At 39.9% G+C, this 72,089-nt stretch overlaps 1 protein-coding gene across 4 annotated transcripts; it reads left to right on the forward strand.

Moving 5' to 3' along the window:
• The first annotated feature begins 502 nt into the window (after positions 1-502).
• Positions 503-50,865, forward strand: cntn3b (contactin 3b). 4 transcript variants are annotated; one of them, XM_058087892.2, is made up of 23 exons: positions 503-831; positions 10,672-10,808; positions 13,227-13,362; positions 19,450-19,625; positions 22,835-22,933; positions 24,938-25,141; positions 26,483-26,585; positions 26,766-26,950; positions 28,745-28,881; positions 30,156-30,285; positions 31,104-31,254; positions 34,564-34,691; positions 35,211-35,386; positions 38,553-38,670; positions 39,390-39,548; positions 39,644-39,793; positions 41,149-41,219; positions 41,577-41,811; positions 42,210-42,319; positions 44,189-44,375; positions 44,824-44,936; positions 45,010-45,175; positions 46,687-50,865. In XM_058087892.2, the coding sequence occupies exons 2-23, from the start codon at positions 10,754-10,756 to the stop codon at positions 46,776-46,778; spliced, it is 3,081 nt and encodes a 1,026-aa protein (XP_057943875.2). In that variant the 5' UTR covers positions 503-831; positions 10,672-10,753; the 3' UTR covers positions 46,779-50,865. The 4 variants fall into 4 exon arrangements, with proteins under 4 accessions (XP_057943875.2, XP_057943891.2, XP_078650536.1 ...); XM_058087908.2 differs by lacking the exon at positions 39,644-39,793; XM_078794410.1 differs by lacking the exon at positions 10,672-10,808.
• The last annotated feature ends 21,224 nt before the right edge of the window (positions 50,866-72,089 follow it).

Here is a 72,089-nt window from a genome sequence, read left to right on the forward strand (position 1 = left end):
TAAAGACCTTCTAAATTCATGTTTTAACAATAGAGCCCTGTAGACATGAACTAGCACCCCTATGGTTGCATTTACAGTAATTTTACCAAATATTGTAGCTCATAAAAACATAATTTATGGCAATTTTCGTGAAGTTTAATTTGAAATTGTGACAAATACTGTTCTATACAATCTATTAAACTACCACTTGTAACATACCGGATGCTAGACGGTGGTGGTGGTCTTATATGTTGTTTTATTTTTAAATCTTGAGCCAGCAGCATAGAGTAGTTCCTACAATTTTTCAACCTGTTTTTTTATGGCATTCCATCCAAGACAAAATCATCAGTCTTCCTAATTTCCTTCTTTCAATTATGAGATGCGCTCTCTCTTAGGTGATGCTGAGGATAGGCAGGTACTATAGTGGCGCATTATTGTGCCGCAGCACAGCAGCGTATTTTCACCCGTCACCAGTGGGCGCTTGTTCCTGCACCGCGCACAAAGAGAGCAGGAGCCCACTGTGGGATGCGCACACCGAGAATCTCCACTCAGTGGCATCGCTGTCCTCGCTGCTTGTTGGCCACATTTGGCGGAGTGGTAGTGGGAGGAGGAGACCGCTGTACCGCGCCTATCAGCCCCGGGCTGCAAAAATCACAGCGTGGGGGAATTTGCGGAGGTGGAGGCGCACCTAAGGGCGGCAGAATAAAGTAAAGAGCGCACTGAGCAGGGAATAAGACCTTCTTCGGCTTTTCCAGACACACGGACGCTGCTGTGAATAATGTCTCCGGGACACTAACGGATAATGGAATTACAATCAAAACACTTGAATGAAGAGGAAACATCGTAAGAGAAGTAAGCAACAATTCACTCACCTTTTATTTCAATATTTTACCAAACGTGTGTGCTAAGTTTTGACTTCAAATGCAATTTTCCATGTCGTTTAGACTAATAAGAGATAAATAAATAACCCCATAACGATGAGGATGGAGAGGTCTTCATTAAATGTTCTTAAATCGGAGGAAGAGGAATCGAGTCAGGGTGTGCATGCTGATCGCGTCCACTCATGCACGATGCTGATGATTGCGTTTCTAGACAAGCCTCAAATGGTTTGGATGGTCCTTGTGGGATTTAAACTGATGGGGCTCATTTCCTTCATCCAGGATAAAGTCCATATGGTTCCACGCTGCACAGTCACGCTGACACAGCAGCAGGAGTTAAAAAAAGCATTCAACTTTTCATTTTATTTATTTTCTTCTTGTAATAATAATAATAATATCAGTGGACTGCTTATTAATTTGATATATGGCTGTTTATTGTCTCCTTGCTGTTCTTTCCCAATAGGTGGATATTGTCTTTGCAGGTGCAATCTGTCTTTTTTTTTTTTTTTTTTTTTTTGAGAAAAAATGTTGTGCAGACTTTCTTTCCTGACCCAGACTACCAAGATCCAGACCCAACAGACGAGAAAAACACGCAGAATCTTCAAAGAATTCCACTATTCAGTAGGGATTATAATCTTTCAGCGGCCCCCATTCATGTTTATTTATAGTTCTTTGCACATAATTTGAAAATATCAAGCAGCAGCTAAATGAGAGGTGAAATGTGTCTTTGAAGCCACGCGGCGGATAATTCCAGAACCGAGCAACATCCAGCATGGTAGTGCGGGAAAGAGTTTGTGTAGCATAGCATGCTCCTTTCAAGGAAGCCGAATGACAAAAATCTCTTTCTAGGAAGGCAATCTTGGTGGAGATAAAGACACTCCAGTCATGTATTTGTGGCAGTATCTCCGATGGGGGTCTGGGGATGTGCCTGCCTGATGATGGGGTGAGAAATGGATCAGCGCTTCCCTCTGTTTTAAGTGCACTCTCCCCCATTCTGGGTGTCAAGCAGCAGCTGAGGGTTGCAGCAGTGTTCAACACAGGGAGTCACTTGGGGCGTCTTTCAGGGAATTGATGATTTTTCACATGAAAATACGCAGCTGTTCGGTCCGCAGAGTCACCTGCACAGATGTTAAGCTGCAAGGTAGTAAACATATCTATCTGCAGTATTGAAGGCTTATGTATTTGTATAATCTTGATCAATTTTACCTGAAAATAATAACTTAAAATACTTACTGTGTATTGCTGAATAGCCACGTTTACATGAGCAGTTTTTCTCTTTCTGAATGGAATCTTTCCGAATGACCTTTCCAAAAGCAATGGTATACATATTATACATAAGGAATATTCCAATCTCTTGTCTACATGTGCTGCTATAATCAACCAAAACGTAAACATCAACATCACGTGATACCGACTTCCTCGAGTTTTTCTTTCACTTGTTGGAATAACTCCGTATTGCCAGTTTTTCATTCGTCCAGTCTTGAAATTTAGTTTGAATCAAAAACAAACTTTCCGCAGCAGTCCAGTGCCGATTGCTCGCCTCCATTTTTTTAAATCGAAGAACGTCTTAAGCTGCGTGTTACGTCATGTCTCAGCATTCGCTGAAAGAACGCACCCCAGAACAGGAAAAGATAAAGCTCAATCTTGCTAATATTTCATAATTAAGCTCCGCACATGTTTTATATAGATATGTATTTTCTTTTTTAATAAAACTGGACTTGTGAATGGCGTACAGAAGGGTTTAGATTCTGTTCCACAGATGGCGCTAATGCACACGAAAGCTGCTTGCCAACCGCCAATAAACAACAGAAGAAGAAAAACACCACGAAGAAGAACGCAGTCTGACAACTTTCCGTTGGAGCGGGTACAAGATACCTCAATCGGATTGGGGAAAGGAATATTCCACCCCTGTGAATCCCATTATATATTAATTCAGATTGGCACTTTTCTTTCGGAATGAGGTGTATACAAAGATTAGATTCTTTCCGTTTGGAATTGGAATAATAACCCAAATGGAATTGGAATATTTGGGTCCATGTATACGTGGCTAATGCAAGCCTTCAACGTCCACTGATTCACTGGAGCAGTTGGGCTTATCGTACTTATCTCATTCACTTGACACGTCGCTTGTTCTTTAGCTTTTTGCCAGTAAGACTTTGATTGCCATGAAGTGAAGAAAATGCATTTCAACTTTTTTTTTCCCCATGAATGTTAATTTGAGCTTTTAAATTGGCATGGTAACTGGGGCAATTATTTCAAATGACTTTGTATTGGAGAAGTTAATGTGTAATCTGCCATAGGAATCATAATTCAGTGGGTTACTCCAAATGCAGCAGTATGGCGCAGTCAATGCCTAACAATTACTCCTTTACTCGCTTTTTTTCATCAAGCTTTCTCATGCAGTCTAAGCCATGAAATACAGACATTAAGCCCTGCCTTTATTTGTTAATCACCTCAGTTATTTTTTCTGTCCTGCCTGGATTATGTGCATAGGGCTGGTGTGCAGGTCCTCACAGTGAATTAGGAGGCATCAGCACACGTTGGACTGTGAATTTTCAGTGGGCTCTTTATCAGAAGTGGTCCTCGGTTTACGCTGTTGCGTGTTACAGTTCCTAGTTGTGGAGGGCATCCATCCATGCATTTTCTTCCGCTTATCCGGGTCCGGCTTGGGGAGGCAGAAGTCTCAGTTGGGATGTCCAGACTTCTCAGTCCCCGGCCAACTCTTCCAATTCCACTGGGAGAACACCAAGGCGTTCCCAGGCCCGCTGTGGGACATAATCCCTCTAGTGTGTCCTGAGGCCTTCTCTCGGGAGCATCCCACCAGGGAGCATCCGGACGAGATGCCCGAGCCACCTCAACTGGCTCATTTCTACTCTAAGCCCCTCCCGGATGACTGAGCTCCTCACCCTATCTCTTAGAGTACAGCCACCCTACAGAGGAAACTCATTTCCGCCGCTTATATCCGCGATCTCGTTCTTTCGGTCATGACCTAGAGCTCATGATCATAGGTGAAGGTAGAAACATAGATCCACTGGTAATTTGAGAGCCTTCTGGCTCAGCTTGTGGATCGACAGTCAGGTACGGTGACCGCATTATTGCAGACGGTGCACCGATGCGTTACGAACTCGCTCCAATTCATTAATTAAACACTTAATTGTAGTCTGTAAACACGGGACTTGCTAGAGAACTAGTTAATATCGTTAATTAAACGTCGCCACCATGATGAAGGATAAAGTTTAGCGTCAAGGCAGACGTTCTACGGATGACGAGGAGGTGGTGGACTTCAACATGATAGGAATGGAACTTGTTAGTAATCCGAGGACCACCGGTACTTGTGTGCAGCATCATGCTGCTATGATAAACACTTTCTCGATTCGTCACTCCTTCATTCGTTTTCTTGGGAATTATGCTGCCTTCCAGCGCTAGGGTTTGGGGGACAAAGTCACTAACCACCCTGTCTATCAGTTTTAGGGCAAACAGCCGTACTAACCAATATATTATCAACTAATATCCCATTTTCCACCAACATTTTATGTATTTACTGATACTGGTAACTGAAAATACTGGTAATTTGTGTGGTGTGCATTCCTGTCACACCTCAAAGTTTGTGAAAATGAGATTACATTGATGGTGTAAATGAAAGACAGCATTTGATTAGACTTATTGACAAATGTACGTGATTACGGTACAGAGTGAGAAAAACAATGCTGCCATGAAACATTTCCCAAAAGATCTGTCTGTCCACTTCTCCTTGCTTCGATTCTTTTGCTCCATTTTCCAAATGGTCAAAATGAAGCTTGGAAACATGAATCGTTTGCAGCTGCACAGAAATTCTGTGAGTTTCAACAATATGCTTTCTTCAGCATAAAAACAAAGTCAAACATTCCTGGGATCCTGAAAGGTATAAAAGTATAGGTATACTAGCTATACCCTTTCAGGGAAAGTTTGTGGTCAGGCCAAAGTCTTGTACTTGCTTAAAGTTGGTGGAAATGTGCCAGCGTTTTTCAGAATCCCAGGTATGTGAGAAAAGTTCCAGCAGTGGAGAATGTGCTAATTGCTTTCATTAAGTTGAGCTTCTGCAGAGGTGAAAGTATAATGTGGTGCAAGGTTCATGTTTTTGCACATCAAATGTTGTGGTTAGCATTTTAAAAGGCCAAAGCCAGGACACAAAATATTCACTCCTGGTATAATCAACTGTAGGGATATTTATTGTTTATTTCTGTCTTTTAGTACAAGTTGTCTTGTTGCTAATAACATAACAGTTATTATCACCAGACGGGTGTTCAAAGTGAGGTTGTGAGTGGCGTGAGCGTGATGGATGGCGAACATGGAGGCAGCGGCAGGCGAGTTACGACACCATATATTAATGGATGTGATGTGTGGGCTAAGCTATCAGCTTTAACTGTTTGGCAAAAGTTGGCATCATTGCTGAACAGCCATCTGACGAGACTGACTCTGACAATGGTGAGAGGGATTTAATTAATTTAATTTATTTGTAATTAAAGGCACTGCTTTGTGCTCTATAGCTGATATAATGTGAATAATTATTACTCAATAAAGTTCTCTATCAGTAAGTCAATACCAGTTACAGCGCAGCCTTGCCACATCCAATATGGCGGCGATGTTGACAGACTGTGGGCCCTATGTATATGGATTTTACAGCAGCTCTTCCTGTTTCCCAGCGTGCTCTGCTCTACTGTCGTTGTAAATGTCTAATAAGTTACATCTTTAGAGCTCACTTCATTGTTGGTTATTCTGCATTATTCATTGGTAGTATATTATGTGTTGTTATCTACTTATTACATTAGTGTTTGATGTTTTATGTATTGGGGAATGCTGCTATTAAACGATAACAGTAGTATTACTACTATAGAATAGTAACATTGCCATTCTACTATTCTAAGGAATAGAAAATGAATGAATACTATATATATTGGGTATTATATTGGGTACTATAGAAACGTGGCTGTAGGGGTGTTCATGCCTGGAGGGCTCTAGTAATGTTAAAAACATGTAGAAGGTTGTAAACAGTTTTGTTTTTACTGTCTAACTATGAAAATAATATTAAACTATATAAACATGGAACTACTGTATATATATTGCACGTTTTACAGACTTTAAAGTGAAGCTCGACACAAACGTGTTAAGTCAGCGCAGATTCTGTGCCATGCACACGGCACAGCAACCAGCTTGCTGCCAAAGTAATTCTGGGAGGTTTTCCTCAGAAAAACCTGAGGCTTTTTGAACTGATGTGTTAGGATGGTGATGTTGGATCCCAGAAAAAGCAGATGGCAATTAATACTGAGCTCAAACTGAGAAATTCAGCACATTTTTGTCCTGTAGAATCCAGAACCGTGTAATTCAACATGATAGGTTTTCAGAGAGGCAACATTTCAAAATAGGGGAAATCCACTCCTTGCTGTGACTGCATCTACGCCACAGAGAGAACAATTACTGTCGCTAGGGCAGTTGACTTAGGACAGCCTCGGACATTAAATTAAGATATGCCTGCTCAGCATCCAATGCTGCTGCATACTTTCTCTTAACACGAGTTTGTCAGCCTTCTCACAATCCTACATTGAAGTTAGTAAAAACATGTGATGGCACTGTATTTGAGGGGTATTTCAAGAACTCCAAACATAGCCCAGTGTTAATCACCACAACAGGGTTATGTTGTAAGGATGAAGGGGTTGGGTTGGATTCTTAATCCTGAGAGGCGTATCAGTTTCCACTTACTGTGATGTAGGTCAGAGCTTGAGCAAAGCCCCTTCTGTGCTACGGATACGACAATTGCAGTCTTAAAAGTCACAGGCACATCCACAGGATAAAAGTTTTAAAGGCCATTTTGGTCACCTCCATTTTCTATACCGCTTGTCCTCATTAGGGCGCGTGTAAGCTGGAGCCTATCATAGATCATAGCTGACATTGGGCGGGGGGTGGGGTAAACCCTGGACTGGTCACCTGTAAATCGCAGGGAACTAACAGACCGGGGGTTGGAGCCAAATTATATTTTTTAACACTGAATACAACTAAAATTGTTTTGCAGTGCATTTTTATACTGAAGCTATCCAATCATAAATATACAAGACGTCTTACCATTAATGCGACTTGTGGTGCTGAATGGTTTTGCACCATACTCCATATCTGTCTTTCTTTTCACCATATTCTTTCTCAATAGGATTGACGCTGTAGATTAAGCTAGCTGACTATTTGATCAATGAGCGAACTTTACTGATTGACATCTCAATGACCTGGGAAGGCTACTGCATTATCCAGCAATATCATCGGGTCAGACACCCGAGCCGGCCACCCACATTGCTGTACAAAATGGATGCATGGCCTAAAATGCAATTTTACATCATTTTGATTGTGATTTCTGTAATGTTTTTACATGAATAAATGCTATCATGTTAAGAAATGTCTGAGAAAACATCAAAACAGCTAGTCTGGCTCCCCAAACCAACAAGTCACAATTTAATCGACAATTAACCCAATTAACCCACGCATTTTTTGGTTAGATGCAGGAGAATGTTGGAGTACCCAGAAAAAACCCACACACCCTGGGAGAGGGTGTTGACTTTCACCACAGAGAAGCCCTTCAACACAAAATGAGTCATACCGCCATTGTATCTCTCGGTCATTATGACGATATCTGGATGCAAATGACATAAACTTGCAAAAGCGCTTAAAAAGTTGAGTTACAGATATTAAAAACAAAATACATTTTCATTATTTGGAAAAAGATTCATATCATATTGAAATTTACACCATTCTAATTGACCCCTGTAACTTCTAGCATGGTCTAGAACAGGGGTCAGCAACCTGCGGCTCCAGAGCCGCATGTGGCTCTTCAGCCTCTTTATTGTGGCTCCCTTTGCGATGCTTGAATATTTTTAACACCCGAGTGGGGAAAATGCACGTCTTTTGTAATGAGTTTTAAAAAATCCAACTTTGTCTGAGACCATGAATGCATCCTGAGTGAGTTCTGACTGCTATCCAGTTCAGTACATGAAGAAAAACAAGTAATACTTACCTACAAATCTAAAAAATAAATTCGAGATAATTTAAAAACAGCGGCATGGGAACTTGTTTTTACGTTTACAGTAGTTTACACATACATTTATGTAAGTTTATCTCCAATACTAGCAAGAGTACTCCAACTCGTCTTTTCTTATCTGAACTACTTTGATACCCCCAAATTCCCTCCAATGTTGTTTTAAACATACTATATGTTTTGCGGCTCCAGGCTATTTTTCTTCAGTGGGCATTGGGTAAAATGGCTGTTTTCATAGTAAAGGTTGCCGACCCCTGGTCTAGAACGTCTAGACCAGAGGCCTACAATAACATCAGTCTATTATAGTCAGTCAAACTTGCCTGCGTCAAAACAACCGTATCTTTTCATATAAGAACAAAAATCATCTGAGCTGACACAAACCTGAAAAACAAAGAATCCAAAACAAATATAGCAGTGATGTTAAGGAGCTATTTTCTTTTTAAATATAGACGCAGGGTCAAAGCAAAGGAGGAAAAAAAAATACATTGTTCTGTGACAATGTTGTCACATATTTATACACTGCAGGGGAAAAAAAGTTTTTTTTCACCCCTCCTGATTTGAGATACTATTACTAGCCTGTAATATTTATTTATCTGTACAAACCACTGTATGAGTTACTGGCACCATCATCGTTCAAGCATGAATAAAGACCCAAACAAATATTTCAACAGAAATGTTATCAATACACGATCCACAATAAAAACTTTTGTGGTTGTTACCCACGCGAACTCGACTCTGAACCATCGACGTACCGCTCTCAGGTTGCCTAGGGAATAAATTTCTAGTAACACAAGCAAGCACAGGTTTTGATTATGTCTGAAATGGCTTATCTAGTCTAGTCTAGTATGATGGGTAAGACGAATATCTATAGGGCTTTACTCATGTTGATAACCGTATTTTCAAGGTCATAAACAGGTTTTCCTTGCTCTGTCTACAAAATGTATAAAGAAGGAAACCTACTTTGCAGAAATATAATTTTGATGGTCAGGGTAGGAACCAATTAACCGCAAGACACAAGAAATGACTATTCTGATTGCGTGTGTTTTGGCGCATGTTTTTGTTGTTTTTTTTTCAAGTCTTAAGCCTAGGTCACAACCAGATGTGCATTTTTGGCATTTCCCAAATCACCTTTACATCATGCACATGTGGATTTCATGTGTGGCGCACAACCCAGGTTTAAAAAAATTGACTCGTATGAAAGACGCGTTTGCCGTACGGATGACACACGAACACATATGAATTGTGTACGTTTTCTGATAACCTGAAAAACAAAACTATGACAAGGCAAAAAACATCTGCAGCCAGTCTAGAATTCTGTGCGTTTCTTGGGTTTAGGATACCGTCTGACAGGTTGTAACCTCGACTTTATAAAGTATTGTCTTACAGTCTTTTTTCATGTCCCATTCGTAACAACCCATTCCCAAAGAGACCCATTTACTACAGTAAATCAAAATTCTACTTTTGCTTGGCTCTATAATTTATTATAATGGTAGTTAATTATTTAGTAACAAAAGTGAAGGTCTTGTGTTGTGAAAGCTATTTTCCTGTTCATGAAGAATGACAGACTGGTGGTACCTTTATCAGTTTAAGAGTAGTAGACTGGTCCATTTATTCCAGAAATCCATTCCTGGATTATCCATCACTTTATCCATTGCCTTCCGTCCTATGGTGCCACCTCAACATAAGATTTTGGTATTTTTACCAATTTTTTTGGTCCTGTTATTGAGAGTAATTGTAATGGGGTAGCTTCCTGCAAACACTAACCAATCCATTTAAACGCTTCCATCTTGTTTCAGGGAAATATTTTCCCATTTCAACACAGTGTAGTTAAATATTGACATTCGTTTGTTTTCACATATTCAAACATGGTTCAGATTTAGAATAATTGACCCAAAATGAACTGTTGTTAGCCTAGATGAAGTCTTTAATATTCTGTGGAGGCCATTTGTATGGCACCACGTTGTCTGATGTCTCTCAGCTTTACAAACGATCAGATTCTAGCCTGTGGTTGTCCTCAGTGATGGTCTTTTAAAAATTGATAAGTATCTATGTCTTCTGAGTATACAAACTCACCGTACATGCTCTGACAAGCGAGAAAAGCATTTTTCTTTTCTCTCCATCATTCTCTGCTTTGCTTTTGCAAGGCACTACATGCTGATCCCTTAAGGTTTTACAGGTCGGGTCTAATGCGATCCTTTTGAAAGTGATCGCGATGCCATTTCTTTACTTTTATGATAATCTTTATTATTATCTACATTTTGTGTTAAAAGGGAGAAAGATAGAAATGCAGTTTACTTTAGTTGCGCTGCACACCAAAGTCTTTGTTCAAGTGTGAAATGGCGTTTTGCAGAGTGCTGGTACACACAGACTGCCGGTTCTTATTAATAGTCAAAAAGGGAGACAGTAAGCTTCTTTTGAGGTCATTCATTCCTCTCCTCACTTCTCTTTTTTGAACTGCAGATATGAGCTTGTTAGGCAGGATGAGAAACAAGCATATCCAAAGAAAACATCCCCATTAAGCAGCTGCTTCTTCTTCAGTGCCACCTGAAAATTGCATTGACGGGTTGCATCCCAGATATTTTCGGCTGTTTTTCCCCATGTCGCTTCCGACTTCCTCAAGATTCACTTCACATATTTTGACTCCAAAATAATAACAGCCGGTCTTGCAGCGCTATAATTATGCTTTTTTGTTGAGTGAATGCTTGCTGTATTCTTATCAAAATGTGACATTTTAAACACGTGTAATTGCTTTCCCTTCAGATTAAAATTCTTGCATTCACAAGGAGAGCATTGCATTCACAAGTAATTGGATGAGAGTCCCATTAGCCCTCTGCAACTAAAGATGATGTTGCCATGGAAACAAATTGTTCTACTATCAATCACGGGATGCCTTGCAGGTAAGATAAAGTAGCACCTTAGTCATGATAAACATTGTCCATGCTGTCATAGTTTTTAGCACGTCGCACAAACTCACTTCTCATTGCATTTTTTGGTGCGTCGCTTCTGGCTTCACGCTCCTGGGGTAGATTTCATGAATAAATGAAAAATTGAGGCGCCAACTATCAATTAGTCTGAAGATTGTTGTTTTGAGTAATCGAGTGATCAGTAAGGCCCTAGAACCAGGGTATCCAAACCTTACGGTCAAAATCAAACAATACCATTTTAAAAACCAAACCATGTAGATATTCTAACAAGTTATATATATTTAAAGAAATAACAGCTTTCTAATATTGGGACAATATGTCAACTTGTGCTTCAAAAATACAAATTTATTTTTAGTTTTTATTTCATGCTCCAAAAACAACATATTTCTCTTAATATTATGACCTTACTGTATTATTTCATAAATATTAGTATACACTTTTTTCACTTTTTTTTCTTGTTTGATTGTATTTTTAAATGTGCCGAGAAACGTAGTCACGGGCCACACTTTGGACACCCCTCAATATGAACTGACCTCACAAACAGTTGGTGGTTTGGTCTGCAGAAAAGAGGCAAAAATTACTTATTTAATTTTTTTTATGTTTAAATTTTACAAAGTCAAAGTTGATGTGTATGAAGATGTTGCTTTGTTTAGCCTAAAACACAAACACAATGTAAAATATTCATATTTGAGAGGCTGAATAATCAGATGTTATTTACATTTTTAAAGAAAAACAACAATGAAGTTAAAACCAAAGTAGTTGTTGATTAATTACTCATGTAATTGCTGATTAATTTTTGCAAGTCAAGTACCGAAATAGTTTGGTTAATTAATTGGATTATTGATTAATCATCGATTAATTGCATATAAATGCATAAATTAAATATTAACCTTCTAATACGGCAGTGGGTCTCAATTTTTGTACCCAATGGACACCATGGATTTGAAATACAATTGATAAACTCTATTATTAATTTATCCGCCTGTACAAATCACTGTATGTCATTCAAACATGAATAAAGAACTAACAGACCTGCCAACCCTGCCACCCCCGCCTCTCACACCCCCGAGACATCTCACAACCCCCCTCCCCACTTCCAAAGTGGGCCCGCCCCACTGTTTGAGGAGCACTATAGTACGGTAATTAGTGTGGCATTTAATAAAGGTTCAATAGGAATGCAGCCATAAAAATAACCTTTATGTACAGCACATTGTCCTTCACCTTCCCGGGAGTATTGTCCTACTGCACATAAGCAACACCTTGTCAGGGACAACAGGGCGTTCAATCCCATTCCTGCTCATGGACTTTTCAGATTATTATCAGTAGCCACGCGACGAGCCGAGCCCTTCATTTAAGCACCTTCTATTCAACAATGTTTCTCTCTCTCTGCCCTTGTGGCCACTTGGGACCAGAGAGACCAGCATAGAATAACAACCTCTCCGCCGATGACTTTGTAAATACCGTATTATTCAAATTGTCCTCTGAGGTGGTGATACTGCATGCTTCAAAAACCCTTGAAAATCACCACGGCTCCTACAACCCACATTTTATTCACCTCTGTATAGCCTGTGATAAACAATATTTAAATGTCTAATGCTCCTCAGTGGGATGCAGCTAAACATCAATCCATCACATTATGAAATGTGTTATTGATCTAATACACACCGTGTGTAGAACTAAGAGCCATATGATATAGTGCATAAGCGCTATGACATTAATTAGTTCTTTTCTGACCGCCTGCTGGCTCTGCCTTCATTTGCAACACATTTTGTTCCACCTCCCTCACTTTGAAGTTCTGAAGGATGTGTACAGCCTTACAGCCTCAGTTAAGTGGCTCAGGCAGAGTCTGACATAGATTATCTGAAAATGGATCACTCTGCTTTATTTATCAGCTGCATTGCTTACAAGGAATTATTCATCGCAGGGACCTTACACTGCAGCAGTCCTCAACCCCAGTCTTTGCCGCTGTACTATTATGCCGTGCATTTATTCATACGCTGCAAAAATGCATGCTGTAGTATTTTCACACTAACGTAAACAGTCTATGACTTATTTGCAACATTTTTAATCATTTGCATTCTGAAGTGGGGTGATACCGTGGAGCCAAATACGTCTGCATGTGCAGTTAAAGCTTAAGAGAAGTGGAACGTATTTTCCTTGCAGCAAGATAAGCAAATAGTATACACACACCCTAACAAGGGAATAGTCCTAGTGCATTTATTCTTGGAAAGCACAACCCCGTTCAGTGAAGAAACAATGCATAATAGCAAAAAAAAAAAAAACAGAAAACTAATATGTGCCAAGTCAGACGACAATGTATTTCAGCAAGGTTTACTATTTGTATTCGTACCGTCCAAAAGACATTCTTCTGACTTTCTGTCTTCTCTATAGTCTGTACAGACGATGTCATATTTCAAGGGCCTAGATTGAGGACAGAACCGAGTGACCTCATTTTGCCCATCAGCTCCCCCAACCGACAGGCCACCATTATGTGTGAAGCAGAAGGGAGCCCTCCTCCACAGTACAGGTAAGCTAACTCATCAGATGTACACAAAGCAAGACAACTGCATGATTATTAACATTACTATACATACAAAAAAAAAAAAAGGTTTAAGAGCATCGGCCGAATCGGAATTTTCCGAATGAAAGCTGATCTGCGACATTGCAGCTGGAGTCAGGGGACCAGGGGACTGCCACAGGAGCTGATAAAGTTTCCAAACCGTCAGATGTGCGTTGGGCTGACTTAATTACGTAAAAAAATGTGTCCGGGGTTGTGATTTCTCCAAAGCTGCCGATTTTGTTCATTTTCTGTGCTATTTGTCTGCTATTGTGTGTGAAAAAGGCATCTGGTTGCGGTGTTGTGGTGGATTGTGTTTCGGCGCTTGGTCAGCACCATGCACAGCAGATGCACAGTTAGCAGAGGAGGGAGGCAGTAACCTTGTGAGTGACATTACTTTGAACACTTAACGTATCGGAGGAATGGTGTGCTGAAAAAAGAAACAACAGATGTATCGTAATACGGATCGGGCAATCTGAGCTGCATTCGCTTCTCTGATTCAGAACGTTCTTAGCTTTCGGGTTCTTTATGGTCATCACAATTAACGATGGAAAGGTGGTGTGGTGTGAGCCGCAACATTTTTAGAATACTTCAGGAATGCAATTTAAAACTTGATTATTTTGACTGATCTTTCAAGGCACACAGAATATTGTGTTCTACCTTTTTCTTCAGTAATCATTGGTAGAACATACTGTAGTTAGATTTCAGGAAAATATCAGTTCCCAACTAAAAGGGGAGAAAACCATCTTTTTGTGAAAAGATACAAGCCTTTATATTTGTATACATAAAATATGCATTATTTCTCATAGAAAAAAATGATTCGATTAGAGTACGGTTAATTTTGAGAATTTTGAGAATGGATTAGTGATGCTAACCAAGGTTCAACTATACTAAAATAAATGACTAAAGTGAGATATGGGATGCAACCCGACAACATTCAAACTCACATCCAAACAGACAATTTAGAACCCTTGTACAATTTTTTTGGGCCGTGCTTTTATCAGTATGCCACATGTCCAATAGTTCGGCACTGAGTCTTTGCAGCAGAAAGCAACTAACTACACATCAAAATGAAAGTGTTTGATTTGGAACATTTCTAATACAAAAGACTGACATGTCTAGTAATTCCTTTAAGGACACACAATTCTCGACTTAATTTTTCTCTGAGGAATGAGTTGTTTTTGGGTTACATCACATTTTCTGACACTGATGGTCCCTGACTGGATTCCCCTCGGGCAAGGAGAGGGCTTTTTTGTCCTGATGGAACAATATAAAGTGTATATTCCTTATAATTTACTTCACTTTTAATAGAACTGAAACATTGAAAAGCTTTGAGCCAAGTATGAGATTCCCTTATTAAAAGAGCATGTGACTTATTGCAAGATGTCAGCCATGCATAGTCCATAAACATTTTATTTATATAATGGAGGATTAATTGTTGGACTTATTCTTGAACTGCAGAGGTGTCTTAAAAATATTTTATTGGAACCAAAACCACATCGAGGTACAACACCGTTGAACTGCCCTGTCGCAATACTATACTCTATTATAGTACTTATTAGTTGCTTTTATTGGGATTTTAGATCAGCTCATATCTCAGCACTGGCATTTCATTTCTCTGTACTTTAATTAAATCAACCACAGATGTTTAAATGAAATATTTTAAATTATTCCTAACTTTTTTTTCTCCAATTTAGTTTTTACGATAAGTTACGGCAATACGAAGCAACCAGATGTTCTAGAAGTACTGCTCTTTCGGGAAAATGTATTGAATCCTGTCATTTATCGATTTATTCATAAAATATAGTAAAAGGGCATATTTAACACAAAGCTGCACATGGTGATTAATCATGATTAATTAATTTGAACACTCTGATTAATTTGATTACAATTATTAATCATTTGACAGCCCTGGTAACTATTAATAAATCGTAACTGTTAATTTAGTACTGATATGAGGCACCGATACATTCTACTGTTTACGTTGCTGTACCATTATGGTACTACATATCGATACTCATCCGTAGATTGAAATTGCAGTAACATGGAATCCCTACAAATACATGATTTGAACATTTCACTGAATTAAACGATGTTGTGCGAAGGTTCAGAAGGATTATTGCTCAATCACTCCTCCAAGGTCCCGCCTCACCCTTTCTCTATATTCCATGTATACGAAAGGCACTCTGACAGAGTCCCTTTTGATAAATAGCCCAGTGAAGCCCTGGCACACACTCCAGAGCTGAGAGCTGTGCTTTATGAATACACCTGTCACCGTGTTTACTATGAATCTGCTGTAACACAAGATCAAGGACACCTCGGTGATTGGAAAAGATGAAGAAAAAAACGCTGCTTGGTCTGCTATCATGTAATGTTACTTCAAGCAGATTTATGGCTTTGGCTGCGTGTATGGCTTAACGGCAGGGATAATTGATAATTGACATCAGGGTGTGTGTAATTATTTGTCATGAATTCTGTCACAGCACCGGGGCAGAAAACACAGTAATTACATAATTGTATGAAGCGGCAGCTTATGAGATTTTTTTAAGTTGATTGAGTGAGATAATAATACTCTATGTGGATTATTGTACCTGATGGAGAAGCCTTGTTCGGACACAGATCTGAGACCATTGTTGCAATTGAGTCACAGCACATCTTCACTGCTCTAGCTGAGGGCAGCAGGTTCTCATTCAGAATTCCAAGCTCCATGACACCTCAGCGTGGTGGTTCCTTCTGTACCCTTAGCTTAGAAACAACCCCAAAGAAAATGTTTCCTCCTCCATGTTTGACAACGAGAATGGTGTTATCTGAGTCTTCTCTTCTGAATCAATCAGGTGTGCATTGACAAACTTCAGACAGGCTTGTACATTAGCATTGTTGAGCAGGGGGATGAGAAGTTGCGGATGCTGCAGAATCTCAATCCAATACAGCCAAGTGTGTTACCGATGGTTTGCTTGGAGACTGTCACAGCTGCCTTAGAATCAATAACAAGATAATCCTGTGATTCTGGCCCCATCCCTCACCATTCACAGAATAAGCCTTACCCCATGAGGTGAGATCTCGCATGGAGCTCTAGAGCTGCTACCTAGTTGGTGGAGATCAAATACTTATATATACTCGACATAGAGTAGGCTTTATGATCATTAAAAATAGCAGCTGTATAATGTCAGATGTCGTTCCTGGTATTTGCTGGAACCTTTCACATAGTTTGGGCTTTACTGCCCCTAGACCAGATCACTCGTGGCACCACTGTTGCCCTCAGCTAGGACTTGGTGTTTCTCCAGCCTTTTGTGTTACTTTCCAGATGTTTCTATCCTTGGTGCTATCACCACCACTTTGTCAGGGTGGTTGGCCATCACCAGTTTCTCAGTCCAGTTTCTGGAAGTCCCACAGGATCTAGGCCTGGTTGTTCTCAACCATCCTCAGTGGTGTCTGCCATCTTGATTCTGGGACCTCCATTTGTACCTGTACACTACTCCTGCTGGTTATTCTGCTCAACGTATGCATTCCCTGCCAGCATCTTCACCACCCTGCTGTGGTGGTGGATACTGTCTCTGGGGCCTCTGTGTATAACCTGCACCTGGGGTCCCGTCAGATGTTGTAGACCCCAGCGCCCACTGAAGCGTGTTCAGGGTGTGTTCTTGTGCTGATGGTTAGTGCCTCTGCTGTCTTTTGGTTCAGCATTTTCCAGCCATGGGCATGTTTTTTGGATGTTAGCCACCTCTTCAGTTGGTCGGTGCTGACGTGGCTCCTGTAGTTTGAGGCGTTCTCTTAGCATGACATCCGTGGGGGCCATCTTCTTGATGTATTCTCAGAGGGCTGTGAAATAGTGCCTGTGACACTCAGTCACTGTTTTTTCGGTTTGTGTACAGCCTCAGGATTCTGGACTTGGAGTGGAGCCCCATTACTTCTCCTAATGGCTTTCTTATAAACGGGCAAACGTTGGTTTTCATATGCCCCGGTAGTATATCGGCCCCTGAAATGGAGGGCCCAACAAAATCCCCCAGCTATGCGTTGCTGACTGATTGTCTGCATTTTTTATGGTGTTTGAGTGCTTTATGTTGAAGAGATCCATGTTGACAATTTAGTGACATGGTCGCTATATATAGCAAGTAAAAAAAAACTCAAAAATTTGTAGCTCTTGGCCATTTTCATTTTGTAAAAGTAGCACAAGAAAGAAACCTTGGTTCACATAAATTCGACCTGTCTGTTGAACAAGTAGCTCGCTGAGAAACCGAGAGATCGCTTTTGGCACAATCATTTAAAAATGGAAGAATTGCAAGATATCAGTCAAACGCCCTCGCACTTTAGCTCAATGAAAGGTCTCACCTCGTGGGGTAAGGATTATTCTGAGAAAGGTGAGGGATGACCCCGAAGTACACGGTTCAACAAATACATAAAACAAGCGAATTGGTTCCTCAGGTTTTCAAATATATTTCAGATGTTTCAGCAGCAAGTGCATGAAGGGGTGACTATCTGCTCACCGTCTCTCCTGTTAGGTTTAACCGTACTAGGTAGTTGCAGCTCTCTCTGCCAGTGCACTCCAGCAGAGTGGTACAAGCAGAATAACAACACATACACGTAAAGCAAAGACATATCAAAATGTTTTATTTTAAGTATCTTCATTGTGTGAACAGATATTTTTAGAACTGTGACTTTGTTGTGAAAAGAGGGCTTCAAAGTAATGTTGCTGGAATAATGACTAAATGGGTCGGAGTAAGTGACTACACTACACACTTGGCCAATTGTGGTGTGGCGGGCCCACGTCACACCCACGTCCGGCACGTTTGGCTGCTGTCAGCGCACCGATATGCACCCAAGCACTGCACACGTCTCACTTTTTGGCACCGCCTGCAATGTAGCCACATCATAGAATTCCTGTAATGCGATCACTCCTTGGAGGTTCTTAATGATAACTGACACAATTCATAATTTAAATGAAATACAAAGAGTCAAAATGACCGCTAACACTTACCACAATAGAAATAAAAATAGAAATAATACTGATAGGATAGGAGAGGGAGGGGGGACCAGTACGAGCAGCTTAATGTGAGTACAATGAGATTTCAAGATGAACGACAGATGTGTCTTTTATATTAAGTCAGACAGGAAACTGGGGGGAAATTTACTGGTTTTATAACAACATGAAGCATCGTTCTAACTGCCTCTTAGGTTTGCCTGGAAGGTGAAAATAAAATTGACCCCCCCGTATCAGTGAAATTGTCATCTCGCAGTCCCGTCTCTGAGGCAGATTTACTTACACTCAGGATTCCTCTCACTGTCTGCAAACATTCACCTGCTCAGTTCTTCTCACTCGTTTTCTCACTTTCTCAAAATGTATTAATTGCTCAAGGTTGTGTCTTAGTGTGATTGTGAACCCTTGAACACATAGCTGAGATTTTTGGCAGACGATCCTGTGATCTGACTGAAGAAAGTATGTGCAGAACTCTGAACTGCGTATCTTGCTGACTTATTGAGGATATTGACTAAAATGATTATTTCATAACTTATTTTGGTGACAAATGCTAATGGTATTAAATGAATTACTGCCACCAATATATGGTTGAATTATTTCTTCATTGTAATCACAACTAGATTGTTATCAACACCAATTTATTATTAAATTCATCCAGAAATCTAAGCACATTAATATGTTATATATTATATTAATTTATATATACACATTTCTGTCAGACTACAGCTGTGTCCACAGATGTAGTCTACCACCACCAGTGTGTGACTGAGGAGTGAATAAACAATGGGTTCACTTCATTGTCAAGCACTTTGGATGCCTTGAAAAAAAGTGAATCCATTATTATTCTTAATATTGAGGCCATTTAATAGAAAGCGCGTATTGTACACCAAAATCCATCACCTGAAATTAAAACTGTATAAAAGAACCTAAAGCCTGCACCTTTTTAATGCCAAAAGGCTTAGCAATTTAGCCCAAGTTCTCTGCTGGATGTGAGCAGAGCAAAGATATTGATCTTTGTGATAAATACTGAGTGTGCATCTCCTAGGGGCTCAGCTACTGATTGTGTTTGCTTTTTTTTTCAGATGGTCACTAAACGAAACACCCATCGATCTTGGGAATGACTACCGGCGTCGCATGTCTGGGGGCAACTTGATCATTAGCAACTTGGACAAAGACCAAGACACTGGGATATACCAGTGTAAAGCCTTCAACACGTGGGGGTCCATCCTGAGCCGGAAGGCTACCATCCAATTTGCATGTGGGTACTAACAAACCCGGACATTCTGACATCTGGATATCTCTTGTAGGTCAATTTGACACGCATGTAATTTGCTTGTGGTCTAGCTTTACTTTCATTTGCTATTCAAATTGCCTTGCAATTGATTTTAGAAGGCTTGATGGTAATTGAATGAAATGCCAAACGCAACAAACACTGTGGCTCAGGCAGATTCTCAACTGGATTGATTCCAATTAGTGCTTCCAGCTCTGACAGCATCAGCAACATCTAAACTGACACGTAGTTTGCCAAGACACTGTGATCCATACTTTAAGGAAGCTGTGTTTGCTGCCTTTTTTAGTGTCATATGCATTTTATAGGTCAGCCGGCTTATTTTCTTACCCTGCTTGCCATAAACAACAAGCAGAAATGACACAGGTTCTTCTTATCCTGATAGAAATCACAGTCACCTCTCTTCTTGATTAAAATGTACGCACTATTGATTATTTTCCCCAGGATGAAGTATCTTTAACATACTCTCGTGAGTTACGCTGCCATTATCCATATAGTTCTGTAATGAATCTTATATGTTGGGGATGGTTAAAAAGCAGAGATGCTTTGACATTTATTGTCTGCCAAATGCATGGACGGAGGTCTCGGAGATCAGGATGGCTGATGCACTTTAATATCGTCCCAATATAGGAACGCTGCCTCCTTTCCAACTGCATCCATTTGAAGCTCGTTTTTATTGAGCGACATCTGTACGCCTTTGCAATTATTAACATCTCGATAGCGACCAAATATACAGTATAACCACAACGCTTTTAAGGCGACGGTCACAATGGAAGACTCCATGTGCCGTGGCTCTCTTGCGTGCATTACTATTTGTTTCCCTTTTCCTTGTCCGACAAGGAAAATAGATTCCGGCAAAGCAATCACTGCAGCTACAGAGAGTTTAGCCTCAAGCATTTACACTTGCAGTGTGTGGCCAGTTCACTACTGTGACGACCTATATTTTTCTGCTGTGAAGCCACAGAAAATGTTACCCATACCCTCTCGGATTTGTGTAATAAAATTGTAAGTTGGCTAACTGAACTGCGGTTTGATTTATACAACTGTGTGTGCACTAGAGCCGCACGGGACAATCTTATGGATGTATATGTAAACATGATATAGAAACTATAAACGCCATGGAAGCCCTCAGATTACGGGATAGGATTTAACAATATTATTATTATTGCCCAAATGATTTCTCAAAACATAATCAGTGGTCTATTCCACTTCTATTGCTTTAACTGAACACTTTAATTATTCATTTTCTACCGTTTTTCCTCACGAGGGTCGCGGGGGTGCTGGAGCCTATCCCAGCTGTCCAGGATACACCATGGACTGGCCGCCAGCCAATCACAGGGCACATATAGACAAACAACCATTCACACTCACATTCATACCTATGGACAATTTGGAGTCGGCAATTAACTTAGCATGTTTTTGGAATGTGGGAGGAAACCGGAGTACCCGGAGAAAACCCACACATGCACGGGGAGAACATGCAAACTCCACAGAGATGGCCGAGGGTGGAATTGAACCCTGGTCTCCTAGCTAACCACTCGTCCGTCGTGCCGCCCTGAGCGCTTTATTGCCACCTGAATTCATGAATGATTTAATGAAAAAACGAATCAAATTGAGTACTTCCAGGGTACAAGTACCTTTCCTCTAAATGATACTAAAACTCAGTGAACAAGCAGCGTTATGAGAATTAGAGCCAACAAGCAGCTTCCTCGGGATTAGAAATACATTCACGTTGTCTTTTTTCCAGCAAGCGTCTCAAACCCAGGCTTTAAGAGGTTAATGTGTTTCGCCTTGAGCCATTCGTGTGTATGCGACTCTTCCCATTCATCAGATTTAGAAATACATTCAAGTGTCGGGCTCACCAAGGTAGCCTGCCGAGATCAGAAGGAAGTCACCTCTGTCTCGACTTCAAGTCAGCCATCTCCTCCTATGACCTCCGCGGTGTCCTGTCGTGACTTGGCACTGTTTGATTCCGCTGCGGTCATCGGAGGGCTGCTCATTAATCTTAGCAACACGCTGTCCCACTTCTTGCCATAATCTTCTCCCTTCTAATTTCCCTTATCTGTCACACTGACTTTCTTTTGTTTATGTTTGGAAGGCTTACACCAGTCTCTGAGCCAGAGGCTGCTAACAGATTATAGAATGGCCTGCAGCATCTCACCTCCATCAGTCATGAAGTCAGAGGTGGTTTATCATCCCAGGTTTAAGTTTTATCTGCCAGAAACTGCTCATTAATTTGGAGGTGATAGGTTGTGCTGCGAGTATGGATGGCGAAAGTAATGCTTTTAAGTGCAAGATTACACCACATTTAATAATGATGTTACTTATGGCTGCTGGCAGCGCAAACTCATTTCTCATGCATGCTCCCTAGTGTTTGTTCAGTCCGCGCGCTGCCTAATCTTTTCCTTGTGCAAAACAGTAAACGTAGAGCTATAGCTATCTCTTTCATCAGCACTCCAGATGCTTTCAAAGCATTACAGGCTGTCAGGACATGTCCCAGGGCAACCGCTGATGTCATATTAAAGTCCCATAGCTCAAAGTGTTAACGCCAAATGCAGGCCTCAGTGAGTACGTGAAAGCTGGAGAGAATGCGCAACAAAAATACATTAAATAAATCACGCTGTTTTGCTGTTGAATATGACCTATTATTAGTCAAAACATATGCAAATTTATGCTAATGGTGTGTGTGTTTTTGATTGAATTAAGCATTTTTCAAGCATAAAAATGCAATACATTAAGTTGAATTCAAAGATGTTGATGTAGTAACCGATACTGGCGTCAAAGTTACTGTCATGTACGGTAAGACACATAATTAACAGACTTGATAGCCAGAACAACAGGCATTTATTACAGGAAAAATAATCCGTAAAACACAGAACTCCCATTATCACTTCCTGTCCGCCACTCACTGTACTGCCTTAACAAAGTGTTATTTATATCTTAATGGCTATATTGGGTAATACGAGTTTAACTCTACTATAGGGGTGTTAGTTCATGTCTAAAGTGCTCTAATAATGTTAAAAGTTATATTTCGAAGCACCAAAGTATGAGATTTCTAAATAAGTACTCTACTTTGTGGAATATAGTTATTGCGGTTGGGCCTGGAACCAATGACTGTATGTGTTTTGATTTGATTTCATGTTTTTAAGATAGAATCTTTACCATTTTTCACTCCTCAGATCTCGAAAACTTCAGAACTCAGACAGTGAGAAGCACAGTGAATGTCCGGGAAGGCCAAGGAGTGGTTCTCTTATGTGGTCCCCCTGCACATTCTGGAGGTAATTGTATTTGTATGACTACTACAACTTAAAATTTTCTTATTATAGTCATACGCCTGTTTTTACTAATTGACTGACAAAGATTTCTTTGTTCGTTTTTTTAGTTATGTGTAAATCTATTCATCTAATCCATGACAGTGAAAACACATCCATCCTTAAATGTGTTTTGAAGAAGAACATCTACAAATTCTCCACTCCAAACAAAGATGCTACTTTTTTTCTCTTCCGTGGGCATCCACAAGGCATGAACAATGGCTGCTGTGAAGATTGTCTCTTTGTTGATACAGTAGCTTGCACATTGGAGCAGCAGTTTCCCACACAAGAGAACGGTTTGGAGTACAGTGCATTGTACAGCTGGCCTATTGGATAATGGGCAAGAGTTTTCTCTGTGAAATACAGTTTGACAGCTTTCTGCTCTGATGCAGGCTTATGCACAGTTGCCTGCTGTAGCAAATGGACTTGTCTGTTTTCCATTTTCAGAAATGAAGCTGTGGCGGCCTGGCGTTGCTTTCTTTTGTTGTCATTCTCCTTCTCTCGCTTGCTTTTTGTCATTCATTTCCATTTTGAAAGGAGTGATTGCACACATAAACTTTATCTGACACCTGCAAAGCTCAGGGAATCTGTGGGAATCATGACTGTTTCAAGTGTGATTTGAGTGGGTTGACTTACTGTTGAATCCGGAGGAACAAGAGATTTCCGACTTGTCAGCACAGTTGAAGCAACTGGATTTATCAAACTGAGTCCACTCAAAATGGATGAACGGTATGAAGACGTCATGTCATGATCTGAAAAGGGTTACCGTTTTGTGTCCGTCAAGTATGTTTACTTCCTAAAAGAAATATGTTCAGCTCATGGCTTCTACTTGTCAAATCAGAAGTAGCATTGTGCCTGCATCGACTCCACCAGGTTGGACAATCGCTCCTTTAAAAGCCTTAGATTTTCTCCCTCAGAGAGCATTAGATGATTGACAGTCATTGCTTCACAGTTTTGACTGAATAGCTGTCACCTCAGAAGTGGTAGACGATACAGAGCCTATTTTCGCTACTGCAAATCTGTGCGGTGTGCTCGTCTTGGAATTATATACTTATTTATCGTGGCAGGTCTCTCTTACCAAGGAACATTACAAGTAATCGCTGCTTCTCACCCTCGGACCATGTACGAAATCTATCCTTTCATCTCATCCATGCCACTGATGAGCAAAATTTCACTTAGTGACCTTTGACTGGTGATTGTAAGAAGACGATAGGCGATGGCATAAAACTCCCGCTCTGTTCAGAGAGAGCCTTTCAAGTTTGAAATAGATGGCTTCTTTCACACCTTTATCAAACCAGCGGTGCTCCTTATAGAGAATTTGGACGTTGTTGTCCTCAAAGGAATGTCCTTCCTTTGGGAAATACAAATTGGAGATGGATAAAAGGTGGGACGTCTTCACCCAACAACTATTTGCCTCCTGTCAACCTTTTGCGGATTACCTTGACTTGGACGACCGAGAATCTGCACAGACGTGGGAGTGCCACCAAATGTACTTGTGTTTAACCCCCTTACGTGAAGTTTTGTCAGTCCATCAGATTTGACATGTACTATAAGGTTTTGGTTCCTTACAGTGATGGTAACTGCACTATGAACACTTGATTGGTTGGCCGGTTTGCGGAATACGTTTGGATGAGTCTCAAGAAAAAGGACATAGCTAAATGATACAATACTGTGCACAATACTGTATATTGGTGACGTCGACGTATGGTTCACTTCATGCGCAACAAGTCCACCTACCCGACTCACTGAATCAGCGAGTTTCACTTGCACAAACACTCCCAGACTGAATTTAATTAAGTTAATGCTGCCCACTTTGAGGATAAAATATATTGTGTCTGTATCTCTGTGGAAACTACGTTCTCCACAAACAAAGAAAAAAACTGTAATTTAAGGAGCGCCAACGATATTGGCTACATAGGCTGAAGATGATGGTGATGGACAGTGTACCTTAACATTTACTATCTTTTTCAGAGCTGACTTTTGCATGGATCTTCAATCAATATCCGCACTTCGTCCAACAAGACAGTCGGCGCTTCATCTCACAAGAGACTGGAAGTTTGTATATAGCCAAGGTAGAACCCTCGGATGTGGGCAACTACACTTGCGTGGTTAACAACACCGTCACACGGGAGAAGATGTTAAGCTCTCCGACACCACTGGTCCTCAGAAGTGACGGTAAATTGAATTGAATTGAGCTTCACTGGAAATGTTGGAATACTGGCTTTACAGCACCTTTTCATGTCCAATACCGGTAATGTCACATATCGATACCGATCCGATACAGTATAACCCTTTTTTCTGCTTTTTGTTATAATTGTAGATTAGTATGTAAATATTTTGGTTAACGAGAAAAAGTGTTAAACCAGTCTTACACAGTAAGTGTAACTTGACGTACAGATAAAAGCACATCCGACTGACAGCGTAAAATGGCAAACAGTACCTGTCTTCTTAAAGCTCTCACCAATGTTCTATCAACGTAGTGACTTCACAATGTGGGACAGATTGTTTTTCAAAAAGATTTAACTTTCCAGCCTTCCCGGCTGTCAGTCTGTTCCTCTGTTCATCGATAATAATGGAGGCTGTGCTGAAGAGGCTCTTGCTCTTGTTGAAGGTGAACAAAGAGCTCTAAAGCAGCAACGGCACGATTGTCTTTGGTCGGGGTTTCTTTCTCCTTTGCAATAGAAGACTATAAAAACTCGACATGCTCTTTACCAGCGATGTGCAGCGAGGTTCATGGCTGGAGAGGCACTGGCTCTTTTGAAGTAGAAAATAATTCACTATTGTCGAAAAAGGAAAAGGATGGATGTTGCTATAGTTCCACAATTATTTAAATGCACACTTTAATTGCATCCAGAAATCTTTATCAAAGCATGAAAATTAATTAATGCTTGTATTTTTTAAATAGTAGGGCTGTTGTGTGTAGGTGTAACCTATACAAGACTTTTATTTACATGCACATTTAATTCTTGAATAATATTTTTGTCTTTGTATAAAACTGAATCAGATCACAGGAGTAGCAGCGAACCAATGAAAAAATATTACATTCAGCTCTCAAGGCCATACATTGCACAGGATACTTTTATTCATAACAGAATGTATAAGTTCAAATTGATTGTCCTAAGTAAATAAAATAAATACATCTAAAACGCATCCTTTGAAATATCAGCTTTAAGCGTTAAAAAGAATACACTAATACTTTCTTCAAAAGGTCCCTGAGCTGTTTGAGTAAGGTGAATCTAAATAAAGTCATAAATCAAGCTGCAGTGCTCGTGGTGATAAATATCTACTAAGCATGTCTTTTACCTAATGTCTTCCTTAAATCTTTTATAAGCCACCTTTCATTACCACCCCCCCTAAACCAGCCCTACAGTGGTCACTTACTCTGGAATCGCGTAACGATTTTCTTTGCTTAATGCCCCGAATGTCACTGCTCTCTCTTTGATCCAGTGTGCAGTCCGTGGCTCCAGTTCATTATTTCTGCAAAATCTTATCATATAATGTCTCTCTTTTTTGTAGGAGTAATGGGGGAATACGAGCCCAAAATAGAAGTTCATTTTCCAGACTCTGTTCCAGCTGCGAAAGAATCACTTGTCAAACTGGAATGTTTTGCTTTGGGAAAGTAAGTCAGCATTGTTGCATAGTATGTGACATAAGAGCTTTCATGCATGGAAAGTACTTGTATCAAAGTATAATCTATCACATTATACATCATCACATTCATCACTCGACTGAAGTGCAGTATCTATTTTTAAAGCTTGTGAACCCTGATACCATCACAACATTTTCTCTTCATTTGCAGCCCTGTTCCAGTAATAAGCTGGAGGAGAACTGGAGGAGTCCCTTTCCCGAGCAAAGTCAAAATGAAGAACTCAAACGCTGTTCTGGAAATCCCAAATTTCCAGCAGGAAGATGCGGGAACGTATGAATGTATTGCAGAGAATCGCCGTGGCAAAAATGCTGCACGGGGTCGTGTTTCATTCCATGGTCAGTTAACTCATTTGCTACTGAAGATGTTTTTTTTCATCTTGAATGTCCGAAGACGTATTTATACAGTACGTTTTTGTCTCAGTACATGAGTACATTTTGCGTGAGAGGCAAAAAGAGGTGATGATACAAGTGCACAATAAACGGGGTCATGTTTCATGCCGTTTTAAGCTGTAAAAAGACCACAAGGGGGCAGAAGTGAGCTCGGCATGCATCCGTCCCTTTTATTAACTACCTCAAGTGGAAAAGCCTGGAGGAGTGTAGCGTGCAAAAGGTTACGCATTGGGGAGAAATATTAATGCATTATTATATTATTATACATTTATAGTTGTTTATGTTGTGGCCCAGTTGTTTATATATTTGGTCTAAATATTTTTGGCTACAAGTGAAAGTTGTGCTGCTTGAAATGAAAAATTTAAAAAAATCAGTATTCTCCCTTTTTTGGTTGAGAACTGATATTTTGTTGAAACTTCCCGATATTCCACTGCTGATTCCTAAAGAATGGAAAAAAGTAGAAACAAGATCAGTCAAAATCCGAATACGTTACTCATCAACAGTACTGGCTGGAGTTTCAAAAATGATGTGGAATTACTTACAAGCGCTCCAGAATGTTCTTCAGCACATAGTTCCACAAATTTGAGCAGTATATACAGTAAAAGCTAAAATCCCACAGCACTCACACAGGGCTATATCTGTATGCGTAAGAAAGATGTGTCATTTAAATAATGCGCTCCTCTTGGGAAAAATAATGGCAGCGGCAACCTTGGTCAAAATAAATGATCAGAATGACTCCAAATATGGCAGAAACTAGTCCACATATTAAGAGAAATTGTAGCGATAAAGCAGAATAGAACGTATCATTTAATTCATGCAATCGCACGTCTCGCAAGTAATTAATGACAGCGGCAACCTTGCAGAAAATAAATAATCACAGCAACTCCAAATAAGCCACTCGTTTACAAAGTCAGAGAAATTGCAGTAATACAGCAGGATAGATGTGACAGCCATGGCACGAACGCTCAGTGTGAGTGCAGGCCAGCAGGGGCCAAGACAAGGAGGAGGAATATCGTGCCTGAGATCAGCGTGGCACCAACGGCCCACTGTGAGTTCGCCCCAAGGCCAAAGGTCTGAGCGTGATGCTACTGGGAGATGATCCCTGAGCTCTGCGTGCTTGCAGGATGCACTTCTGTAGATACTATCGTTTACTCTAATATTAAATTAATTGTGAGTATATTGAGTTTGAGTATACCGACAAGATGCATTACTAAAATCCTAAAGTGTTTTCAATGACAGTGAACCCTCTAAACTGAACATAATCTGTGACAGAGGTCGACTTCGGAACAATTTTCTTTAGGAATAAGGATAAATAACTGAAATATTCAGCTCCTGTCACCAATCCAAATTTATTGATGATCAGTTTATGCTCAGAGATAATGTCAAAGAAGTGATATATACAAAAACAATGAACCGATTTCATGACGCATTGCAACAGCGATCATGGGCGTTGCCCGTGCTGCAGGTGGTGGCCACAATGGACACTGTAAGGCACGGACTCAAACACTGACTTCTATTGCTTTTCCTTAAAAAAAACATTCTTTTTGAATAACCCTGTAGATAAGTGATTATTTCTACCAGTTGCTAATTTCTTGTCCACCTTGAATTCCATGTCCTTGTCTGAAATGTGAAAATTTGAAGAGCTGCTTCATAGCTAATGTCTGATTCCGCTCTTTTATTAATTCACTTTATTGATAATGAAAACATGTTTGAAAAGGTGATTCTCTCATTTATTCCTAGCTAAACCTCACTGGTTCCAGACAATGGCTGACACAGTTCTGTCCATCCAACAAAATCTGTTCTGGGAGTGTAAGGCCAACGGAAAGCCTAAACCATCGTACAGCTGGCTGAGGAATGGAGAACAAGTGATTACCGAGGTAATAAAAGCTGCTTGTGTTCCTCGGACTTGAACAATGTGAGAATGGTGATTTGGATGGTATGTGGATCGGACTGTGTCTCACCGGACTCATGTTTAAATAGCAAACTGGAATGAAAGCTATGAATGAATTTTATCCAGGATTACACATTTAAACTGCTCCATGAACCTCAACTAAGTTTTTGTAGAATAAAAATCACACCTTGTTTGTGTAAGTTTATTGAAAATTCACCTTTTTTTAATATTCCACGCAATCCAACAAACAATGCATGCAAATATGAGGAGAACATGCAATTTATTTGAGGCAAGTTCTAACAATAAAAGAATAGAGAACAGGCTGAATAGGTGTAAGATATGCTAACACAATGGTTATTCAGCGACACAAAAAATAAAAAGGTGTCCAGTGTTCATGTAACATAAACAGTTTTTTCATTTATAAGTCGCTCTGGAGTATAAGTGGCAGGAACAGCCAACCTAGTATGAAATGTATGCCACCTTGTCAATTATTTTTCTGCTAATAAACTTCAGTAAAATCAGGCATATTTTAGACATAGTTGCAAATGCCGATCAATAATGAATAGTGGATTAATTTGAAAATATGATTAACAAAGGTAATCATTTAACAGCACTGGTATTGTTGTTGAATTGAAAACGTTACATTCCTGTGTGTTGCTAACTGGTAGTCATTCCAACCAAACCTCTCACCCACGACTGCTCCAGCCGTCCATCAAGCAGTGAAGAAAATTAATGGGTGAAAGGATTGCGTTGACTGCTTCTGGCGACAATTGTTTGATTCCTTTTGTTGTCAGCGTCACACATTTAAATGCACTTAGGCTAACCGGAAAATAATGGTTTGTTACTCACCCACAGTACCCTTAATGAGACACGGTACAGATTTGTCCAATGCTCCACCTCTCATTATGTGCGTTCGTTGGGAATGCATAGTTAAAAGCCGCCATCAAAGCTGCGTGGAGGTTCACATGTCGCATCATCGTGGCATCACTTTACAGCAGTTCTAAATGACTTCACAACACAATGAGTCTGTTGTAAAATGTATTGAGGATGCAGGGGAGCAGTTTTTCCCCCACTGTGTCCTCATATTTTTCGGATTCAATATGAACATACATGGAATGCCACAAGTCTCCTTAGGCCTTTTTTCTCCTTTCCTGCTGTCTCTCTCGCCACATGGTGCACAAGTAATTGCTTGTGCGCCTTTGGTCATAATAGGCCGGCGGTTGCAAGGGATATGCTCAACTGTTTGTCTTTATTTTACAGGGCCGGGTACAAATCGAAAACGGGGCCCTTTCAATAGCTGCGTTAAACCTGTCAGATTCCGGAATGTATCAATGTGTGGCTGAAAACAAACACGGTATTATTTATTCCTCGGCCCAACTAACCGTGTTAGGTAAGTCTTCCTCTTCTTATCCCAGCCGGCTGTCTGTGTGTTTGATCATTGGCTAAGATAAAAACCATGCAGCTCCGCGATCAGTCTTGTCCACTCATTTGATCTAACAATGGGATGTGCCAGAAAAGCAGTGTGTTTTTTTTTCTTTCAGTTATTTCATCATATTGATTGGACACTGCAAGACCAAGGCTTATTGTTATTTATTCTAAATTATTTAAATTATTTGTACAAATGACTGTTTACGCTGTACATTGTTCATATTTGATGTAATCTATTTATTTATTATTTATTATTTATTATTTATTATTTATTATTTATTATTTATTATTTATTATTTATTATTTATTATTTATTATTTATTATTTATTATTTATTATTTATTATTTATTATTTATTATTTATTATTTATTATTTATTATTTATTATTTATTATTACACAGGAGCCAGGCAACGACATTTCGTTGGCAATTTCACTGCTGTGTTATTGTGCAATGACAATCAAGAAAGTCTACGTCTAGTCTATGTCTTGTAACGTTTGTAACGCATGCACATCGATGACTTATTGATTTATTTACAAGCCTTGATAACGCTCACAAATGGCGGGCTTCTAGTCTCCTTTGATAAATGTTAAATCTTAATCACGCTCGTCGAGAACTGGACACGTATTTTCAATGTGTGTATATAGGAGCATCCTTTCGGCCAAATATCCTGCCATGTGGAGCGACTCGCACGCAAGGCTCACAGACTAATGACCTCATGTTGGCTAGGCTGATCTAAAAAGGTTAACTCATCTTTTTCCTGTCCTTCCTCCCACTCAGCATCACCTCCCAGTTTCTCCAAAAATCCATTAAAGGCTGTGCTGAAAGCTCGCTTTGGTAGCGAAGTCATTCTTGAATGCAAGCCTCAAGCCTCACCCCCAGCAATTAGCCTTTGGAAAAAGGACAATGAGTTGCTGCAGAGAAATGAAAGGTAGGGTTACAGCGTATCTTCCTTGCAGATTCCCTTCCCATGCACACTTGGCAGACATGTTTGAATAGTATATTTGGCATTTGTGCAGATGCATAAGGAAGGAGCTAATGAGGAAGAAGGAAAAGCTAATGAAGGCAGAGGGGAAGGAGAGAGAGAGAGAGAAGCATCCTTCAGGGATAATTGTTCATAGCTAATACTTCACTTTGTGCTCACCAATTTGCACACTGCTTAGTATGCATGATTAGGATGCAAGTTGACCAGAGCTTCACTAGTTGTGTGAAAAAAGTCTACAAGATAAGCAAATTGGTTTGGGGCTGAAGATAGACGCTGTCTGCTCACAGATTAGGGAATTCAAAAGTTAAACTGAAGATCTTGCACCTGTAATTAGATGGGTAATTGTGTTCCCCTTTATCGTGACATGCAAATAGAATTTACAGGATATATTCACGGTGGTTCACAGGCAAAGGAACCTCGGTGTTGATGACGGTGGCGGCATTTTAATAGACAACAAACTTGAGTACACTGATAGCGCCGCTCACCACGGTAAAGTGGTGCATCATTTGTTGTGGTTGTCTGTGTGATTTCTTATTGAAAACAAAGGGAGCTTAATTTGATCAACTAAAAGGATGTCACACAGGACTGATGACTCAATTTGAGGGGAAAAATATGAGCAAAACTGAATCAAGAGTGGGAAATTAAATTCCGAATCACTCCATATGCAAACACTTGTGTTTGATTAGAATTCTTAGATTATGGCACATTTGAAGAATACAAAACAGGCCATGCACACAAGCACAAAGACACACATGCAACTGTAAGAAGAATTCAGTGGAAATAATGTGAGCTAAACATCTTGTCAAAACAGCATTTAGGCTCTCTGGCTCCATTGAACGCTGCACCTACACTTGCAGAAAATGTGCACAACTCCCAAGACAACCGACATTTAGCAGACTATACATGAAACCTTTAAAGGTAAAAAAAAAAAAAAAACGCCAGGAATAGGACTTTTTCCAGAAGCTATGTACTGTGGAAAAAAAGGCCACAGGAGAACGACAAGCAGGGAATCTGGATTGGATAAACAACACGCTTTCTTCCACCGGATTGTGCTGAATCTGGCGTGCAAGCCTCAGTTGCGTAGTTGTTAGACTTGTATGACAGTTGACAATGTCATAATGTTCCTCAAAACATTACAAGGTCAGCTAGCATCCCAAACGGATTGTGTGTCATGGTGTTTGCTCATCATTGCAGTCTGCCCACACAGTCGAAAAAAAAAATATTTCCACAGAGAATTGTCCTATTTATTGCCTTGGGCATGCACTCGTACAAAATACTGTATTGATCATTGAATAACAGATTTTTATGGTAATGGTAATGGTAATGGTAATGGTAATGGTAATGGTAATGGTAATGGTAATGGTAATGGTAATGGTAATGGTAATGGTAATGGTAATGGTAATGGTTTTATTTCATTTGAACATGCATCAGATTACAATTAAGTTCATCACATGTCCAAAAGGAGTAGGAAGAAGCAAAGCTTATTAAATCCTACCCCTCCATCTGGTACTTTTACAATCAGTAACTGTTACATTTGTTCACTTCCTGCTTTCCGTAATACACTTTAAGGGTTTTTTTTAAAAAAAAAAATTATTTTGTTATTTTTTGTCCTGTACCGAAGTACTCGGTGATATGAGCATCCAATGCCATAATGGGTACCATAGTAAGTGTCAATATAGTGATATATATAGCACATCATGACTGGTTCAAGACTCTTCATCCTTGTATTTAGCAAACATCAACTGCTTGTATTGTTTCTTGAATTGGCTCATCGTTGTGCATTGTTTGATTTCCTTACTCAATCCATTCCATAGTTTGATTCCACATACTGAAATGCTATGGCTAGCATAACGTAGTCCTAGCATAGAAGTGTTTCAAATGTAGTTCTTCCCTGAAATCATATTTCTCCTCTCTTGTCGAGAAGTATTGGATGACATTTTTAGCTAATTGGTTGTTTTTAGCCTTATGTATTATTTTAGCTGTTTGAAGATTAACTATATCAGCACGTTTAAGTATTTGTGATTTTAGAAAAAGGAGTAAGGAATAAGTATACCTCATAATTTAAGGAAGTGAGACACATATTTCCTGGATGTGACTACTACTATGATGCATTTTACATCTTTGGTATTGAAGTATTGGTATTGGTACTGAAGTATTGGTATTGGTACTGAAGTATTGGTATTGGTATTGGTATTGGTATTGGTATTGGTATTGGTATTGGTATTGGTACTGAAGTATTGGTATTGGTATTGGTATTGGTATTGGTATTGGTATTGGTATTGGTATTGGTATTGGTATTGGAATTGGTATTGAAGTTTCCCCTTCCAAGCAATCCCCCTGGATTCTAACACACTTTCCCAGTCTTCCCTGCCATGCATCCAAGCACTCCTGGATCCCGGATCCTCTGTATATCTTTGTCATCAATGCCATCTTGATGTCATCCATTTCAAAACGTGTTGATAACCCCCTCCAGCTTGGGAAAGAGGAAAAAAAATCACTCACAGAAAGGCCGGGTGAGTAGAGAGGTGAGGTAGTGAGGTGACGTTCTTCTCGGCCAGGAACTGAAGCCAACGCCGCAGGATCTCTTTCTAAACGTGCTGCTTGATCGTCTGGGCCTGTGGCAGCAAGTCGCGGTGGACCCTACTCCTCGCATCAAAGAACGCCATCAAGTCGTGAGACTTTAAACCTCATAAAAGTTTGTGTCGCAGGGAAAGTAAGATCCATGAAACATTCTTGACTGCGATTGATTTGTTTGTATCTCAGAGCCATTTCCTTTCCTTGTAAAGTGTTCACCATTTGATTCCGAATAAAAGAGATTCATGTTCCTTTCTCTTAGATGGTCTTTAGTCTGGAGGAGAAGTTGAAAAGTTTGAGAAATATAAATGGGTACCTCAGGTGAGGCAGGGCATGGTGGATCCAGGACCTGTTTTTCAAGTTCTATCTACTCTTTTCTATTCTATCTATTCTTATTCTTATTGTTGTTTTGTGTACAGTGGAGCTTTAGTGCCATGGTATGACCACATATTAAATTATATCCGTATGGCCACAGCAGTTTTAATGAAGTCTAGCCCAAATCATAGCATAAATACTGTAGCATACTCACTGAATATTTTATATGATGACTCACACACCTCTGACAGAACATCTCGATATTGAATCTGTGTAATAATCACAATATACTTATTATTATTGGCTGTAAGCAAAATCAACACAAAGTTCAACAGTAGTCAATCCTGACTTTTCTGTTTTCTACAGAATGTTTGTGTTTCCCAATGGAACATTAAAGATCACCAACGTAACCAGAGGGGATGCAGCCAGCTACACGTGCATCGCCAAGAACCAGTTTGGCTCAGCAAGCACCACTGGGAGGCTGCTTGTCACCGGTGAGTGTCCATGGAACAACTCATTGCTCCAGACCAGCGGGGGCTCAAACTCACGGACCCGTGGGTCATTTGCAGAGTCATATTTTGTGGCTGGCTCTCTTTGAGATAAACCGATGTTACTCGTAGGATATGCACATATATGCACATAAGTGTGTCACTTAAAAAATTGTGTTAAAAAAACTCACGGGTAACGCCTGCTCCAGACTGATCCTCCGTTGTTTATGGTTCGCCTGTCAAGCTTTCAATTACAGCACTGCACTTCCTAGTACACCGTATTAGTATTTCCTGTATACTGATAACACTTTTATGTCGAAGGATCTATTGTGGACTTCCCTGCATCCCAATATAACATGGACGGACAACCGCGCCCATCTTTATGCTGAATGTTACAACTGTAAACACGCTTGAAATTGAAGAATTTAAGATTTTAGTGAACGCAACGACCTATGTGTTATTCATTTAAGGTGCGTTAGTTCTAGACTAAAGTGAGATGCCAATGTTGTCGCTTTCCTCGCACAGAGCCAACCAGAATCACCGTGAGGCCCACAAACATGGAGATTATTGTTGGCGAGAGCATCGTGTTGCCCTGCCAGATTGCCTGCGATCCAGCTCTGGATGTCTCTTTCTCGTGGGCATTTAATGGCCAGCTCATCGACTTCCAGCAAGACACCGATCATTTTGAGAGAGTGGGTGGGGTGAGTCATCTTAAGCATTAAACTCAGATACTGTCAGGCTATTCCGAGATTAATTGGGACATACAGTGTAGTGTGCAAGAGGTATGCTGCAGCCTCGCACAGAGCGACTAAGATATGAATAATATCCCAAGCAAAGGCAGCTTTGCCAAGAAAGGTCAATTTCAGGGAGTTTTTATGTGGTCAGTGTTAGTCAGTCAGATAGGAGACATCAATACTACTGTGTACTTTGTAAAGCCTCAATGAATACCACTATAGAGTATATTGAGGATGCAGGGTGCCAAACTGTGACTCTTAACTGACTTTATGAACTGCATTGCCTCGTCTTAAATTGGTTCAATTTCAGTAATACAGAACATGCTTTCTCTTTGCAGACATATTTTTAATTCCAGGTTGAACAGTGTCATATAATCTGCCTGCACAGTAATTACATTTGCATAATTATTTGTAAATCTTGAGCCCCAAAATTATTTAAGTAATGATGATGATGTTCAAAAATTTAATTTGAAATATCCAGCCTTTGAAATAGCACAATAATTGGACCGATATGATGGAGTTATGATGTCAAATCTGATTACATTAAAATACCTCAGATAACCAATAATTAAAAAAAGACTCCAATGAAGTGAGATTACCAGTTCTTTGTGGGTGAGCAAATCATGCAGTGTTTTTTTTTTCTCCCACCAATGACGTTGCCGGCCTGCCGTAACTTCCCTTGACCTCCCTTGAGAACAAACATTCACTTTAAGAGAAAGACATTTCGCGTGCTAGTTGAACCAAATGCTTTGCAATGAGTGGGGAGAAGAAAAAAACAAAAACAAATTAAGCACACAAAAAAACCTTATCAGCCACCTGAAACGCCAGCGAAGCTACAACGCCTAGGATTTATTGTGCTGTTGCGTTTGAAAAGTGCAAAATGTTTGCCAGAGACTTCCGTGGAATCACACCGGCTGCTCAGAGCTTGTGCCCGAATAGAGTGAACCTGGCTGGGCCATGCCAGGTGGGTCCCCCTGCTCTGTACTCCGGTTCTCCTGACCTCCATAATCGGTTGTTTGGAGTGTCCGAATATAGTACACTTTGCCTAATAGCAGTGCTGTAGTACTAGTAATGTAATTATATTTGATTAGGATAAATCGACAGGTACAAATCCAAATTTGTTTGAACAAACAACATTGTGCATCTCTAAAAATAACGATACATGATGGCTCAAATGTCTTTTTAAGGGACAGGGAAGCCTAAATAATTTTATAGCCTTTCTTTTATAGTGTCCTTCATCCAATGTTAGGAGTCAAAACACTGGACAATCTGAATTACACTGCAGTGTTGTGGCCTTATCAAGATCATATCCTCATGAATGCAAATGGAAATTGGTATTGACATGGAATTGAGTATAAGGCTCTAATGAAATATAGTTTTCATGCTTTCTTGTTGCCCCTGTCTGGAGAAATTACCAGACTCCTGCTCAACAGCTTCTGGTCAATTAATTTACATAATTATGGCAAATCTGTCTCACTTGCCTCCTGCCAAGACTGAGATGCCTTCCTCTCAGCCACACGCTCGCAGGTTGGGCAGGTGGCTGCTGGCATTCAAGATGGAACCGGAGATATGTGTGAAACTGTCAGGCAAAACAAGAGAATGCAGTGTAGTCCGGCACTCAGTCCAGTACTAGGTCCTTTTTCTCAGAGAAGGACCGATCCATGGCTTATCGTGCCAAGTTCCTTAAGAGTGTGCATCTCTGATGGAGTGCCGCCGGGGGCGATGGCGTCTGATATGAATCGCACAATCCCATAATACATTCACCCCCAGGTAACTGCCTTCCACAGCAATAAGCTTGTTTTCTCCGCTGACATTCTACTTCAATAGGATGTATTAAAATAAGCACATACTCTGAGTCATGCACAATCCCCAGAGCATTCCATTATTTGTTGCTGTGATCAGGAAAACACAACAATTGAATGAATGCAACTGAATTGGATAATTACACACAAGGACCATCTCAAGATGTTTGTTAAAAGCGGCTTTGCCTCCAAGGCAGTGGTCAGCTATCAGCAGCCACGGATAATGTATGATATGGCCCGCCAGATTGTTTGGAGAATATTATTGGAACTTTTGCAGCATGCATTGGCAGACGCGGTGCTTGCCATCAGGCAGGGCAGGCCAATGCTTGAGACCCCGGCCAGATGAAGTCTCCAGAGGACTGACCAACTTTGAAACACTCAGAGCAGTGCCAGTGTGGATAGTTGCACTGACAGCAGTCGGCCAGCTAGGAACTCCCTAAGGGGGCCCCATCCCACACCTCTTTGGCTAATTTAGCTCAGAGTTTATTTTAGGCCCTGTCCACATGGAAACTGTGAATCTGCATAGGTTTTCATCCTTGTATCCATACGCCACTGGTGTTTGGGTTGGATGAAATCTGAAATCGGCTTCACGGGGTTGTCAGTTGTGCATTAATTTGTAAGTGAATGTCCCGATACCGCTCCACGCTGACCCTATCCACTGGCAGACCCGAGCTAAAGCCGCTAGATTGGTCACCTTCAAACCAAAATCCACTTTGCATACCGAAATATCAGTACCTCTGATCAAATCAAAATATTTATACTTTGATACTACAGTCATTTGAGGTAACTTATATCATCAGGAACACGTGCAACCCTTGCAACTTTACTGAGATCTTCCCGAAGTACTACGTGCTTGTTTACAATAAATGAATAAATTACTCCAATGCCTCATATTCTTTATTTTATGAGCTGTACAATGATTTGAAATACAGTACTATGTTTAAAACATACTTGTAAACATTGTTTATTTATACTGCTCTGTTTTATTCTTTGTAGCATATATGCATCTAACTAGTATAAAATTCACTTTGCTTCTTACACCGTACTTGAATTATGCTTATGCAATTACAAGTTAATTAGGGATAACTTACCAATTAACTAGAGCATTTCCTGTGTGGAGCTCATAGCTTTTTGTGGCGGTGAGAAACTAGATGGTGCGACAAAGCCTGAAGGGCAGCCAATAGCTTTATTTGCACTGACTGCATCTGCCAGGGTTGGTGGTGTTGTCTGAAAAGATGAAAACATGGGTGGTCTACAGAGACTGAATATTGAAACACTGCAGATCCGAAATGGTACTTTTCTTAACATGTTTTTTTTTTTTTCCCTTTTAGACTGTATCAGGAGATCTTATGATTCGCAACATTCAGCTGAACCATGGCGGGAAATACGTCTGTGTTATTGACACTGAGGTTGAGAGTCTGTCCACCTCTGCCATCCTGGTTGTCAAAGGTAACCTTTATTGACTGAATTTTATTTGTTTGATGTTATGCATTAATAGACCCACAGTTGAAAATATGAAGCATAAATAAAGAAACGAGTGTTGTTTATTTAGTAAATCCTTGCGGCACGCTGTGACGATATAGTGTATAAATGGCAAAAACACTACCTAGCTCAGAGGTATATCCTACCTCCTTTCTACATTATGTATGTGCTGCTGAAATCGAAAACCCAAACACACGCACTCTGACATGTGTGACTGGAGGCCCAGCTGTGGTTGCCTCATTGGTATGTGCTCTGTGTAGAACGCTGGTGTGCAGGGTTATCTCTGGTGATTTACATTGGTATTCATGCCCTTAGACCATAGTAGCTGTCCTAGGTGCTTTGAGGAGGTAATGTTTATCATAGAAAATGATTATAATTGGTTAATTTACACATCTGCACATCATAAACAGCATTATAAAAACAGAATGTGTCACTATATTTTGATCTTTAACATTCCCTACTTACTCATCTACATTTTAATAAATGATCCCCATTCAATATCTGCTTCCATCGATGGTAATTAGTTGAGTCCCAGCGCATCACACATATAGTACAAGTCCCTTCATGCACACATCAAGAATGGAGGTCTTAATTAAAGATACCATGATGGCCTTGATGGGTTTGATGAGGGGAGACTTGTCCGAAAAAGCGGGAAGCTCACCCTGCTCGATGTGTCATTGATTTAGGTCCACCAGGCCCTCCAGACAAAGTGACAGTAGAGGAGATCACAGACAGCACAGCGCAGCTTTCCTGGACTCCTGGAAGAGACAATGGCAGCCCCATAACCGGTTACATCATCCAGGGTCGGACACCTTTTACTGTGGGCTGGCAGGCTGTTGAGACGGGTATCTTTGAACATCGCCCACCCACATGCTGTACATATGAGGGCCCTTTTATTCTTTTAACATTCAATTTCTGTTCAAATTTATGAAAATTGCAGTGCCTGAAGTGGTAAATGGCAATACGCTGACTGCAACAGTGGTGGGTTTAAATGCTTGGGTGGAGTATGAGTTCAGAGTCGTGGCACGCAACAGTGTGGGCCTCGGTGAGCCCAGTCCGGCCTCAGCCAAAACCAGGACAGAAGATGCCAGTAAGTAAAACCAAACAACTTCACAAACTCTTACTTGACCTACTTGAGGAAGGGAAAGCAAACACATCCATCCTATCCTCCATCCTGTTTCTGTGTCATGTTAGGTTAGGTTTTATCATGTTGCCTGCATACGCCATGGCGATGGATGTGAAATAACAGACTCGAGATGCGTTTGAAGTGTAGACTCACAACTTGAAGACTTTGCACAAAAATATGCCATTTATCATGGATGAAAGCATCAAAACACACGCAAAAACAACCTCCAAAAATATAGAAAACACAGAGAAAAGTATCTCAAAACCATGGGCATTTGTCTCCAGAATTCAGGCAGTCGATGTCTATGTTCAATACTTTCAAGCCTTTCACAATATTCATGGTGCTGATATGAAGAAGCAAATACACTTTTGAGACCAGAAATATGGCAAATTTGTGGGTTGTGAATGCTGAAATTGAGAATATGTATCTATCTGTTACATTTTCAAAGCATTGTTTAAAAATAATCAAATTTGCAGAGTTTGCAGAGAACTGTTTCGTGGGTACTCGGCCTGGGATGATAATAAATGAATTAATTAATCACTCAATAATTGCCATGTGCATTCATTCACAGTACAAATTATGAGTAGTTTTAATATTTCTTCATTGTAGTTTTCTTAAAAGTAAAGTTACACTCTTGTGTATTGTCTGATCTTGTGAAGTGAATGTATTGTGGCACTTCTACTATTTAGTAGTAAATAGTACAAATAAGTAAGCACTGCATTATGGGACATATTTCTAGAAACATGAATATCCTCCTGGCTGACACTCAAAAATCTAGATTCCTGCCAAAACTGACAAATCCTGCCTTAGCACACTCCATAAATATATCGAACAAGCCACTGGAAATGCTATTATTTTTTCCAAAGACTATATTTTGATGTAATTGTTTTCTTTCACAGTGTCTGAATACTGTCAAATGCTTTATATGCAAATTGAATGAGGTTCATTGGGCTCATCATAATATTGGCACAAGCCAGCCACCAACACCGGAGCCCCCTGTTTAAATATAAAACAAGGAAGTGATTGTATTGTGCTCCAAGACAGAGAGCTGTCAAGAACAAGGAATCCAAAATAGCAGCTTTTGAAATGTGCTTTTTCAAAGTAAAACAGCACAAGATTGTTTATGAAAAGTGGAGGTATGGTGTAAGACATTGATTCTGAGCATATTCCACTTTCCATTGTACTGATTATGCGTGAATAATCATAATATAATAGGTATCTGCAGGCAGCCGGTCTCGGGGCTCCATGTACAGTTGAAGTGTTCTGTTGTTGTATTTTGGGAGCTGTGTTTAATGACCCTGTGGGTTTTTTACTTTCAGTTCCCGATACAGCTCCCACGGATATCGGAGGAGGAGGTGGCACAAAGTCTGAATTAGTGATAACGTGGGAGGTAAGTCATGTGTCAAATTTTTACTATTCCTGCCATTGTGGAATAATGGCTTTGCTTAATTGTGCAGAATGAGCTGTGCAATTTAATAATCCAACAGAGTGAAACTCCGCTCCCCGGTTCAGCTTCTTGAGTGCCGTTTCTCCGTCAAAAACACAAAGGGGCAGAAAGCATTTGCTTTCGAGGAGCTCCAATTACACAGCGATAGAGGCAAATACAAGGGTGATTGCTAAGTGTGCCCAGTAGTATTGCCAAATAACCGGGTTGTGTAATTGTTGCGGCACAGCACAGAGATGGGTCAGTCTGTTTCTCTGTCTGTCTGCGTTTTAATATCACTATAGTTTTGTGTTTTGCTCCCAGCCTGTGTCCGAAGAACTGCAAAATGCCGAGGGCTTCGGATACATCATCGCACTCAGGCCCGTGGGCACAGTTACGTGGACGCGAGCTGTCATCTCCACACCTGGCGCCGCACGTTACGTCTTCCACAATGATACCATCCCACCCTTTTCACCTTTTGATGTGAAAGTCGGCGCGTTCAACAATCGAGGGGAGGGGCCATTCAGCTCTATCGCCACCGTATACTCGGCAGAGGACGGTACAGTACACGCCCATCAGCAGCGAGTGCTGCTTCAATAACACCTGATATCTCCTTACAATTTGACCTTGAATACTAATGTTCTGACAATGTTTACACCGCTGCTGTTTCCTAACTCACCAAAGCTGGGAATACCCACCTCATATTAGTTATTATGCTGGTAGATTACAGGAAATCCGAGCAGATACCACACCGCAGCGTGCTGTCAGGGAGCTATACTGTTAATTGAATTTGCTGGGCAGCGGTATTCCCTTATGTCAGTCACAGATCCCATTAAAAGAGCAGAGGAAATAGCTTTTCTGTGAGACTACAGGTCTGTTCTGTGCTCTCTACTTATTGCTATTAGTCTGTGAGATGCTGAGCCTCACGGATTCTTACTATCTGCTCTATTTCTGCAGTCCCCAGTGTGGCTCCTAAGATGGTTAGAGCTAGGAGTGTGTCTGCAACACAAATTGAAGTGATCTGGGAGGCCCTTCCAGCCATCCCTGAAAGAGTGCTCGGATATGAGGTACTGTGTGTTGAAACTTCCTGCAATGTCTTGCTATTCTTCCATTTTCTTTCTTCGATTCTTGTCAAACTTTGAACAACTCATTTTTCTTGTACGCTGTCTCTGTTACCGTGCAACAATATGTGTCTTTGTGTCAAAACAATAGATGGATAAAACAAACAAGACAGTACCAACGTATAATGCAGATTATGAACCAACTGCTAAATGCTAACCATGTCCTTTCCAGCCATTTACGAAAATCGAATGACCGGAAACCTACACACACACACAGTCATGTAGTGTATGTTAAACTATTGTAAGGAGTCCAATAACAAACCATATTTTTCCTAAATTGGTGTTAACGAAACAAATATCACAAACGATAGAAAATGTTGAAAATTTGTTGTTGGATACCCTCCCTTCCATCTCTCCACCCCATCCTCTCCATCTTTCGAACGAAGAGTCTTCAATAAGAGTCTTCAATAAATGTAAATGTAAATGTAAATGTAAATGTAAATGTAAATGTAAATGTAAATGTAAATGTAAATGTAAATGTAAATGTAAATGTAAATGTAAATGTAAATGTAAATGTAAATGTAAATGTAAATGTAAATTTGTTGTTGGATACCCTCCCTTCCATCTCTCCACCCCATCCCTCTCCATCTTTCGAACGAAGAGTCTTCAATAAATGTAAAAGTAAAAGTGATCAATCGCAGACACACCGGAGTACCTTTCGTTTTACACGATTTTGACAGATCTTTCAAGGCACACAGAATATTTTGTTCCATGGAACCTGCCAAAAGAAAGACTAGACTCCTGTCTTTTATCAGAAACAATGGTTTGTTTCTACCTTTGACCATTCTTTAGTAATTAGCAGTAGAACATAGGTAAGTTTCAGGAAAATATCAGTTCCTGGCTAGAAAAGGGTGAAAAGTTTCCAGCATATCTTTCACTTTGACACAAATATTTTTTTTTGCTTTGGTGACATCCCACATATCTAAACAACTATAAGAACATAAACAACACAAAAAAGTGGTTGTTTTACATCAAAATATTGATTTATTTTGGAATATTTACCCGCAAACCAACGTGTGCATGCATTTTGCAGCAACATAACTTTGTTGTTAAAGTGTCAACATAATGTTTTCGCAATAGCAAAAAGAAGTATCCCCCAACCTCTCAAGCATCCAAAAAACGGCTTCTTCTTCTGGTGTTCTTTCAGCGCCTGTCACCTCTGGCCCTCGGCACAAATATCTCCAGTTGCCATAGCACTGGTCACATTGTCACAGTGGAACTGATGTGGTCCTGAAATGCATTTCATTGCTTTAATTCTCAATGGCCCACCAACAGCGTGGCTCTGAAGCTGTGATCCGCGCATGCAGGATATCCCGCCTTTAATTAGAACGTCTTAGAATTACAAGTGCAATGTAGTTAAATCACTTATTACTGCTCAAAAGATTACATTACTCCAAATAGCACCCTGGCAATGATCACACAGCCGTAATAGATTCTTTTTTTTTTAAATGTGAGGCGAAGTGTATCCCTAAGGAGGACTTCACATCTCAGTAGTGCTTTTTATTGACTGGTTTTTATGTAACTTACAAATACAAATACACGAGTACGACTGAAGTCGACTCAAAACAAGCAATTGTTTTCTTTACATCTTACACAAACACGGCATCCGTCTGTGGAGTGGGGATTTGTTATTATGTAACTTTTTTTCTGTGACTCTATTCCTGTCTCACTTATCATGTTTCTGAGATACAGAACAGCTCGGTTATTTATCACGGCCTTCTCTCTATTTGAAAATTATACACCATTGAGCATTTCATGGCGGAATATTAATTTCACTAATGCACAGATGAATCTAAATCTGGCTGTACTTCACAGGTCATGTACTGGGAAGACGACACCAAACCCGACACTGTCGGCAAAGTGCGCATCTCGGGAAACTACACCGTTGTTAACATCACAGGGATGAATCCAAACACAGCCTACTATCTTACCGTGTCCGCCTGTAATACGGCTGGCCCCGGGCCGCAGTCCATGCCCATCAACATCACGACAAGGAAACCACGTGAGTAAACTCCTGAATTCATTCCTAAATTTTACATGATTTAATGTTCAAAAACTGGAAGGTTGGCGGTTCGATCGTCCACCCAGTCGTGACTCTCTGGGGCAAGACACTTCGCCCACTTGCTCCTGCAGCCAAAACCACCAAATTGTAACGCTCCGTGTACCATTTGACCAATCTGGCAGGTCCGACAGGGGGGGCCATGTTGAATGCGCAGCACATGGTGTCCGTGCACTCTGTCCCGGGGCACCAACATTGCCTCTCGAGACAGAAGGCTGCCTAACCCTGGATATTGGTGCAAATAAAGGACACAAAATAAATAAATAGATATTTTGAGTTTCTCAATAGTATTTCAAATCGGGCGTGAAAACATTTCTGAAAATAATTGAGAACTACTGCTTTAGATAAAATTAATGACGTAAATGAAGAATATAATATATTTTTTTTTCAGCACCGAATCAGGCACCTCTAAATATCCAATGGTCCATGATTGGATCAACACTGTCACTGCATTGGGATCCTGTGGTTGCCACGGAGACAGAGTCAAAAGTCACTGGATATTTGGTAGGTCTCATTTGCACTGCAAAGGTTATCTTTTGCATCAGTTGACTTGCTTCCATCACCCTCTCCTGCTTAGGTCCTGCTGAAAAGGCACCGTTACAATGATATCAACACTTTGGTCACCAATAAAACCTCCGTGCAGCTCAGCCTGTCCGCCAGCGACAACTATCTCATTCAGATCAAGGCCACGAGCGAGGGCGGCGAAGGTGTGGGCAGTGAGCCCATCCACATCCACAAATTAAGTGAGTTTGCGTTTCCCTCCTTGTGCCGTCCTCCCAGATGACTGACGGAGAACGCATGAGATGAAACTTTTCACATGGCTTCACTTCACACTTCTTCAAGCATGTGTAATACAGACGTTTCAGTGCGAGAAAAACGAAAAAAAAAAACGACCTTTTTAGGAAAGTGGGCTCCTTGTCATCCTTGTCAGGTTGTTATTCCTTGTTGACTTGTTACAGAACACTCTGGCATATCAAGCAGTTCAGTGCTTCTACGCGTTCTTTTATACAACAATAGAATGGCTCAGTCCATCCCTCTCAGACGCTTTACTTTTATTCCTAAACAACTTCGGCGTGTAATGTCACTTACTGAGGCTTTTCTTGTGTTGTGTTGTTGTGAGATCCATCGTTTCAATGAAACCGCAGGAACCTACTTATGCCATCTTCTCCATCGCTGCCCCATTCACTCTGTGCTTGCCCTGACCTTCCCAGTTTCAAAAAACAACTAAAAACCCACCTCTTTAAATCTGTTTTTAACTTTTTATACCTGACTGCTGTGCCCCGCACCGCTTTTACTCATGTTTTAACTGTGTATAAACGAACTAATGGTGTACTTTAACATATCTTTCACTCTGTTTACTTACTTTTATTCAACTCCATTTTTCTGTAAAGTGTCTTGAGTATTTTGAAAAGCACTATACAAATAAAATATATTATTATTGTTAGCTTCCAAACAAGCAGACCACCATTTAGCGTGATATGCTTGTACAAACATCTGCTGTTTTCGTATAATTTTGCACATATTCTTCAGCATAAATGACAGCCCAAGCCAATCATCGCTGGCTCACAATGTTTCGAGCAAATGCTGATGATTTCCATCATCGTCTCCGAGAGGGCCGTCTCGAACTTTTCCACCGAGGGCCACTTACTGAAAAATAAAAGGATGCAAGGGCCAATTTGATATTTTGAAAAGCAATACATTTCAATATGCCAAGATGTTATATATATTTCATGAAAAAACTGCATCTCAACTGCACAAACGTTCATTTTCATTGCAAAAAACAGCACAAACGCAACACAAACAAATGAGACAATTTGGCCAAAGTTTTGCGTGACATGGGGGGCCAACTTCAGTCAGGTGTGGCTGTTTTTTTCCCCTCATTGCGGAACATTTCGTATGCAAAATGTCTTCCTTGGAAAGTTAACTTTTTGTTTACAAGTGATCTTAGGGGAAGTTACAATAAGTCTTGACTTGATTTGCTCACTTGCACAATATAGGGAATCTCGCCTCGACCGAGATATTTACTTAGTTAATGGATTTATAGGTATAATGTCATAATTCCCTCATATCGACCAGAAGAAAGAACACCGTATTGCTACTTCAAATAAGTATCTTTGAAATAGTTTCTTCGCTATGTGTGAAAAAAAACAACTTGAGACTTTGACGTCAGATTTATGATGGCAGAGAGGTCCCCCGCTTTTGATTAGGGGTATTTATGGCTCATCAAAAACTGATCTATTGGTTTTCATTGCAGGCATGGGAGCGCGGGGCTCAGGCGCACACTGTCTCAACCCATTAAACATGGCTGCCGTCCTCATCAGCGGCCTGGCCTGCTTCGCCTGGTGATGTCTAATAAGAACCTTCATCGCTCCTTCTTTCCCTTCAGCGAGCCTGTCCTAATGTTACCCCTCCATTGGAGGGCCCAGGGTACAGCGGTAGGACAGTAAAGACTATATGACAAGGATGTAATGATATGAAGTGCATGATACCTTACAATATTTCCTCTGGAGTTATAAGTGCCACCATGCTGTTTCATTTTCGAGGTTATGATGTCAAAACGACTTATGCTATGTATCTGTTAGCGATACAAATGCCTTAAAATCAATTTTACACATTCATTCCATACCAAATTAGGCAACAGCGGATGCCAGTCAAGCATTTTGCAAAAGAAATACCGAGAGAATATACAGTATCATGTCAGATTGTCACTGTTTCCAACTTGTTTAACCAAAACATGAAATGCTGTCAATCAAAAGTTATAACCAGTTTCACTGACCTGAAACGGGTGTTCGGAGTTCGGTTTCTACACTAAGTCAAGTTTTATTATGCCTAAATTAACTACAACTAATGTTGTCCACCGAACTTATGAAGAACTTCAAAAATACATGAAATGGAAGAATTAAACAAAGCAGTAATTTTTTAAAAGTAGAACAAATTCAGATCTTTACTTTGTGGCTTTTTGGGAAGAGATTTGGCAGATTTATTATTACTGATTTGTTATTATTTTCACTTTCATAGGAGTAGATGCTTTAACATGCTGAAAGATTTTACTACCAAAAGTGCTGCCGATATTGGTTTCTCCTCTCTCTGACCTATGATGTTCATTTTCACTTCCACGGTGAAGTCTTTTGTTTTTCTACGGACCGTGAGACAAGCGTGTCGTCATCCGCTGAGTGTGCCGAAACTAGTTGTCATGTTACTGCAGTGCTGACAGAACGTAATTTACGGGAGCATGTACGTAACTACGAAACTCGAAATGCCATAACCCGACGATGAGCTGTATTTTAAATGAGGTAATACAGTATCAAAAGTTTTGGGCTTTGAAAAAAACATCTATCAATACGTAAATTTACGTTTGCCCAGTTTTATGAAATGTAGCAATGCCATTTCTAATCAGTTTTTTTTCAAACCAACATAAGTGCGTACTTAAATTATAGTAAATCTGTTGTCGGGCCACAGGCTAAGCTTCAGGCCTTCTTGAAAATACACTGATTTCTCTCCATCTTCTGCCCCTAAATAATAAATGTCCATCACGCTCGGCTTTCTCAGTCTAGTGAAAAGGTGGTTTATTTCATAGAAGATATGCGTGCAGCGCTTCCATCTTGTCAGACAGATCCCAAGTGTATTGTTCGCCTTTTACATTTCCATGACCTGTGTTCTGTATCACCACGGCTACCACACACACTATATAGATGATCGCCTGGTCCAGTGCACAGTGGACTACATCAATGATAGTGCCTTCACCAGAGCTCAAACATAGTTGTTTATTTTCAAGTTGCTCACACATCCAAATAACACAGAAGTCAATATTTACTTGGGTTTCAAAAAAAGTCAAGAAAGTCCTGTGGGAGAACGCTGAGAAATCCCTATTTGTGGTTAAGGTACAAACAGTAAATATTTATTGAAATTCATCTAAATCCATGATTAAAAAATGGTTGCTTTGTAAAAAGCGGAGTATCGGAAAGGGTTCTCGGACCCCTGTCTGGAAATGAAGCAAAAAGCATGGTTGGCATTTTACCATCAACCTCACCCTGTACTGAACAGTGAGAAAAGAACGTAAAGGAACGACATTTCACCCCTCTTTTCATCACGTGAGCGAGCCTTCCAAAATCCAGCCATGAAGGAGCTGCAGTGTGATTACTCCGGTCCTGATAGCGCCCATATGGATGTGGAACGATAGAGCCAACTGCTACACATTATCGTGCCTTTGCTGAACACGGGGCTGTGCACATCAGCTGAGAGGTTACCGTCATCTGTAGTTTTGCACTCTCCCACCTCTCAAAGTCAAAAGCACAAGGAACTGATGCAAGGTGACTGGATGTCCTCCCTGAGCCATCTGAACAGATGTGGCCGTCATAAAGTCCTACAAGGCCGGCATAATCAGGATGTCCAGTCTGCTGCCTGACTCGTTTCATAAAGCCCCTGTGTTTGTTGATGGGACTATTTCATAGTAATCAATGGAATATTGATTTTTCTGTGCTATTATTACAGCTGTCATATTTCAGTTTCCTGGTTGACTGATGGCCCCCTTTCTTTCGGCTCATTTTGTTGTGTTAGCGTCAATGATGTCCGTCACTATTTCACGGTGTTTGTGTGTGCGCTTGTACTTCTGTTTTACCAATTGGTGTTTTTTTTGTTTGTTTTTTTTTCTGTAGTAGTGCAGTACTCCATAGTGATTTGACAAACCTGAAATCGACATCTTCATTTGTGAGGATCTTCAAACATTGTTCTTGAATTATTGTGCTTGTTACAACAAAGTTTTAAAACGACAAAATGTGGCAAAAAAAAAATTCAAATTGAAATAATGAATGTCATACATTACTGGAATAATATATGAAATCACTGCCACAGTATCCTTCAGAAATTGACCGAGGTATAAAATCTGTTTACTCAATCCTTCATGTGTTATCGATTACACTGGGGAACATGGAATTTGGTGCCTGAGATATTAGACCCATTTATTGTAATTTGCGCTTGTTGATTCTAAATATGCTATCATTTTTTCTCCATCTGCTCTGGTTGCTGATATATGATATACCTGGTGACGTGCGGTGAGGTCCATGGCTGGTGAGGCGTTTTTATTTATGTTAATACAACTTGACATCAAGACAAAAAAAGGTAGAAAATAATACGCTAACTTTGTTTTGAAATACTTCTTTGTCATATGTATTTATTTGTTTTAATTACTGCCGCCTTGTGTCCAGAATACTCTATATCATTTGTATTTCAATGTTTTGACGAGTAACAGACCATAGTCTACCACGAAACAGCAATCGTTTATTAGTTAATTAATTTTTGAAGAAATGTGATGTAGAGAGGGAGCGCTAAGCGAACCACGATATTGCAAGGGACGACTGTATAACATCGTTCAATGGACAAATATTAGTGTTATCGGTATTATTTTTGACCATTTTTCACCTGCCCAACCCCCCCCCCCACCGCGCGTCACTGGATATACAGTTGCAAGCAACCAATTGGACACAGGGATCGATGTACAAATCATTATATTTGCCTTATTTTATTAATAAAACCGATTTCTACACATGGATGTTTTTTGTATTATTTATTATTTAGCTACAATATAAAATCCAGAAAAAATGCTGTGCTGACATGCTCATGGAAAGTACATTATCTAAAAAGCTAGTTATTAAAAAAAAAGTCATATTCTGGTACTGTGGATTGAATGTCATAATGAGGTATAGAAATCATACCATTTTGTTCCCCAGTGTTATCAGAGCTTTCATTGTATGATTGAATGACTGTAATTACTTACCATTGTTTCGCCTCACAGGTTTATTGTTTGTGTCTTTGAGTAATGAATATGTCGATATCGGCCCTCTTATGATAAGAACAACCGACAATGGGAACCGTCAGTGTTGTTCTGGACAGCCTGGAAACATACTTTACAATTCATTCTATCAACGCTAAGGTTTTTAATGTATAATTTCAAGTTGGCGACAAGAAAGAAACCATACACAATCGCATTAATTGTTACCTAAACGTGTTTCGCTGTCTACTACAGCGAACCGTTATGTTGGACTTGCATTGGGAGACAATTCCACATAATTCATATACAATGTATGGACCACAAACGGCAGCATATCTACTTATTTTTTTCTCAAAGGATGACCCGTGTGAACTGATTGTTTGTTTCTTGAAAGTTGCATTTCCTACTGTGTAAATACCTTGCATATATTTTTAAATATGGCCACCCAAGACAACCTTAATGCTCTTCTATAGTGTGTTCTCCAGCCTTGCTGTATTATTTCATGATCTCTATGAGATGCTGAGATGTAGAGTTGCATTTTCACATTGAAAAGTAACTGTTTTGTCTTGTATACTAAAATTGTGCATGGAAATCATTGTTTGTGAATTTTGTGTTGGGTTTTTTTTTTCTAAAACTATAACTTAATAAATAAAAATGTTTATTCCAGTCATTGTTTTCTTTGACTGCCTGTGATGAACACATTAAAGATCTAAACTTTTCCCAATAATTGAGCTCATCGTGGCAATGTGATTCTAGAACATGGGGGCAATATTGTATTCCTGTCTCTATTATAGATTTATAGTCGGGTGTTTTTGTGGTCAGCTGATGTCTTTAGCCATCCACAGTGGACATGATACACGGTTATGCGCAGATGCGCTGTTTGTTATGTTGTTATGACTCCCCTTAATTACATTTTTCAGTAGTTAATGAATTATTAAATGATCGCTGTTTCGATCTATTCTTATTCTTAGTCAGCCATTAAGATATGCCTTTATTCGTCCCTCAGTGGGGAAATTTGTGGCATGGCATGTCCAACTTAATAGAATGAAAAGTTCCCCTCCCATTCCGTGTGGAAGTGGTAGGTTTTGGCTTCTTAAGTAAGACGCAATGCGGAAACATGTGTTCCAAATTTACACTTGTGATTATTCCACCATCTGAAGTACTACCCTGAATTATTACAATTTTTTTTACAAGATATGTCATCTATCTATCCATTTTTTTCCACTTTAACAAGTCTGAGTTGCAAGTGCAGCACTCTCAGCAGGGAAGCCCAACTTCCCGGAGTCCATATTACATTGCAAGACGTTAGTTTGACCACAATAACTGCAGGCATGAAGCTTTTTGTCCACCAAAAATCATTTCAAGGTCATATGTTAGCAGACAACATTCAGCTTCAACAGTTCCACAACATTATTTGGCAAAAACACCCTGATATGATGACACCGTTCTACCACAACACTTGATTAATTTCTCTCAATGTCAACTGTAGTCCTTAGCATTGTCCCTGGGCGTTGAGCTGCAGTTCACTAATTGGAAGGGTGCCGCTTTTAATGGCTACAAGGTAAGTGACACGGAAGGGAGGACTGGAAATTAATCACTAAGGTTTATTAATGAGCCAAGTTTTGCCCCGTGAGGCCCGAGAACAATGCAAGAAGAAGTGATCAGCGACAAGCGCCATCCGTCACTAAACGGTGAAAGCATTTAGAGGCAAGTCACAAGTTAACACCGGGAAAAAGGAATCTCTGCATACATGGATCATATCAGCAATCAAACTGGCTTTTAAGTAGCGTGCAGAACGATGCTGCATCATTCCTCTTGCAGCTTCTCTGTTACTTTTTTCACCTGCTCATCGTCTATGTTTTGCTTTTCCTGTTAACCTGTCCTTTACTTGCTGTTTCTTAATTTTTTTATTGCCGTCTTCCTGAAATGCCTGCTACATAATACTTCTATTTTTTTAATTTTATTTTACTTATTTCTCTAGTTTCTCAATTTTACATATTAGTTAAGTTCATTGTGCCTTTAGCCAGTCTTTTCTTCTGGACTTGATGTCGTTTTTGGCAATCTAATCCATTATTATAACTACCCAAATATTCAAATTATTAATACTGAATCCTATATTGCGGAAATTAATTCATTGCAGTCGGGTCTGGACAAAATTAACTGCTATAAATGCTATACCATTCACCTTACTTTTTTCACCTGCTCGTCTATGGGTTTTTGGCTTTTCTTGTTAACCTGTCCTTTACTTGCTGTTTCTTAATTTTTTTGTTTATAATACTTTTTTCCATTATTTTCTTATTTTTCTAGTTTCTCAATTTTATGTATTAGTTAAGTTCATTGTACCTTTAGCCAGTCTTTTCTTTTGGACTTGAGGTAGTTTTTGGCAATGTAATCCATTATTATAATTATCACAATATTCACATTATTAACATTGAATCCTGTATGGCGGAAATTAATTCTGGAGAAAATTAACTGCTATAAATGCGGGGTGACTGTAATATAAAGCTATAATATATAATATAAAGCTATACTATTATTATTAAGCTATACTATTCACCTTCCAAAAAGTTTTGGTATCCGTTAGTGTGAGTCACAGAACTTACTTTACCTTTTAAAAAGCAGTCAATAGGTAGCACTATGACCTCAGTTTCTCTACATGTACTGTAGATGTCATCAAAAATAACATGCATCTCTGATGGCAAGCAGTCTGCATTTTTCAAGAGTGGCCAAGGTCAAATCATGTTTTTCAAGCAAGCCCAGAAAGCAAATAGCAAGGACATCAATAAACACTCAAAGTGAGTCAGAAAAATACCGGTAATTGTCATTTCCAGAGTTTGGAAATTGCCGTAAACTCTCGGATACGCTTCAATATTAATGTTAAAAAACACATTTAGTAAATCAAACAGGTTTTATATGCTATAAGTGCAAAAATATTCAATTTGTTAATATTGATCAGAATCTATGGAATTAATGGGGTCTGGAGCCAATTAACCGCCATAAATGAGGGACCTCATTAGAAAAGCACACATCCCAGAGCAGAGCAGACCGGTACCCCCCAGATACACAAAACTCTTAATACATACAGCTTAATATGAATTGCACATGCCCTGAGGTCAAGCAGCTAGTCTGCTACTTGCAGCAATATTGGCGCATTTATTGTCTGCTAGGGGATGGTACTCGTATCCATGTCCTCATTCTTAACAAACACATTGTGTAAAATGGCACGCACTGCTATTACCTGAGGTGCAAATTTGGGTTGCACGGTAGACCTCCATCTCGTCTTCATCATTCCAATAGCCTGTTCAATCACGCTGCGTCCTTGGAATGACAATGAAGCATCGCTATACATTGTTCAGGTTGTACTGACTTAATTCTTTCATGCTGTTGTTGCGTTGCGTTGCTTTAAATAAGAAAAGGCAATTTGTGTTTAGAAGTTGTAACTTCAGAGAGCTAAAACTTGATATTTTCTTAAGGATGGCATCATTTTGTGTAACATATTTTCCATATTATAAGATTAGAGCTGATGCAATTTATATTTTCATATATACTGTAAGTCACACTTGACTATAAGTCGCAGGACCAGCCAAAATATGAAGAAAAAATTTGATTTATAATTCATATATTAATGCTTTAATGCACATTTCTAACTGCTATTATTGTATCATTATATCATAATGAAAGAAGTAACATGAACACAAATGTTGCTATGCCACATGACATTTTTAAATGGGTTTGGCAAAGCCCTGGTTTGCATGTATAGCAAAGAGAAATGAGAAATGAAAGAAAACCAAGTGATGCCTCTGTCTAATGGCCTTTTGATGGAACATTTGTATTCATATTTTCAGGGCTATTTTTATTACATAGTTTGCTTTGCACGGACGTGCAGGATAGTAAATGCATCTTGGTGATCTAGACAGTGACAGATGGCCTTTTTTATGCTTCATAATGCCCATGAAGGATTTATTATATTATTGTTTTGCTCTGCAAAAACACCTTTTCACACTTTCAACACCAAATGTTAGCTATAAGGTAATGAATGTAACATATGAAATATTTATAGCAATTAGAGAGGACCTGCTTTAAAGGAAAACTGCACTTCGGGGGGAAATTATGCCCATCATCTACAATCCCTATGTGACACATCAAAACATCTTTTACTTTTCTGTGCGTTCTAAATAGAGACAAAGTGATAGCACAAGACAGCTAACAATGCAGGTCACCTATTATACCCATAAAGCCTGCTATTATAACACCGACAAAAACCTCCAATGATCTTTCATTGTGTTATACACATGCTGTAACCGTGTAGTAACAGCCACATTCATGATAACATGTAATAATTACAGTATTTTACATGCAATGTTAGCTGCAAGCTGTTTTCCTGTCTTTAGAATGTAGAAAAAAAGAGCACGGCAAAATGTGTGCTCATGTCTCACATCAGGATTGTGAATGAAAAGTAACATTTTCTTTAACTGAGGTTCCCACTCTTTCCCGGAAATTATTTTGCAGGACTTTTACGGGACCTTTTCAGCCGTTCCAGAGACAAGTTGTAATGTCATAAAGATCAATATGACGCTTTCCAACTTACAGTTGCTGGTTTTGTCTGTATTTGCTAGGTTTTTAACTGGCTCTTAAAAATCAGAATTCAACTGACCAAGTCATTTGGAAGCATTGGTTTGCAAATTTGATTGGCTGGTAGCGTTGTGTGGGGCGCTGCTCCGTCTAAAAGCAGGGAAGTGCTGTGCCTTCATGTTGCCCAGAAGATAAGGTGACAACACATATGCATGCGCATAACTTTTACATCATTTGCATTCTTAAATTCTTAAACAAATAGACTCCAGGATAACATTACAGTTTCTAGGATATTTTACATTTTGTCCATTTTCCGTGTTGTCCATGACCGGAAAATTAGTCAGGGATTTGTCTAGTTTTCCAGGACACTTTTATTATGTCCTCTTTGACAAACACAGCAGTTGAAGCCCAAATGCTAATAAATAATAACACTAATAAATTCCCTCAAGCCTTTACTACCATTAAGCCCTGCGGGTGTGCTTGCTCACTTCCGTCTTTTTGACACAAGCCCTCCAAACTGTCCAGCTGTCTTTGACTATGCCTGAAGGTAACTAGCAGCTCGTAAAACAAATTTTATCTCACAGCTGAGAGAGGGCTCCTATTTAAAGAAAAACATTTGCTAGTTGGGACACTGGTATACACCATTGTATAAATGACAGTAAAAAAATACCTGCATGGCTACAGCACATTCTCTTGCTTCTTCACTTTCTCCATTTCCTTCATGGTGGTTGCACGGTGACCTAGTGGTTAGCATGTTTGGTACACAGGAGCTCTGGTTCGTATCTCTGTTGGAAAATCTCTTTGTGGAGATGGCATGTTCTTCCCGGTTCCTCCGGATTTTCCAAATCCCCAAAGTATGCATTTTTTTGGATAATTGGAAACTCTAAATGGTCCATAGGTATGAATGTGAGTGTGAATGGTTGATTGAGAGCATCTTTATATAAATAAACCAAACTATTATCATTACCATACATCTAATTCTAAACCATTTTCTTTATAATAACGTAAACGTCAAATACGTAGTAGTGTGTGTCTGGTGGTTTCTTCTCGAGAAATAATGACATCTCAACCAAGTGTGGCTCTCGTAATTTCTCTGACGCTACTCTGAGGCTTAATTCTTGCTTGGCCCATACAGTTTTCTGGAACATAATTTCCCCAATCTATTCCTGATGGTACAGTTATCCTGGAGGTTCCCCGAAGGCTTAGGTGCCAATCATGGCGTCTAATGGTTAAATGTAGTCTGTCACTGGGAACCTGAAATCCTCCATCTTCATCATTATGTCTTCATGAAGCCATTCACATGCTGCAGACTGTGGTCGGTGAGAACATTTTAATGTTCAATCTCATGTTTTCATTTCCAGAGAGATGATTTGTCTTTGTAGAACAAATTGTTACTCCAGGTGAACATAGAGTCCTGGACCAAACATGGGAAAATTGGTAAGTACTGACATTTTTGAGTTTGTAGATTTTAACTGGATGGTAACGAGGGCATCAACATGCCCAAAAAAAGAGGAGCAAGATACCAAAAAAATGAGTTGTCAATTTATTCAAAACTGCAATTGCATTTTCATTGCAGGCTCTGCATTTGCTGGTCATACAAAGTTACAAAAATATTAACATTTTTGCTAGAATTTGACTCCGCCATTCATGACCTACTGATGGTAAAGGCAAAACCCCTTTCTGTCTTTGAATGGAGACATTGCTGAACTACACAAGCAAGTCCAATTTTTTGTAAACGCAAGTTTAGGCATAGCAAGACAGTAATTTGTATTTTTCCGGAAAATCATAAAGAATTGTAAAGGCCCATTCTGATTTTTAATTGTCAGAGTTTTTGCAGTGCTACATTACAGTTCCAGTATACGTGGTGAAACCCTGTAATGTGACGGCAAAACCGGGTGACTCAGTCATTATGAATCTCGTTCTTGCCACGGCGGTTTGAGCGTAGCGCTTTCTTGATCAGATGCCAGCGTATCATGGCGGGCGGGACCTAGATTTAGTGAGGCCTGTCGGGGCACAAGAATGTGAATTACAGCTCAATGTTCCTAGACAGTGCTGAGCCGGTGGCTTCATCTGTTCTGACAGGTTCTTGACTGTGTGTTATGATGAGAGACAGGTCCGGGTTGGCGCTGGGCTTGGACTCTTCACCTGACATTGTGAATTATAGAGGCCCGAAGAAGCATGAGCATGCATCAGCAGACCCCGACTTGGATTAATCCCTCTCTGGGGGATCCCACTGACCCGGTTGTGCCGCCATAAAACGTCATAGACAGGCAATGGCATGCAGGTAATAGACCTTAGTGGACTACCGTTTTTTACATGAATCCATACATCTTCAATTCATTGATTTCTGATATTTAGTAATTCAATAATAAATAGTAAAAGATATGAGATTTGAATGTGATCGCGTGTTAGTGCCTCAATCATTGGCATTGAGTGGTGCTATTCAGCATTCACAGCCCCACTGATCTAAAAAAATCTGAAAATAAGCCAGTTTTCCAACTGGAAATACATCCCATTATGAGTCTGCGATAATTGATAAATATGTGATAATGCAAGTAAAATGTACTACATGCATGTACCACTCGACCACACACACAATTATCTTTATGCACCAGTGTGTAAAAATCCAGTGTATTTACTACTGGTGTTGTACAGATATCATTGAAGCATAACAAGTGTTTTTTTTTAAAGGAAATATGAAAATTGAGCTACTCCAAAAAAAAGAAAACAGACAAATCCTATTGCAAGGTTCCTCTCTAATCCTCCTTTTGGACACTGGATGCATCACAGCTTAGAAAACAAACCACACACGCTGAACCGTTATGTGCAATCTCCTGGAGACAATAGAATAGAAATGTGCTCATAGCATGTCTTGGCCAAGTTGACATGCCCACACAGAAGCACTCCAGTGCCAGCAACCCCACCAGCTATCAGCCTTCCATCCACCACCGCAGGCTAGCATTTGAAGATTTGTGTGCCAAAGAGTATGGAAAAGAATAAGTAATTGTTACTTGAAGCGTTACACAGCGGAACATTTCCTTCACATACATTTCCACCGCTGTTGTGCTCAGGAGTGCCGTCAGGGATCTGAGGCCCTGTGGGAAAAAAATATCACTTTGGGCTCCACCTCAAAGAATAAACTAATATTTGACTATTTTCTAGAAGCCCACGCTCACGCTCACCAAAGACCACTCTTTCTCGAGCCCTCACCGCTGCAGTAAGTGGAGTGTGCGCTTCCTGCATTGCACCACACTATTCTGTTGCACTTATGCTGTCAGCTAATCAGATTATTTCCAAAGAGCTGTCTCCACTGCTGATATGTTGTCGTAATGTTAATACATTCGCACAGTCAAGGACCCACACACGCTCAATGTATCACTTTCACTTGGTGTACATTTGAATGTGTTGATACCGTCTTTGCATCACACTTTATCAAGGTTACCATTGATTTTTATTTTCCGAGCATGCTGTGTTTTCCAGACAATGGAGCAATGCCTTCCAGCATCAAGATGTATACTGTTGCCCTAGTTAATTCCTTTGTGTGAACAATTTGTGCAGAAGTAGAATTTGTATCGCTAAGAGGTAATACAGTTGGTGCCATGGATTGTGTATTTATGCTCCTTAGTTTCCGTACGCCCCAGTTTTGATAATAATTCCATTGGGGTCATTACAGTATGATTCTGTTTTCAGGTTTTGCATAATATTGCACGTAACGAACCAGTCCACTTTTTAACAGCGTGGTTATTGCGTTTGGTATTTATTTCCCGGGATGTCTGCACAACAATTTGAATATAACGCCAGTTCATTGTGCATTTTAATATGTGACTTTTAGCTCATTTTTACCATGACATCAGAAATACATTTTGACACCATCTTATATCTGTTTATGTGTCTTTTCTGCCATTGCATCGAATGCTAGTCCAGCAGCACACTGTTTGTGATCAATAGCCCTGGTGATGCCTTTTTTTTCCTGTGCCATCATGTTGAATCCATAATCCACCATATCAGTGTGGCTTACCCTTGTTTATTAATTCTAACCTGTAGTTTCTCAATATTTTATCAATTGTGTCTATAGTTTGTGAATTGATTTCCCCAGGTTTATAAATCAGTACTACTTGGAGCTATTTTTATTTTGGCTGAGAATTAAATCTGACTGAAACGGTAAATTATTAGGGATGAGCCAAAATTAAGTATCCGTTAAGGATAATGCATTAAAAGAGTATGGAAAAAGTACATCTTACTATTATCCGTATTGGTGTTTGAAGAAAATGCTCATTATGTATTCATTCTGTGATCGCAATTTACCATTCGGTTTCAAAAATCGAATCATGTAGAACATGATTACAAACAATTTATAACATACTTAAGCAAAGTTGATGAAATATGTCACAAATCAAAAAATGTAAGCAAACCGAGACAAAGTTTTTCCGTAAACTTTTGACCAAAAAATATGCTAATGGAGACGTAGGCTAACCATATATAACCATCGGTTCCATATATCCATAAACAGCATAGGGTCTCCCTGTCCATCTTGCTTTAGTTTTTATTTGTTGTTCAACGGCCCGACCATTTCACCTCTCGTCTTTCCCGATTGTGCTGAGGACTGGAAACAAGCCCACCTCTCAGACCTCTCTATTGAACCGCTTTGTTTTGCTATGGCCTTTCCCCTTGCCAAACACGGCTGCCGCTGCTGTCACGTAGGAACCCCCAATTCATCCAGACGTGGCCTGTCCATCAAAATAGCTCAGTCAGCACAATCTGTGCGGTGCAAAGAGGCTTTGTCCACAGGCACCAATTCCCCTCTCCTCCCCCTGCAGTATTCCTTAATAGCACTCCACTTGATGTGTGAGAAGCACAGCTTGTGGTACACCACAAAGCATCGAATCATTGTATGCAGATAAAATACTCAACGCAGTGAATATGAACAGGGAGTCCATCTCCGGAGTGCCAGCAATGACTACAGATGAGACAATGTGGTGATACTGGTCGATTTCATGATAGGCGGACATAATGGCATTGTGTATACGAGAAAGAATGGCAGCTTTTTAGTGGTTAGTGTTTAGAGTGTTTAGAGTTTCAGTCCATATTTCTGCTACTGCCACCCACTAGGAATAAAAAAAAAGTATTGTGCAGGATTTCGGTCCTTTCTAGTGAAGAATAAACGCTTGACTCATGAAAGAGTTTTCTAATAATAATGGACAGCCAAAATCTACCTTTTTGTATATGATTTGGGGTTTGCATTTTTGCAGCGTCCTGGATTTGAGTACAGGGCATTTCCATGCATTATAACAAAACCTGAACTAAAATGGCATGACTCTATTCAACCAAATCATTATAGCAGGAAAAAAAACATGCAGTACAATGCTTCAAGATTGCAGTAGTGAAAGGGCAAAAAAAAAAAACCAATTGTACGCTATTTAAAAATAGAATCCAATACACAAGAGCTGGTTCCGCTGACTGAGAGTTGACACGAAGATGCAGAAGTGAGGGCTGTCAAATTAGGAGCCAAATGGTACATCGGATACACTAGTCTGGGCATGACATGTAACCGGCACACTGGAAAGAAGCCCCTATGCTCCTGGAGGTGAAGTTGTCTTCGACTAAAATGGAATTCAGGTCGATGGTGCAGAAGATTGAGCCATGACTCCGACTTCAAACCAATTCCTTACAATGCAATGTAAGCATTTAGAAGGTTGCGTCTGTACTTCTGCATCTGAACATGCAAATTGCAAAAAAGAGGTGTACTTGGTAAAAGTCTGACATACAAATACGTGTCCGTTTAAATTACGGATCAACACATGACCAAAAAAAACAATTCGGTCAGAACTAATTTTATATTCGTCCATCCATCCATGTTTTCCGTTTATCCAGGGTCACGTCATGGGACAGCAGCTTAAGCAGAAAGAGCCTCCCCTGGAAGATCTTGAGGAACTCAGTTGAGAGACATAGTCTTTCCAACGTGTCCTGGGTCTTACCTGAGGCCTCCTTCCAGTTAGACGTACCCTGAACCAGATGCTCGAGCCACCTTATCTGGCATCCAGTTCCTCCCAATTGACCAAAGCCACCCTATGTCGGAAACCCATTTTACCACTTGTACCTCTGATCTTGTCCTTTCAATCACTACCCAAAGCTCATGGCCGTGGATGAGGCTAGATCCACTGGTAAATCGAGAGCTCAGTTCTAGTTTTCTGCTTCACCAATTTATGCAATCCATTTTTTCCTCACTCGTGAACAAGACCCCAAGGCTCTTGAACACCTCCACTGGTCGCAGGACCACCCTTTTGAAGTCATACTTGGAGGTGCTGATCCTGACCTCAGCTGCTTCACACTCTAGCGAGAACTGAATCTCACGGTCCGATGAAGCCAGCAGAATCTCATCATCTGCAAAAAGCAGAGATCCAATCCAAACAAATTGTGTCCATTAAAGTTATGAACATATTCAACAGCGTCCAACCCTAACTGGAAACCAGTCCTACTTACTGCTGGCAATGTGGACCAAGCTCTGGCACGGGTGGTTCAGGGAGCTGAAACTACCTGAATCAGGCGTTCCGATACCTAATACTCCCAGAGTAGTTACCACAGGATTCTTCATGGGATACGCTCAGACAAAAATCACACTCCTCTTCCTGAATGTATCGGCCATATGGGATCACAGTATGCACGATAAAATATTGTACAACATATACATATAAATAAACACAAGCAATACCATGTAGAACAGTATATACTGTATCGTCTTCGAAGGTCTTAGGTGTGTAGAGAGTGATGATGCATTCATGCCGAGTTGTATTTATCGAATCACCCGACCTTTGTGTCCCAATCAATACTCAGATTTATGAGCAAATCTTAAACACATTTTCCTCTCACCTCTTGACTGAAGGGCACTTTAATTGGCAAAATATATTCATCTGATTAGACATCATTTATAATGGGCATTGTTTAATTCACTTGTAATTAAGTAGCTGAATAAAAAGGACAGGCTTGTTTAATTCATGAACACAGCAGTCCCTCGCAAGTTGATCAAAATCAGCATGCTGCCGTGTGGAACCAGAAGAGAGCAAAAGTCTTGGAGTTAAAAGTCTTGGTGCCTTTTAACGCAGATATGATTTCAGAGCAAAAGCCACGCAACATGTGGCACTGGTCACAAGGACAGGACTCAAATGAATAGGTTAAATAAGGTTATAAAATTTATTACATTTAATAAATAAGTTTTATTTATTATTAATAATAATTAATTATTATTAAATTAAATATTAAATAAATAATAACAATAAATGAATAAATTAATAATTAATTATTCTAATTTATTAATATTTTTTACAATAATTTATTATTAAATAAATTACAAAAAATAAAAGGTTAATAAAATAGGTTAAAAAGGTACCACAATGACATCATATGAGTCTGATAAGATGTCTGTCAAGATTGTATTTTAATCCAAAATGGAAACAAAGTCCATTTGCTAAAGATTAACATGGAAACAATTCATCCATCTTCTATTCCGCTTATCCTCACTCGGGGCACGGCTATGCTGGAACCTTTCCCGGCTGACTTCTGGCAAGAGGCAGGCTACACTCTGGAATGGTCGCCAGGCAATCGCAGCAAAACGATTCATGAAATAAAATGGTACCGTATAGTCGAACAGCCGTACAGCGATCAAAAGGAGATCTGCAGACGTATATTTATGTGATTGAAAAAATGTCCTGACAGCACACAGAGCACATGAAACGCATTCGGGGGAGGGAATCAGCACAATATCATTATTGTCCCTGATCTTAGTACGGAAATAGCTCGGTTATTCATGTGCTTTAAGAAAGGTCGTGACCCTATGCTGGAAGCATACACTACATACAGGAGAGGAAAAGTGACTTATTTGCAGCTGAAAGATTCTTACATGAGTCATTATGCTACATCATTCTTCATAGGATTGACCACAAACTACATTTCAGACGCAGAAAACCCAAGAAAGAACATGTTAAAAGCATTATTATCCGGGAAAAAAAAAAAAAAAAAGCATTATTATCCACTTAGAAGACACAATTAGATTTGGCTAACGAAAAAGGTTGTGTTGCGAAAGCTAAATCAAACCTTATTAGCGAATGATGAATGAAGGCAACCGGGTTCGGAGAGGAAGATGTCGAATGACTTATGAGGTAGAGAATAGCTTTTAGTTGACCGTGACCTGTTAATGATGTCATTGTATTTGACCACCCCTACGTTTCATTACCCTATCATCGCTGCTTTAAATCATTACCATCACTTAAATGGGACCTATTAAGCTCATTTGCCGTCCCTTTGTCAGAGAGACGACACTGGCAACGCATTTGTCTTGCGTATTTGTCATTTTTGAATGATCTTTTCTGCAATTTGAAATTGGCGTTTGTGACGAATTGGTACCGTCTGTCTAACTGTACCGTTTGTATTTATTTAGCGATATACCCTTTCTGTGAACGCACACCATTTTACACTGTTGCATTAATATTTACCTTGCTGATCAAACGTTGTTGATTGTTGACTGTCAGACAAAGGCTCTGCATCTCGGGGCGTAAATGGGAAAACCGGGTTGGGTGGACATGTTGGACATAAGCAGTCCATGTTGCTCATTCGGTGGGAATACTCCCGCCTAGGAGATGTGGCATTTTGCTTTGAAATAATCTTTCCGTCCTAATTTCCACGACGTTACCTCACATTGCTCCACACGAACCTTACTTTCTACAATTTGTGACTGTATAACTGACAAGTGGTCTCACTCCATTCAAGTCATTGTTCTATGGAACAACGTCGTCGTAATATGAAGCAGGCAAAAGACGATGAAATATCACTCATGCACTTGGCCATATATAAGTCACAGTGAAAGAAACTAACACTTAACATGATACTATGGCCTTGCAAGCAAAGCACTGTGTTTGTCCTACTTTATTATGGAATACCTAGTCCTCTGCAGAACTGGGCAGGAACAGTATTTATACCAGGGTTGTCCAAAATTTTTTACATCGAGGGTCACGTACCCAAAAATTAAATGTCTACGCCATTTTGACATTTTTAGGTGTATATATTTGTATATAGGTGAAAGACAAGCTGCGGGTTGCAAATAACCCCCAGGCCGTACTTTGGCCACACCTGCTCTTTACACTTAGTATAGGATTCAACAATGCTGCTGATAGATGTAGTGGATAATTTTGGTTCAACTGCACCAGATGTACTTTATCCTCACTAGGATCCCTTTTGGCTGAGGTACAAGTTCTAAAGTCTCGTGTGAGACACAAAACAGAAGGAAAGAGAATTCTGTGCTGGCAATTAATTCATGTGTGCAGCTCTCCCACATCCAGCTCCCGTGTTGCAGCCTCTAATTTACAGGCTAAGAAGCAGCAGGTGTTGTGGACAAAGTAAACAGGAGAACTTAGAGGGAGGGGTTGTTTGACCATCATGTCTGGTATTATGCGACTCCCCACTGGACTGACAAAACAAGAAGGCGACTTTCTTGGTATGCATAACCTGTTTAACCTTCTCTAAGTACTGTACTAGGCCACGACCCCAAGGTTGCCTCATCAGGGTAGGCTTTGCAAATGTTGTTCCATCCCCGAGGCGTTGGTGAGAAGCAAGAAAATGAACAAGCACGTTGTGTTTGGTATTGGTTCTGCTGACACGGCTGACTGGTCGTTTGTGCAGAATTCATACCAGTTTACCTACAACCCAAAGCAGGGAAGTGGTAAAATTAATACATAAAAAAATAATTTACTATGTAGATAACTTGACATTTATGAGTTACTTTATGAAAAGAAACGTACTATTGTGCCCCACTGGGACACAATGTCATTTTGAAAGCCTGTGAAATGAGCAGGCTACGGCCCCCCATAAATGTCACAGTTTTATCACTGTCACTGTGAACTGTTTAGCTCTGCAAAAATGATTGCGTGAGCGCTGTGGTTTAAATGCTGACAAAAATGAAAATGAAAAATCTAATGTTTTATTTCTGTTTCGTATTTGACCAAATATGTCAAATCATATCATATACCCAAGAGTGCTTTTCAGAGCTGCAGCTCCTCTTGGCCGGTCAACAATGGCCCAGTTGTCATTGCCAGCCTTTAACGTGGCGGCAAGAGTGTCCAAATAGATCTTCTGCAAGCTTTGAAAATAACAATGGCTGAATGGGAGCATGGGGTGGAACGTGATAATGGAGGGGGGGTGCAGTGTCGAAAAAATACAAGGCTTGTGTGTACTGTACACTTCAAGCAGATGGTAGGCTAAGGTTTTTATAAATGCGTGAGAAGATGTCAAAATGTGATCTTGCTGTAACCATTTGTGATGTATGGCGGAAAATATATGAGGAGATAACAAAGGACAATGTTATCTCTTCAGTGGCACGGAGAAAAGAAAAACGTGAAAAAGTGTAGGGTGGCTTTTTTTTTTTGGAATAATAGCTTTCACAGGGCTTTCAGATAAAGAATCTCATTTTACAGATGTCATATGCTCTGAGGAGGGAAGAATCCAATGCAGTTTTTGCCATCCAAAGATGCCTTTGAGATATGAAACTCAGCCAGACCGTGCACGTGGTTACAAAATTAACATTTAACAGAAATTTTCAAGCTCAGCAAATTATCCTCCCTGAGAAAATGTCCGGTTCAAGTTTGCAAAAGGTTCTTTTTATGTTGATTTAAATATTTTTAGGGCAAACAGTTAGGGTGCAGATATTTTATTACCAAAAACCAGGACTTGAAGTTTTTCTCAAAGATGCCTAGTGATTGCATTACATTGAAATCCCCCATCACATTATGCAATTAAGTTAAAAAAAATACATTTTGGGGAAAATTGTGCCCTACAAAGTTAGAAGAACAAGAACTTGGGAATCTGCGCCGCCGTTGTGCATGATGTCCCCAATTTTTTTAAGACTTCATCTCGGCAAGCGAGAGGATTAACTCCATGCATATATTTTGTTTTCTTTCGGCAACACAAAATCTAAAAAGCAGACCTCAGAGAGTTCCGTAATGCTGGTCAATTTAATGGCCCAATAAAGAATAATAAAAACTATGACATTTTCATCACTTTCTTGTGATAACAAGACATTTGTTCATCCTCAACTAAGCAGTTTTTAGCTCAGTTCTACATGTTGTCAAGTGTAATTGCAGTTTTCATTAATAATACATTGACACTTGAAATAAAACCGTGCATACATAATTAATTTTATAAACGACAGATGGCTGAGTGCAGTGGTCACCAAACGTTTTTGGGTGCAGCAATACGTGGATTTTGGGCTGTACATGTATGTTCGATAAGCATGTGTATCGAACAATATGCAACACAGGCCGGGTGATTGGGTCATTCCTTTACTGCTAATCACCATTGGCAACGTGCTCAAAATGCTATCGCTATCATGACTGGGAGAACCAGAGTGGCAGAAGCTGCCCACCACGGCCGGTCAAGGCCCATTACCTTAATGTCGGATATGCTATGCAGCCGTGCGGCCATGAAGGAGTGCACGGCTGGAGGAGTACGTCGCCCGCTGCGGGTGGAGCCACAGTACACAACGTACTTTTAAACTTGCAACACACACACACACACAACTCACTTGACCGGTGTGATCTGTTTCCTTAAAAATGTACCACAAGCATCTCATTCTCTGTTCTCAAAATTTCCAATTAATTGTTATTATTGAATATTAGTTGTTAGTGTCAACATGTTGGCTTTTTCTCAATGTGCTCAAGCCAAGTTTTTACCATTTTTGCTGGATTTTAGTTCCTGCAGCGTGCCTCGGGCCAATGACAAATGAATTACAGGTGGTGCTTTGGGCTTAATGAGCTGTGTTGCCATAGTGCGATTATTTTTTTGGTGGTGCGTGTCATACAATGCCTGTTGCTTGCAGGGAAGTGTGTGGTGTGGCCTGGCACCTCCAGGTTTCACCTCAGGGCCGGGGGACTGGCAGGGTTTGTGCCATATGGTGAGGAGTACAGGCGTGTTCAGGGTTCGTAATGAGCGCCTGTTGGCATGTCTGTTGGTCACTCTCCAGGAGGGGGCCGCACTAATCTCATCAAGTCCAAATGTTTCAGAGATTCCAAGAAAGTCCCCAAAAAGTGACTGGCGAAACGTGACAGTTGGTGACCACTGATCTCGTGTTTGACTCGCCTGACTTCAGTTGCAGGCATGGCTTCGGTCCCCACTCAGTAATGGTGTGAATGACTGGCCACCAGTCCAGAGTGGAATCTGCCAGTATGCCTTTTGCCTAAAGTTATGATGATTTTTAATTGATTTTTATTTTATCACTCATCATTTTGTGAGCTTGACGAAAAAGTCATTGCAGGTTATTAAAATGCCAAAATAGATCAATATGTGCTATAAAAATGGATATTAATCAGCCACAGCAGGGGGGTTGAACGCTGGATTGTATCATACTGTAAAATCTTGAATCATGAGTCATGATGTGCTAAAAATATCACTATATTGACAGTTACTATGGTACCCATTATGTCATTGGATGGTCATATCACCTCGTCCTTTGGTATGTGACAAAAATAAAATTAAAAAAAAAAACTTTAACTATATTAGGAAAGCAGGAAGTGAACAAATGTAACAGTTACTGATTGTAAATGTACCAGATGGAGGGGTAGGATTTAATAAGCTTTGCTTCTTCCTACTCATTTTGGACATGTGGAACTGGGAACTGATTATGTGATGCATTCAATTGTAATCTGATGCATGTTCAAATGAAATAAAACCATTACCATTACAAAATAGACAACATTTCTGTATACTAGGATGACAATAAAATGACAAAAAACACTTTTTCTGCTGTTTTTCAGCGTTAATTGGGTGTCAAGACCTCTCGACACGAGACGTGACGTTGTTTCAGTCTAAGGGTTTGTCTGGCAAACAACCTTCTTGCTGGTAATGCTCACCCTTACCTGTGACATGACCATGTCACATGTGTCACCGCCTTCAGCGCCACGATTCTAAGCAGCTCTGCCTCAAACACGATCATAAGCCGTAAAATGCTCCACAGTAGACTCCACAGGGCAGCTGCACACTTCACCTGTGTACCGTGTGACTTTCACCATTAGCCTGACTCTAACCCACGCGGACTGTGGACTACGGACCGCAGTCTAAATAAACGATTCTGATTGGTCCATTTCAAGATTTGCAAGGATTGGTTTGCAAATTAGCACCGGAATTACGCAGTCTGTGTTTTACCAACAAGAACTGCTTTAAAAACAAACTCTTGGCAGTATGGCATGCCAAAGTGCACTTGCCCGACGGGAATATCACTGATTGGATTTTGTTTTAACTTGCCCCGGGCCATCGGTGCATCGTTATTGTCGAGCCCTGACATGCAATAATACAAAAAAAAACATGATACATTGGACCAGAGTGTAGCAATGCCGCTTGGTGTAACACGTCACTGGAGGCGTCTTTGCCTATTTTTATTGACAAGGGTGGTCATGTGTCTATTCCAAACGTTTCAATGGCAGCTTTACATTTACATTGAGGATAACTTTTTCAGGCATTTTAGCCAGAAAATACCGAAATACTTAAGAGAACCCTTTACTAATAGCAGTATACATGGGCTTGGGGGACCAGGTCGTGTGTGGTCATGTTTGAGCAATTGATTGATTTAATTGATTATTGTAATGTATGAATTTATAGTTAAGTCATTGGTACAATACTTGAATACGAGTACTTTTTGTAGCAGCTATCTCTTACTTCACTGATGACTCATGTCCGCATTATAGATAGCGGAATACCGTCATGCAGAAATATGTCACACGTATGGAGAATGCCTTGTGTTCTCCTTTGTTCGCTACCAAAGTGTCTCCAGTGAGATTTCAAATGTCATTGCAACTCTTTTCTCCCCAGGCTTGATGTGAATGAAAGTCCCTCAGGGCTGCAGATATTCTATCTCATTACTGGCAGCGCTGGTGCAATCAGAATATTGGAGCGCTTATTAAGCAATTGCTTTCTCCATCGGCCTTGCTGAGTATGATTGGTTTGGGGTAGCGAAGCTCTGTTTGAATGTCAAACACATAATGCATTGGTCAGGCGTAATGCTTACACGGAATGCGTTGCGTATTTGCTCCTCATTATGTTTTTAAAAGAGTCAATTGGAATTTTTTTTTTTTTTTTTGCCTTTTCCAGTGGGACTAAAATATTTAACAACACAATAGACGGTTGCCTCGTTCAAAAGAAGTGTTTAATTTCCGGGCATCACCAAAAGCATGAAAACACAGCCCCTTTGAAAGCAGCTATCAATTACAAAGAACAGAATGGATTACGGGTGAAATCTTCTCAATCGTTTAACTTCAATTTTCCACAGGAGTTTAAAACAACAGATCAGTAGTGTGATTATAATGAAAAAGGCACTTGGGCTAAATTTGTAAAGGCTAGCCAAGGGTTGGCTTTCCAACCGCTGCCATGAATGGTGATAGTTATGTGCGCTACAAAAAAAAAAAGGCTGGCAGAAGGCAAACTGTTTGGCTGCGAAAGATGCTGGCTAGAACACACGACGCTCTGTTCTTTCTCTGTCCTCTCTTTGTATGAGAGACAATCCAATCAAGCTGTGTCCTCGTGTGATAATATATTAATGCCAATTATGAATGCGCAATTCCAACTTTTATGTTTAGTCCTCACTTAGCTAAACCAAAGCAAGCCTTGAGCTTTTAGCGGTCCGTTTGGGAAAAGCGCTTAGACTTGATCCTCTTGGTAATCAACCTTTTCAGTTTTCATATTTAATCAATTCTAATGAGAAATACAGTTATTTCTCGTTTATTGCGGTTAATTGGAAATAAACTGAATATTTTCTAAATATGGGTTTAAACATTCTTAGAGCACTGTAGACATGAAATAACACCCCCATAGTCACAGAATAAATGTTAATAATATTAAAAATATTATCATTAAAAATAATAAAAAGATGAAAAATAATATTATTAATATAAAATAATATTATTAATATATTAAATAATTTATTCAATAAATAAATAAATAATTATTAAATAATTTAATAATAATTAAATTAATTAAATAAATAATATAATTAATATTATTTTTTAAATCTCAGCCATGGCATAGCAACTTTGCTCTCATACGCACAAAATTTAACAAAACTAGAAACTGTAGCTAAATACTGTAAAACTGATATATGGACCATACCGTGGGTAAAGTGTACCGTTGCCCCCCCAAGTCGGTCATGACCTTGTTCCCAGTAAAATATATATTCATTTATTTAGGTATGTATGTATTTATTGATTTCCTTTTTAAGTAGCAACTTGAAAATGGTTGCATTGGCAGTTTCCATAATGTTCTTGACTGGTGCTTTCTTAAAATAGAAAGCTCTTTTGAAATATAGCTACAGGGGTGCATTCACTATCTTGTTGTGCACATTTAGTCTTGACGCCACTCTGCCTTGGGAGCACAAAATGCGTTTAGGTCCCATGGAAGGAGCTGCCAAAATTGTTGAATTATTCCTCCCCTGTTTGCCGTTGCTGTGAACCTGCCACGCAGCATGCGGCTGTTTCCGCTTTGTCAAAGATTTTTGGGATGCATAACTCTGATTTGTGTTTCATAAAGAAACGGTTTTAAGTCAGCCTCCTCAACAAAAAGATTTTTATCTGTGGTATTTTTTAATTATTGTGTATTACAACAACAAAGGGGACACATGACCACTGCGTTTATGCAGCGGTCATGGAGTGAAATCGGCATCAAAGGCTCCTTTATTTTCTTCTCAAATTCCAAGGTGACTGCTCTGGTATGTGACCCACATTTTAAACACAACGCAAGAATGGCTTATGCCAGAAAGAGGAATCCATTTACTTGCCTGCGCTGGGGAGAGGACAAATAACGAGGGCAGGCTCACTCACTCGGTCGTTTACATGCAATAAAATAATCTGGATTATTGCATGAATTCAGTTGAAACCATCTTTTAAATTATACTCACAGACCTTAATTGCATCATTGTGAACAGTTTTTAACACTAACAATTAAAAAATGACACAGTTCCAACATGGCACCCTCTCTCCATCCAGGTTTATTAAAAATGATGACCTATCAAACAGCTGCATTGTAACACCAAAGCTATAAGTGATTCATTTGTCCATTAACCCACAACTTTTTTATTTATAAGTTTTTATAATCCTGAACGCCTCATCCCAACAAAGTATCTACCTGTATACGTCTCTTGCATTTTTGTTGTGTGAGAAGCAAAAATAGATGATGATGCAACTCTCCACTAATGCATTAACACACTTTGGGCACCTTTAAGCCATGAAAACAGAAGTGCATTTAAAAAGAGTTTGGTCGGGAACATGTCAACAGAAAAATCGTAGGACAGCAAGGAGGAAAGGAGAGAGTGTGGAGGAGTGTAGCGTGCACTGTAAGGTTATTTTGTGCACATTTACACACAAACATGCACACACATAGTTCTGTTCCAAATGTTCAAATTTAACATTGTAATTGTAAATGTTATTTTAGATATGTCAGCTGTCAGAAAGGAAGAAATATTTGCAAGTGCATGAAATTCACAAAAAGCCTTCTAACTCAGTTTTAGTTGGGAACTGAGATTTTCCTTAAATGTACTTATGCTCTATTGCTGATAACTAAAGAAGGGGAAAAGGTAGGAACAAAGTTATTTTTCTGGCGAAAGACGGAAGTCTAATATTTCCGTTGGTAAATTCCATGTTTATAGGCAGCATATTTATTGGTCTAGTGGTTAGCGCGCAGACCTCACAGCTCGGAGACCATGGTTCAATTCCACCCTCGGCCATCTCTGTGTGGAGTTTGCATGTTCTCCCTGTGCATGCGTGGGTTTTCTCCGGGTACTCCGGTTTCCTCCCACATTCCAAAAACATGCTAGGTTAATTGGCGACTCCAAATTGTCCATAGGTATGAATGTGAGTGTGAATGGTTGTTTGTCTATATGTGCCCTGTGATTGGCTGGCCACCAGTCCAGGGTGTACCCCGCCTCTTGCCTGAAGACAGCTGGGATAGGCTCCAGCACCCCCCGTGAGGAAAAGAGGTAGAGAATGAATGAATGAATGAAGTTCCATGTTTATGTACTGTAGCCATAGAACACAATAATGTGTGTGCCTTGAAAGATCAGTCAAAATCATCTCAAATGAGTTAATTATCTTACATTAATATTCATTAGTGGTGAGCATCTATACATTTTACAAGTTTAAAAAAAATGTGTGAGGCATACTACAGCCTTAAACCTAGAATGTGTTTTCACCATATTTGTTATTATTATATCCGTCAAAGCGAATGTACCTTTAGTTGTGGATCAATAAACTGAAGAAACAAGGTTGGTTTAATATATTTTTCCATGACTGCACATC

Source organism: Doryrhamphus excisus, linkage group LG11 (assembly GCF_037039965.1).
Source record: "Doryrhamphus excisus strain RoL-2023G ecotype Guam linkage group LG11, RoL_Dexc_Guam_v1.1, whole genome shotgun sequence".
Classification (NCBI taxonomy): Eukaryota; Metazoa; Chordata; class Actinopteri; order Syngnathiformes; family Syngnathidae; genus Doryrhamphus; species Doryrhamphus excisus.

What these genes read in the sequence shown, in the direction of transcription:
- cntn3b (XM_058087892.2), top strand. Translation starts at nt 10,754, where the DNA reads ATGATGTTGCCATGGAAACAAATTGTTCTACTATCAATCACGGGATGC. An exon ending in ACTGGTCCTCAGAAGTGACG is followed by an intron (nt 25,142 to 26,482) that starts GTAAATTGAATT and finishes TCTTTTTTGTAG; the next exon opens with GAGTAATGGGGGAATACGAG. An exon ending in GAGAACAAGTGATTACCGAG is followed by an intron (nt 28,882 to 30,155) that starts GTAATAAAAGCT and finishes TTTATTTTACAG; the next exon opens with GGCCGGGTACAAATCGAAAA.